This window comes from Vitis vinifera, chromosome 7 (genome assembly GCF_030704535.1).
Source record: "Vitis vinifera cultivar Pinot Noir 40024 chromosome 7, ASM3070453v1".
NCBI lineage: Eukaryota > Viridiplantae > Streptophyta > Magnoliopsida > Vitales > Vitaceae > Vitis > Vitis vinifera.
Genome location: NC_081811.1, coordinates 10,682,497 through 10,754,585, shown reverse-complemented (window position 1 = coordinate 10,754,585; position 72,089 = coordinate 10,682,497). Strand labels below are relative to the sequence as shown.

Here is a 72,089-nt window from a genome sequence, read left to right as displayed (position 1 = left end):
ATGAGGGAAAATTTTGTGAAATTCATGGCAATGCAAGTTAAAGCTCAAATACATGAAGAATCCAATATTTGGAGCACTTCATAGCCCTTTGCCAAGCCAATCAGAGATGCAAGGAAGAAAACTAGAGGAAGAAATCCAACAACCAGCAGTTTCGCATGGTTGTGCGAAATTTAGCACACCATGTGAAACCACTTGAGGCAGCCAAAGAATTTTGCATGGTATGCGAAATCTTCCTGTGCACCAACTCTGTTAGATTTTTATCTCCAAATATTTTGTGTAATTTCCTATTTTCTCCTTGTAATCAACTTAGATATTTTCTTTTATATCTTTATATATTTGTTGTGTGTAACATCTTTTGACACAGAGGGATGAAATGAAAAAAAAACTTGTAAATTCCCCACAGTAAGAAATATATAAAGCTTTTTCTATGCCTTTCCTTCTCATTTTTGTTTTCACTCTTCTTTCTAGCCAAACAATCTCTTAGGATGAATTCTCGGGGGATGAGTGGCTAGGTTTTACGTTTCTTAGAGTGAGGGAAGCTAGGTGAAGGACCCGAATCCAAAGGTGGGAGTTGTCATTGCTTTAAATGAAAGTAGTTGTTAACCATTAATGGTTTTTATTTTAAGGTTTAGCTTTAACTCCCTTAAAAACACCTTGAACGGCCAATACTTGGTAAGCTTTTCGAATTCTATGGATGCTTATTGCTAGATCCATGGATGTCTATTAGTTATCATTTACGAGCCATTGGAAGGTGGTTCAAGGTGAGGGTCTTTAGTGTTTGAAGCCATTAATGGGAAGCAACTAGCATTTTCCATGACCCCTTTGGATCAAATCTTAATTGCTAAATATAAAACTGGTTCGGGAGATAACCATCCTTTATGTTATTATCCCCAATGCGAGAAAAAGATCTGGAATCTCCCTCTTTGCCTAAGGAACCCGATCCTAGTGACCTAAAGCTCCAAGAGACCTTTTCTTTGTAGTTAACTTCACTTATTATTTTTGCTTAACTTAAAATCAATATCTACAACCACAACTCCATTTTCTTTAAAAGCTAATTTTCATAAGAAAAAACACCATTTTATTTCCTTCACTAAAGTCAACTGTACAATGAAAATCCATCCCTATGGACGATCCTAGAACCACTATACTATGTTAGCTATGCTACCCTAGTGTAAGGTGATTTAAGTTTATAAATTTTGTTGATAACACTCGTTTGGGCCAGAATCAAATGGCATGACTGCAATGGCGATGAATCAAATGGCAAGGGATGGTGCCAAAATACATTGACATGACTTTTGGTGAACACTTGTGCTCTTCATCACAAGTTTGGTGATTTTTCTTTTACTAATTCTTTTTCTTTGTCTCTATTTTAGTTTATCTTTTATATAGTTTTTAGCTAACTTTAACTTTTTCCTAGAATCGTATTTCTTCTGTTTTCTGTGTTTTTGTTTCAGTGATTTTTAGTTGTGCATGCCCTATTGGATAAGAGATATTGAGGGAAGACTTGTGAAGATTGAAAATCCTCGAGAAACTGAGTTAGAAGTGTGCTTAAACATCATGGATGTTCCACCTGAAGGCCAGAATAGCCAACATGGTCAAGAGGATAATTTCAACGCATACCGATCCATGAGGGACCGCATGCATCCACCTCGTATGAGTGCAACTCCCACCGAGCAGCTAGTAATCCGACCTCACATTGTGCCACTCCTACCTACTTTCCATGGGATGGAAAGTGAGAATCCCTACTCGCATATTAAGGAATTCGAGGAGGTTTGTAATACATTCCAAGAAGGAGGAGTTTCAACTGACTTGATGAGGCTCAAGCTATTTCCTTTCACCTTAAAGGATAAGGCCAAGATTTGGTTTAATTCTTTAAGGCTAAGGAGTATTTGAACTTGGACTGATTTGCAAGCCGAGTTTCTTAAGAAGTTCTTCCTACTCATAGGACCAATGGTTTGAAGAGGCAAATTTCGAATTTCTCGGCTAAAGAAAATGAGAAATGCTATGAGTGTTGGGAGAGGTACATGGAAGCTATTAATGATTGTCCTCACCATGGCTTTGACACATGGCTCTTAGTGAGCTATTTTTACGATGGTATGGCTTCTTGAATAAAGCAACTCCTAGAAACTATGTGTGGAGGAGACTTCATGAGTAAGAATCCAGGAGAAGCCATGGACTTTTTGAGTTATGTGGTTGAAGTTTCAAGAGGATGGGATGAACCAAATGTTAGAGAGATGGGAAGAATGAAGTCTCAAACTAATGCTAAGGGTGGGATGTATGTTTTGAATGAAGACATTGACATGAAAGCAAAGGTTGCAGCTATGGTAAGGAGATTGGAAGAGCTAGAAATGAAGAAGGTACAAGAAGTGCAAGCCATTTCTGAGACATCAATGCAAACTATGCTTTGTTCCATTTGTCAATCTTATGAGCACTTGGTGGAGGAATGTCCTACAATTCCAGCAGTGAGAGAAATGTTTGGAGATCAAGCAAATGTTATTGGTCAATTCAAGCCCAATAACAATACTTCATATGGCAACACCTACAATTTAAATTGGAGGAACCATCCAAATTTCTCTTGGAAACCAAAGACACCTCAATATACACAACCTACTCAAGCACATCAACAAGCCTCGAATCTTGAACAAGCTATTATGAACCTTAGCAAGGTTGTGGGAGACTTTGTGGGAGATCAAAAGTCCATTAATGCTCAATTGAATCAGAGAATTGATAGTGTGGAGAGTACATTGAACAAAAAGATGGATAGGATGCAAAATGATCTGTCTCAGAAGATAGACAATGTCTAATACGCAATCTCAAGGCTTACCAACCTCAACACAATGCAAGAGAAAGGAAAGTTTTCTTCTCAACCTCATCAAAATCCCAAGGGTATCCATGAAGTGGAGGCTCAAGAGGGAGAATCTTCAAAGGTGAGAGAAGTCAAAGCAGTTATCACCTTGAGGAGTGGTAAAGAGGTTGATTAGCCCACATCCAAGCCAAAGCATGATGGAGAAAGTGTAGCAGAAAAAGAAAAGAGTGAAGAAATTTAAAGAAAAAGTGCAAAGAAAGATGACCATGATTCTAGTGTGGATGAAGAACCCGAGAGGATAGTGATCAAGGAAGATATGATGAAACACATGCCTCCACCTTTCCCCCAAGCTTTGCATGGAAAAAAAGGGAACCAATAATGCATCAGAAATTTTTGAAGTGTTGAGGCAAGTGAAGGTCAATATCCCTTTGCTAGACATGATCAAACAAGTGCCGACATATGCAAAATTATTGAAGGACTTGTGCATTGTAAAGAGAGGGTTGAATGTGAACATGAAAGCCTTCTTGACTGAGCAAGTAAGTGCCATCATATAGTGCAAGTCTCCAGTGAAGTACAGAGATCTGGGCTGCCCTACCATCTCAGTGAGTATTGGAGGGACTTGTGTGGAGAAAGCTTTGTTGGACTTGGGAGCCAATGTGAATTTTCTACCCTATTCTGTCTACAAGCAATTGGGACTTGGAGAGTTGAAGCCAACATCCATCACTCTATCTCTAGCAGATAGATCAATGAAGATTCCAAGAGGGATGAAATGAAAAAAAGACTTGTAAATTCCCCGTAGTAAGAAATATACAGAGCTTTTGCTCTGCCTTTCCTTCTCATTTTTGTTTTCACTCTTCTTTCTAGCCAAACAACCTCTAAGGATGAATTCTTAGGGGATGAGTGGCTAGGTTTTACGTTTCTTAGAGTGAGGGAAGCTAGGTGAAGGACCCGAATGCAAAGGTGGGAGTTGTCCTTGCTTTAAATGAAAGTAGTTGTTAACCATTTGTGGTTTTTATTTTAAGGTTTAGCTTTAAATCCCTTAAAAACACCTTGAATGGCCAATACTTGGTAAGATTTTTGGATTATATGGATGCTTATTGCTAGATCCATGGATGTCTACTAGTTATTATTTACGAGCCATTGGAAGGTGGTTCAAGGTGAAGGTCTTTAGTGTTTGAAGCCATTAATGGGAAGCAACTAGCATTTTCCATGACCCCTTTGGATCAAATCTTAATTGCTAAATATAAAACCGGTTCGTGAGATAACCATCCTTTATGTTATTATCCCCAATGCGAGGAAAAGATCTGGAATCTCCCTCTTTACCTAAGGAACCCGATCCTAGTGACCTAAAGCTCCAAGAAACCTTTTCTTTGTAGTTAACTTCACTTATTATTCTTGCTTAACTTAAAATCAATCTTTGCAACCACAACTCCATTTTCTTTAAAAGCTAATTTTCATAAGGAAAAGCACCATTTTATTTCCTTCACTAAAGTCAACTGTATGATGAAAACCCATCCCTGTGGACAATCCTAGAGCCACTATACTATGTTAGCTATGCTACCCTAGTGTAAGGTGATTTAGGTTTATAAATTTTGTTGATAACACCCATTTGGGCTAGAATCAAATGGCATGATTGCAATGGGGACGAATCATCTCTCATTCTCGATGATCCTACTCCACTTCCTCACCAAAACTCTTTTTCAAAACGCCCTATCCCTTCCATTTTCAAAACATTTCTCTATGTGGTAGTTTGCACCTCTATCGTCGGTTCTTCAATTCTTCTCTTAATGCCTATGTCAACCATTTCATTTTTATCATTTTAATTCAGCCAAAAAAAAAATACTATTTTATATATTATAATATATACCATTATATATATTATATTGACATTTTAAAAAAAATGATAATAATAATAATAATAACTTACCAAAATTTATTCATTTAAAAACTATATTGGAACATTTCAAAAAATTAATTTACCAAAATAATAATAATAAATAAATAAAATAAAAAATTACCTTACCAAAATTCAAGTTAAAATGAATATGTATCTAAATTAACTAACTTGAAGTGCACCTAGAATGCAACCAAGTGGACTAAGTTAAAGTGTAACTAAGTAGATTGGAATGATCTGAAGTGTGACTAAGTGAGTTTGCGTAAAAGATGCCTAGGTGTGCCTAAGTGGGTCTAAGTATGTCCAAATGGGCTAGGTGTGTCTAAATGAGTTAGGTGCGTCTATGTGACCTAAACTAGGCATGAAGAGTAGCCAAGTTCATAGTGAGGGTCCTGATGAGCCCCTTTACAAAAGGGTCCTCGAAGATGGCTTAGAAAAAAAAGTTGTATGAGTGTCATTGGGTTACCAAGGAACGATCACAAGGTAAAAAGGAAACACAATGTAGAAACTAGCATTACATGTCCTAAGAGGACAAAATGGAGGGTTTACAAACTCATTGGCTTATTTCCCTTGGTTAAGGATGGGGGATATTCCTCACACACATTGCTTGATCATACATTCATCCCATGCACTTTATTTAACTCGTACATGGTCATTCGAATGCCTACACTACTAATGATGATGAAGGAACAAAATTTGAATTCAATTTTTTTTTTTTTTTTAACCAAACCAGTGGAAACATGGTTAACCCACCTATGGGCACACATTCATTAGGAGGTGTATGGAATTTGCACCATTGTACAAGGTATTTACACTAAATTTACAAGGCAAATGTACTAATTGTACCAGAGGTGTACAAGGCTACCATTTGTTAATGATTTCAGGTGATCCTGAAAAACTACTTTCTTCTTGTTACCCAAGGACTACACAATTTCCCTACACAAATTCCCTTGCCTAAGAATTGTTTGAACTTTTATTTTTAAATTTTATCATCCAAATTTTTTAAATGCATATTTTGTTTTTGTAAATGCACTTTGTCTAACTTGTAGATGGTCATTCAAATACCTACCCCACTAATGATGATTGTGGACCGAAATTGTACAATATTTTTTCCTATTTTCTAAACAAAACCAATGCAAACATGGTTAACTGGCCTATGGATAGATATTCACATGGAAGTGTGTTGAATTTAGGCTATTGTACAAGGATGTTACACTAACTATACAAGGCAAAATTACTAATTGTACAAGGGGTGTACAAGCCTACCATTTGTTAAGGATTTAAAGTGATTTTGAAAAACTCTCATTTTTTTCTTGTCACCCAAGGACTATACAATTTTCCTACTCAAATTCCCATAACCAAGGATTATTTTATCTTAGTTTTAAATTTCATCATCAAAATTTTCTAACCGCATATTTTGTTTTTGTAGTTTTAGCAATGTTTTTTCTTGTCACAATTTCATCCCGTAAGAAGGAGGATCAACCATGCTATTTAAATCTTCCACTATTTTTTTGTGAAATCAAAATGATGGAAATTCATAGCACACTAGTACCATTGCTTCAAACAAATGTAATAAAACTTCTAAATGATAATATTGAGCTACTAATTTTTATAGAAAATAAGAGAATGTGCAAAAGATAACACACTCACCACACTCAAACAGACCTGCAACAACTTTTGAATAACGGACATGGTTGTGAATGTTACAACACATCCAAGTAGAAAATAAACAAGGAAATTTGTTGTCTGGTCTCTAGTTCTCCTAATTACTTCATCATCATTAGGTTGCCCAATAAGTTGTTTAACCTCTTCATTTGAGGATGAGTCTTGGTGTTTTAGGTTTTCTCCTTTGAAGGTAGTACATAACCCTTGCCAATACAACCTTTTAATGGGTTTTGTATGATATGTAAAAGTATAATCCAATTGAGATACCCATAGAGGCTATTTAAATAGAATATAACTAAGATAATGATCAAAATAACAAAATTAAAAGATAAAATTAAGTTAGAAGACTCGGGATTTAACCATAATCAAGTCAAATTTTTTACTAGCTAGTACTAATATCACATTATTTAATTATTAGTAGTTAGGACATGATATAATGTCATAAGTGCAATCTATGCACATACTAGAATGTTATGTAATATCTCCATGATAAATTTAGCAAGCAAGAAGTTAGTAAAGGCCAATGAAATTGATTTTATCATTAAGTTCTATATACGAGTAAGAGTAATTTTAAAAATATAACTTTAAGTCATAAATCAAATAAGAAATTTGCTCACTAAGCAAATTTATAATGATAAATCAAAACTAGTATACAAGTGTTATAGGTTAGTCTTTCTATATTAATTTCTACCCAGGATAGGGTTCATTGGAAAGCCATACTTATATCACTATTTGTTGGCTCTGGAAGTGTTGCTTCCTCCGCTAAGTCCTCAACCATTTGTTCATAAATTTTTTTTTCTATAATTAATCATATTTTAATTGAATGTAAATGAACTAAACTCGATCCCCAACTAATAATAATTAGGCTTGTTAATTATCTACCTCTCCTTGTCCAAAACATCCAAAGTCCCTCAACTTAGCTGCCACCTATTGCTTAATCAGGCCATCTTTCCAAGCGATGACACTAGACTGTGGGACTTCAATAAAAGGGATTTTTAATTTCATGAGATAGAACAACTTCATAAAGTAATATAATATTACAACATATGAACTAGCTCTTAATATTAGAAAAAAAAAAAAGGAAACAATGAAATAAATGGAAAATGGGTAGAATATAACTATTAGGAGTAGGCATCCACGAACCCATGAAGTTTTTGAAACTATCTTTCTCTCAACTAGTTCATCCACCATGAATTACTCCTAATTGACATCGTTATTGAAGGTGTCTTCATGTATTGTGTGCCATAGGTCTCGACATTCATCAATCCTGGATATTGGTGCTAATAGTGTGGCACAAACATAAAATATGAAGGCCCTCTGAAACTCCCTATAGGTAGGGAGAGGAGTTGTTTCTCGAAGCTCTAAATGGTGTCAAATGGATGCTTGAATGTGGTGGAGCCTACGTGGAGTCTTTGACCACATGTGGGCTTGCCAAATAAGTCCCCCCGACTCCCCAACGGTAGTTGTTGTCACCTCGATTTGCTTGTCATTGGTTATGTCCAACATTAAAATGTTGGATCAATTACAAGCAGAGGTTATGGCGCAACTCATGACATTGAATGGATAGGAGACCTTTAAATTGGAGGTCTCTTATACCTTGTAGTTTATCATCTTGTAATTTTCTGCATAGTTTAAGAAATTTGGCTATTGAGCACCTAGTGGAAAAAGATTGTACTTTCATTCAATACACGAAAAATAGCTAAGTTAGTGACTATAAATTGTATTTATTGATACATGATTAGTTTTATATAGGGTAAAGCTCCTTCAGGTCAATACAGGGTATAACATAACTCACAAGAGTGACTTCAAAATGCAGTTGATAGAGTATGAAAGGATGGGTTTTTAAAATTTGCAATTTGATTAAAGAAGAATCTTCAAAAAACTTTAGAACCAAATTCCACATTTAAGGTGCTGCCATCAAGCCATATAAGGGATCTCAAAACTTTGTTCATCACATTATGGTCAGGATTTTTCATTTCTATAGTCAAGACTGAGTTCAAATATAAACATACAATTCATTAAATTACGATCAAGGCATGTCTTATTTCAGGTTTTAAGCATAGTAAATAAAGAACTTCTACAAAACTAAACAAAGATAATCATGTCTAAAGATATTTGTGAACATGAAATCTAATAAATAGTAAAGCTCAGAATCTTCAGGTGAAAAACCTCAAGTAGGATCTTGCAAACGAAAGAGATGTCACCAATAAGACGAAATTTATGCAATTTAGAGAACATAAATTAGAGGAATAATAGGAAATTTATGATAATGCTGATTAAATAACTAAATTTTTTTATTCATGAGTATATGAATATCATTGTCTAGTATGAAGCGAATGCTGCTCATTGATTTCAAGTCACCAAATGAATCAAGATGAGTTTTTCACTTTGAGTGAAACTAAGGTGACTTGGCTTGATTCAAAAATAGGATTAAAACCTTTTACCTTAAGGTTGTATTTGAATTCTACTTGAACACACATAGTGCATACACACTTGAGTACATTTAGATACTCGAGATAATTTAGTAATGAGTTTATGAGTTTGAACCATGAAAAGATGATTCTTAAGGGAAAAAATGAAAATAAATTATTTAAGGCCATCTCCTCTTAATGCATACATTATGTGTGTTCAATAAAATGTTAGAAATAATCTTTAGGTATATCATCTCATGGGTGAATAATAAAAGAAGAGGCATGAGCTACTATGTCAGGGTAGGTTGTGCACTGTTACTGGGCCTCAAACTTCGCCACATGGTGAGATTAAATGTACAACTTAATAAAGATGATCAAAGACCCTACAAAATTAGACAAACATGTAAAAGAATCTATACACATTATATGTTATCTTAGCTTGAATAAAATTACTTAATTATGATGCCAATTCTTGATAAAAATTGTTACCTTTTTAACAAATGAAACAAGGAGATTTTTATGAAAAGTGATGAAGCAAGAAAAAAAAAGTCAAAACTAATGTAGTGTTTGTTTGCTTTTACTTAATTCTAAATAGAACTTAAAACTAAACAGTCTTTAATAGTGTTAAGTATTAAGTTATTTGTTTTTATGATATGTTTTTTTATTAAACATTAAAAAGTAGAGAAAAACAAACATGTTACTTTTTTCATTTAGAAAAATCCAAAAATTTTACTTTTTTTATTTAGCCAAAAATTTATAATAAGTTATGAAAAAATGGAAAAACAAACAACTCAAAGTTTAAAAATAAATTACTTTTAACAAAAAGTTAAAAAAAAAAAGAAAAAGAAACAAACACTTTCTTAAGTTCATCAATCATCATGGACCAGTCTCTTGATGCTTACCTAATAGAAATTCAGCATGACACTATTAGATATGTATTTTGGTATCTTTAAGTTAGCATTCAAGTAAGTCCCTAAGGGGTCAAAACCATAGCAACACTTTCGAATTGACAAAGAACCACACATCATGTGAATAATTTAAAGACAATGTAAAAAGGCTTTATTGATTTAATTTTTTTTTAATTTCAAATCATTTTTTTCTATTAATTCTAAATCCTTTAATATATAATGTTACAAAATATTAAGTAAACACAACATTACTATAATTATTATTTAATTTCATTCCATATATACATTTGAAGGGAAAGCCATTTGATAAAATTTTTTTATGAAGAAATTAATTATGGTAACCATACTAAATGATTTTGGTAAAAAAAAAAAAAAATTGTTTTTCTTCTAATTCCAAATTTATTTTTCTATTGCTTTACATGAATACTTTTTTTTTTAAATAAAAAATACCCTAGTACCATAACATTAAAATTAATTTCAAATCCTTATATAAAATATTTTGTTTTATTTTCCTTTTTAAATTTCAATTTATTTTTAAAAATATTAGTCATAAGTCCTTAAATTAATAGAATATTTTAGTTTTTTATATTTTATTTTCCAATATTTTTCAATACTTAAATGTGCATGAAAATGCACTAAAAGAAACTCACATAAATATGAAATTAATAGGTTTTTAATAATTTAATAAGGAGAATTATGATTTAGGGTATTATAATTTATATAATTGGTTAAAAGGATTTCTAATTTGTGGAAAGTATCATATATGTTTTATTCATTGGGCTAGTACGCGGGAATGAGGAGTGTGAATGACATCTCATTATTTTTCTCATTTATTCTCATGTTTGGATAACTTAAATGATAATGGGAATGAAATTAAAAATAATTCCAAGGGAAATGAAATCTCACTTAAGTGGGATTTCAATTCATCCCAATTAGAAGGTATTTTGATTGCCTAGTACAAGTTATTTTTAAAAATACATTTCAAAAATTTAAAAACACTTTTCAAAAATTTAAAAACTAAAGACTTTTTTAGTTTAAAAATAATTTTTTATTTTGATTTTGTAAAAAACACAAATTATAAATTCAAATTATATAATGTAAACTAAATTTAGTTCACGTCTTATTAAAAATAAAATTAATTTTTAATTACAAAAAAATTAAAAATAAATAGTTTTTAACAAAATATGAATATTAATAATATTATAAAATCATAAATTTGTTATAAAATGTGAGATTCTGTAGCATTATGGTAACTTATGGATGATTATCCATAATAATATATATCTCTTTGTGACTCCCTATAATAGGGGAGATCTCTAATGAAAATTTATTAAGTTTTCTTCTATCCTACTTTTTTTTTTTTTATAGGATTTTTGTTTATTCTCTCAATTTTTTTCTTTTTTTCATTATTTATTTTATAACACATTATCAGCACAAATAGTCTCTATAAAGGAAATAAAAAGACTTTTTTCTCTTATTTCTATTCTTTCTCATATGAAACATATGTCATAAACTTATACTATGATTTTCTATTTTATTTGTATGTAATAAAATATTTGAAATCCTTATAACCAAAAGTTATAGGGTAAATTACAAAATTATAAATACATAGTCGGAAGCTATGCATATGATTCCTAATTATCTTTTAATTATACCGTATAACTAGAAGTTATACAAAACAACATTGTATAGCTAGAAGATACAAAATGGATAGTTCATAGCTTGAAGCTATGTACAAATTTGCATATTTTTTATTTTGACAAAATAATCATAGCTCGAAGCTATGAAAGATATTAGCTTTTAATTTCTTTTAATTATATTATATAATCGAAAGTTATACAAAATAAAATTTTATAGCAAGAAGCTATACAATGAATATTTCTTAACTTGAAATTATGTACAAATTTACACATTTTTGTTATGATAAAATATGTAAAATAAAATTTATAGCAGAAACCATACATAAAATATTTTCATAGACAAAAGCTATATAAATCATATTTTTTGTACTTAAGGCAGAAACTTGAAAATATTGATCTTTTAATTTTGTATAGCAAGAAGCTATATATAGAATTTCTAACTATGGTATAACCAAAAGTTATACAAACTAAATGGTCAATTAATAATTTTATGGGATTTTATAGCTATAAGCTATATAGAGAATATTTTATAGTTTGATGTTATGCGAAATTTTCATTTTATCCTAATAAATTATTTATGGCTAGAAATTCTAATAAATTTATTTTTTAGTTAATATTGTCTTATTAGTTTTTTGAGTTCATAATAGTTATTTTACTTTATGATAATATGAAAGATATTGTTTATCATGATCGACCTATGTAGAGAAGGAAATTAAAGTAAATATTCCTATATATTCTTATAATTAGAAGTTATATAATAATTTGTATTTGATGGCTTGAAATTACATGACAAATAATTTGCATATTCTTATAGCTTGAAGCTATATGAAAAACTTCTATAAATTCTTATAGCTTAAAGCTTGAAGCTAAATGGAAATTTTTTGTATATATTTTTATATATTGAAAAAATATATAAAATATTTTCATAGCCTAAAGTTCTATAAAATAAAATATGTATTTCCTATAAATGAAAACTATAGAGATTATTATTTTATATGTTATTATAGCTGAAAGCTATATATACCAAAAAAAAGGTTAATATTATATAATTTCTCATAGCTAAGATCTATACCGAACAATTAATTTTATAATCTTCCATGGCTAGAAGCCATATAGAAAATTTATGACTTGAAGTCATATATGTAAAACAAAATATTTGTTATACATAAATTGAGATTATTATAAGCATTATGATATAAACATTATTGTTTCACTTACAGCCTAGAACTACAAGAACTTTACATATTGAAACAAAATATATTTTATACATTAATAAAGATTATTATAAGTATTATGATATAAACATTGTTGTTTCACTTATAGCCTAAAGCTACAAGAACTTTTTATATTTTTATAGCCTGAAGTTATGAAATATGAATTTTTTTTTAAAAGAATTCAATTATTGAAATCCTTAATTTTCTATGATTTGGATTTGACTGTATCATTAATATTCTTTCTGTTAAATATGAAGGTTTAAATATCTAGAATTATAATTTTCATGCTTCATTTTTAAAATAGTCGCCATGTTTCATGAAAAGGCATAGTTAAATGTTTCACATTTATAAATTTATTTAAACATTTTTAGTGTTCTATTTAGCTTGTTATTGCATGTAATTTCTATGCAATTAAAATATAATAGCCCTTTAATTCTTTAGAATAATATAAAAGAAAGATATGCCCACTAAAAGACTACGATCCTCTAAGTTCATGATAACTAGATGTAATTGTCAATAGTAAGTTTTTCACTAATAACCACAAATCTTATCTAATCAGATTGGAATGTTCCCCAAAGTGAAAGTAACTGATTAGGAATACGATCATAGACTAGGATATGATCTAAATCTCGTACACAATAACTTCTTAATCCATGAGGGTCATTGTTTTCCTACGAAGAAGTTCAAACCCTACCACTAGAAGTGGTGAAAATAAATAAATAAATAAAAGGTTAGAATTACATAATAGACCTACCATAGTTGAACAGAAAATAATTGTTGATGCACACTAGTTGTATGATCAAACATTTCATTGACTTTTAACAAAATTAGAAGAAAAATTTTAGTAAATCGAAGGTTAACGTATCTAACCTAGATTATTATAACTTTCTTTAGAAATCCTAATGATAAAATTGGTTGATTGATTGGTGAAAAAAATGTTTATTGTTAAATTCTTATGTAGGATCTTTACTTTCTTATGTTGTGTCTTTCTATTTAATATAGTACATATCATATTTGCTAATACATGTTTATGTTTTATTTACACATGACATTGATTGCTTAATAAGGATATTTTATGATGTTTGTCTCCTTAATTGTTCAATATGTAATATTTGATGCCATTACCACATATATCAATTTATGGAAACTTGGTTGAAAGCTCTAAAAGAGCTCATATTATGTCACTAGTTGATTGATGTCATTACTACATATATCAATTTATGAAAACTTGACTGAAATCTCTAAACGAGCTCATACTATGTCACTAGTGACATATGAATGATACTTGATGTTCTATCAAATCTAAAAGAATCTAAGATGACAAACTTGGCTCCCATGGTGAACAATGATCCATCAACTCCTCAAAATGTCAAATGGATATTCATTAAAGAACCATAAGTTTCTTCAACTAGTGACTAGTATATTTGAACCTTTGGAGGATATTATTATATGTTAAGAAAATTTCTAATTTAATGAGACAATTTTCCCACCATTAAGGGGAGAAGAGCTAGTTCCAGACGAATGACATGAAACATTAGCTTTGATTCATCTTGATCCTCGTACTAATCAATGTGAATTGGAAATTCAAAAGATTATTCATTTGTAAGAACTTTCAAATCAACTACCTAATGCTTTCATTGATGTAAAGAAAGTGACAACATCATTTTCACTAACCGAAAGTATTCCAATACAAATTGATGTCCCTGAAGGACAATTAAATACTAAGTTGATGTCCCGAAAGGACAATTAAATAATGAGTCTAAGGCACGCTTGAAGTGTGGTAGACCCTAAAGAGACAAACACATTCCTTAAAAGAGGACAACATAAGGAAATATTTGTGAAATGTGGCACTCTTGAAAAAGTTGCGCATAAAATGGGTTATTAAAATGACTGATCAGTCTCAAGCAGCCCCCTGAAGAGGCACAATTTAAGCAAGTGGCCCTAAGAGAGGCATATATTTTACAATTAGCTCCTGGATTGTAACAAGTACTTGATACTGATGAGATCTCAATTATCTACTTATATATGGAGAAAAATGGGATTGAAATACTCTTGTCATTGACAATATATTTTCTTTCCAAGTGGCTATTGACATCATAAGAAATGATGAAGATCCCAAACCATAATCTAAGGATGAATGCCAACATAGAAAAGATTTGCCAAAATAGAAAGAATATATCCAAACAAAATTAGACTCATTAGAAAAATGAGAAGTATCTGGACTTGTAGTCTAGACGCTTGTAGTTGTCAAGCTTATTGGATATAAATGAGTATTTATAAGAAAGTGTAATGACAATAATGAAATCACGATATATAAAGCGTGATTGATAGCTCAAGGTTTCTCGTAGAGACCTAGTATTGATTACAAGGAAACATAAACTAAAATTTTATTCTATATAAATAACTTTAAGTTTAAGATACGAGAATTACCTTCAGAGCAATTCGTGTTGATAATGTGTTGTAAAACAAGGACAAATACAATGCAAATCAAAGTAGTAGAGATGAAATATATCTTACTTTGATATATAATAGGGAAGAAGAAATCAGAGAAGAGAGTTGAGAAAGTTGAGAGAATGAAAAACAGAGAGAATGAGATAAAGTAAGAAATTTCTTTCTTGCTTAGGGATACATATTACAAGGGATGGGAAGCCCTTTTATAGGCTTTCCAAATGACTTTCATTAATATTCCCATTAATGAGTACTAATGGAAGTCATAAATAATACTTAATTAACATTTATTATAATTAATGTGGTGACATTCATTACTTCAGTTATAACACTTTTTCAAATACACTTTTTGTTTTCCCATCATACTAAGCATTGTCTTCTTCTTTTGATAATAATAATAGTAAAAGATGTCTTTTTCAAATATACTTTTCCTTCTCCCATCATAATGAACATTACCTTCTTCTACTACTACTACTAATAATAATAATAATTTAGATCTTATTATTATTATTATTATTATTATTATTATTATTATTATTTAAAGCTATAAATCACATATTTTTAAATAATTATATGGTTTCATTTAAAATATTTTTCTACCTTTTTCTTAGTTTAAAATAAAACTCAAAGTTAAAGTAATTATTTTACAGAAATAATGATAACATTATAAAAATTCATTTTAGTTAAATATTATGGTTGAGAATATAATTATAATATTAATATTATATCTTCATTAGTTAAAAAGTAATTTCTCATATAAACTAAGGTTTCAATTGGATTGTTTTATATTTTTTACTTAGTTGAAAGTTAAAATTATGATTTTTAAAGAAATATTCTAAAATTTTCATTAAATATGAAAAATTTTATTGTATAAATGAAAATAAAACTTTCAAACAACCTTTTCGTACTTCCTTATTAAGATTCCTTAATAAAATTAGTCACAAACATAAAAACTTTTATTGAGTTTAAAAATAAAACTTTTAAATTTTCCAAAAATTGATTAAAGAAACTCTAAATTATGGATATGTTTTTATGGAAATAAATCTTATATTTCTACTTTAAAAAAATTTCCTAAAATTTTCCAATATATATATATATAATTGATAATTAGTTGAAAGGGACTTTATACCCACATTTTTTAAATGTTTTTATTTATTTTAAAAAAATAGAATATTAATTTGGAAACATTGAGGAATAATTAATCAAAGATTGGAAATGTAAAATTATAGTAAAAATAATAATAATAAATAAAAGATGGTGAAGAAGTAGAAAAGGGCAATAATTGTGGGGAAGAATACTAGACAAACAAGGGAATCATATAAGCAAATAAAAAAATTTAGATGATTTATGGTATAAATGATATTAATATATTCCAAATTTTAAAAACACAATAAATCATTATATTATTTTAATTATTATAATATTTAAAGGAAATAATTTTTCTGCAAACTATTTTTTTTAATAACAAATATATTTTGAAAACTCCTATAGTTAATGTAAATTATCTCATCTAATATATTAAGAAATAATTAACATTATTTCCTTCTCTCTCTCTTTTTTTTTTTTTTTTGAAAAAATGAACATTTTTTCTTTTCTTTCTTTGTTTTTATACACATACTTATTTCCTTTTATATATTTCAGTATTTTACTTATGACTATGAATATCATGAATAAATGATTGGATATAAATGAAAGATGGAAGAAATACATTAGGTGATGAACAAAGATGCAACAAATAATAATAAATCTGTATATAGAAAAAACTTCCAAATTTAATTTAAATTATTCAAAAAGTTGAAACCAATAAAATAATAAAATAGAATACAAGACTTGGTGGGGATGTATAAGAAATAAAATTTTGTTTGATATGAAAGAAATATTAATAAAAAAAAACATTATTTTATATATTTGAAAACAAATATTATATAACTTATAAATATTTTATTTATTCATTAGATTAGATTATCATAAGTGAATATATTTTTATTTTAAAATAATTTAGTTGATTAATTATAGAATATTAGAATATTTTATTAAAATATTTTAAAATAAAAAATAAAATAAAAATTAGAAAATAATACATAATATCACATTATTTATATTATAAAAGAATCAATAGTATTCATTATAATGATAGATCTTATAACATTGTATATAAATTATATACAATCCTGCTCATTTTTTCCATAAGCGTTTAGATCAATAAAGGCTAAAAACCACACAAGATTTTACAATTTTTTATTTTTTTTTATTTTTAAAAACAGTTTTCACTTTTCTTAGTCAAATGTATTTTCAAAAATGGAAAAAATATATAAAATAAAAACTAAAAAAAATGTTTTTCAAACCAAACACTACCTAATAATTAAAATTAATTTTTAAACATTAAAATATTGGTATTTTATAAATCTAAAATTACCCTAACAAATTAAATTTATTTATTAATATAATAAAATATTATTGAATAACATATTCTATATATTTATTATGAATATTATGATTAACATCATATTTTAAATTGAATTATTGGCATATTATGTTATTTTATATATTATTTTAATTAATAACATTTGTTAGCATGAAGTAGTACACTAAGAGCTTACTTTGAGGATGATTATTTAAAAAAATAGCTTTATGTAATATTGCCACTCGTGGGATTTCAAGCTTCTTTAGCCTATGATTAAAGTTTTTAGCATATGATTAAATACTTAAACGTAAAGCCTACACATTAACATCACTCACATGCACCCACGTGCTTTGCACGGTGACACCCCACTAGCATATATAAAAGAAGAAAAACGGGTAACACTTATGGTCCACATTTGATGTTGCAAAGCAATATGCGAACATTATTTCAACGTAATTAATCTCACACTGGAAAACCAAATATAGAACTCCACACATGCCATTGATCCAAAGAATCAATAGCTTGAAAGACTAATTAAAGTGATTACATACTTAATAGGAGGGTGACAAGAAATTAACAAGTTCTTGCCAAGCTGAATTACCCAGTACCACCAAAAATACCCTTGAGTCTCTGCACTTCATCATCACCAAGAAGAGTGATCTTCTCTAGCAAGTCAGAATCCAAGTTATTGCCAAACAGCGCAGTGTTAAGGACTTGGAGGCCAGGGCTCGGGCTACTGAAGCTAACCCAAATAAGTGCCTCTGTCCCACCATTATTCACCACGAAATGCAGCAACCCTTGAGGGAAAACCATGATATCCCCCTCTTCGACTGTCTTCACGTAGACGGTATTATCCGAAGAAATTAAACCAGCAGTGACAGCGCCCCTGGCTACAAGAATTATCTCTGTAGCGCCGGGGTGAGTGTGCAGTGGAAACACACCGCCAGGGGCTACGTCTGCTCGTGCCAAGGAGACGCCAAGGCCATTCAAGACTGGGAACTTATGAACAAATGCTGAGTTGACGGAGGCATTGAAGATGCTTGAGGTGTTACCAGGCTGACGCAGGCCTGAATACACGAAATCATCAGCTGTTACTTCTGCAGGCGTCCTGCAGGAGTAGCCTGTAGGGCCTTGTGGGGCTGTGAAGTCCGCCACACAGAAGTCTTGAAGCGCCGCATGGGAGGAGGAGACGAGGAGGAAGGAAAACAAGGCAAGAATGTGAAGCATTTTGTCTGATAGATGTGGTGCCAAGTACTTGATTCTACTGCACCAAACCTTAATTAGTATTTATCGTATGAAGCATTTTAGTCTTGGGGGAGCACCATTTCTGTATCATTCAAAGAAAGGGAATTACTTTTCTTATGGAAAACCTCTACAATTATTCCATCGAAAATATTTTCAAAATAAATGCAATCACTACCTCGCCTAAATTACCGTGACGATGTTGAATCCACGTATGTTATTACATCCCAGAAAGGGAATCTCATTGGATAATTTTAATAACAATAGAAACCAAATAAAAAATAATTTTGGTAGGAATGAAATCTTATCTCATCTTATATTTGGATAATTTTAATAACAATAGGAATGAAATCTTACTCATAAATGAGATTTTAATCGCTCCCCAACAAGAGTATTTTGATATCATTGGTATAGGGAATAATGTATAATATTTTAAAATTACCATTTTACCTTTAAATTTTCGTTAGATTTTTATGTTTTTTTATGATTAATTTTTATTTATTAAGTAAATTATATTTTTCTTAATTTTATTATTTAGAATAAAAAACTCTTAAAGAATGTTTTATTAAAATAAAACAATTATTTTAAACTAGGTATTATTGTCAACATTTTCCTTTCATAATCAAATATTAAAATGGAAACAAATAATCGTTTTATTCTTTAATTTTTAAGTGCATCCAAATGCAAGAATTAAAATCATCAAATTCATTCCCATTTTTAAAAAAAAAATTAGGAACAAAAACAAAATATTCATTTTCACGTACCATACCAAACATAGCCTTACACATAACCTAAAAGATTTTAGGCTGAGTAGTAATGCCTGCTTTAAATTACTCATACTCTTGCATGAATTCAAGATAATCAGATGGAAGTAAAGAGCCCTTGAAGTAAGGAATGGTGCCCAAGGGCACCATTACCATATAGCTTGCATCTAGAGAGTTGTAAGGTAAGGTTGTGTTTAGTAACTGTTTTCGAAAACAATTTTTTGTTCTCCAAAATAAAATATAAGAAAAACATGTTTCACAATCAAAAAGTTATTTTAAATTTTTTATTCTTAAAACAAAAATTATAGTGCCTTCAAATAACATTTTTTAATTGTTTGAAATTGTTGCATTTTTTTAGAGCTATTTTAAAAAATAATTATAAAAACATATAAAATTATTAAAAATAAAACACTAAATATAAAATTTATTTTTAAAAATATTAAAAAAAAATAGGTTAAATACATTTCAAGTTCCGAAATAAACTTTTGTTCTAAAAAAACATAAAAAAATAGTTTTCAAAAATTGTTCTTAAAAACTATTTTTTAGAACGATTTTCAAAAGCAATTACCAAAGAGAACCTAAGGGCCTATTTGGTTGCTATTTTTGAAAACTGTTTTGGAAAATAGTTTCTGAGAACAATTTTTAAGAATAGTTTTTTGTTTTTTCAGAAAAAAAAAAAATGTGTTTGGGAACTGAATTCTAAAAAACAGTTTTTGTTCTTAAAAACAAAAAGAAAAAAAACACATTTGATTTGAGTTAATAAAAAAGTTTTTTCGAATAAGTAAAACAAAAAATATGTTTTGAAAGTTATTATTTTTTAATTAATAAAGTGCTTTCTTCCATTAACTTGATATTATAAATATATAAATAATTTTTATATGCACAATTCATTTAAATTAAAAAAAAAATTCCATTTTGAAATTTTTACATCGATTATAATTTTCTTAAACAAAGAATGACTTTGTCACCATGTGTAAGTATATTAATTTCAATAATTTAAGAAAGAAGAAAGGGTTTGTGGATGGTGTGGTGGTTGGGTGGAGCTCACCTTTGTGGAAAATAAAAAACAGCTAAGAAAACACAAAAAGAAGGAAGAAAAAACACGAAAAACAATTTATTCTTTGAATAGTGAAAAAACAATGAAAACATCTTTTTATCGTTTTCAAAAAAATGGTTTTTGAGAACACAAAAAACAAAAACACACCCCTTCCCCAAACAAGTTTTAACTATTTTCTTAAATCTCCTTTGGCTATTGGAGGGGGTACTCAAAACTTTGTATTAGAAATGTAGTAATTGCTTTCTTATTACAAAGAGAGCCTCTTAATTGAAGAGCTTTACATTGACACTTTTATACTTGATTCTTTCTGTAACTATTTTAACAGATCTTACAACAGACTCCAACTTCCTAACAGTTCTTGAACTATCTTGAGCCATTCAACCTTAGGTTATTTAGGGCAGTTCTGGTTTCTTATAAGTGGAAGCCCTGTTGGTGCTGGCTGACATCTATCACCCCCCTGCAAGCTCACAGGTTTGGGAACAATAGACAGCTTGGTTCGAAAGTTGAAAAACTGGGAGCTTGAAATGTGTTTATTAAAAATGTCAGCAACTTGATAAGAAGATAGAAGATACCTAATTCGTCCCAAAGTGCTTCTATATCCAGGAAAGAAAGCCATCAGGTGGAAGGTATATTGGTTTTCAATATCTGCACCAACTTTTTCACTAGTTAGAATTGATTTGCGAAAACATTCATATCATAGGTATGGTTTTTATAAACCTAGATCTACAATTTTGATATGATATATGCTTCCATTGCATAGATCTAAAGATCTCTAGGATAGTTTTGTATACACCCTAAAAGTTTAGGACTTAGAATGTAGTAATCTAGATCTTCCATCAATATCTCATTCTTAGCCTTGGCCTTGGTTATCATAGTCGTTATTAGAACACATAAATATAGATGATATTGGTCTTATGCATAAAGAAATATATGTTAAGAGGTTCTAAGCCACTAAACCTTAGATTAGTAGACTTAGCATTCCTAATAGATTGAGTAATGCAAATTTATTTGGTGGACTTCCAAGAAATTACACCTCCTCGAAGGTTAATGACATACCCACTAGTGGATTTCAACTATCTAAATCAAGATCCAATTGGCATCATTATACCCTTCTAATGAATTTGAAAATTTATTATAGTATAGACCATAATCATTGGTTCTTCTCAAATACTTAACTACTCTATAAATAAGATTTCAATGATCTTAACATTAGGAGTACTAACTCAATCTACCTATTATATAAATGTTAAGTCTGATATGTACAATTAGGTAAATATATTAGGCTGCCAATGATCTAAGCATATACTCTGGTTAGGTTATACTATGTTTTTTATTTTTCTTTAGCTAAAAGTTAGGATCATAAGGAGTCAATACAAGTTTAAAATCCTAATGTTTAAACTTCCTTACAATTTTCTCAATGTAGTGTTCTTGAGAAAGTTTAAACCCACCACTAGGTACTCTAGTCATTTTGCTTCTAGAATCATGCCTCTCTTAGGTCATTTACATCCAAGTTAGACAATTGGAATTTTCTTGTCTCACAAACTTCTTGGTTAGTCTTAAAAATTAATATGTCATTTATATACAGGGATGGAAGTGCTAGTAAAGATATCGAACTTAGAGGAAAGGTTTACTTCAGATTCCATTAGACAATGGATGAAGTTTGAAATAAATAGGTAAGGAAATAAAAATGCAGAACCAAAGTGATGCTGAATAGTTAGAATAGGAAGGAAAGCTAGATTTGGATTAGGAATGTTTTAGAAATTTTGTTTTATTTACACTTTCTTGTTGTTTCAGATAAGAAAAAAGAATTGGTCGGAAGGATTCACCTACGTACCAATGTGAATGTTAGGGACTCAATGTCATTCTTAGTCTATAAAATCAAATTGTAATTAGGTAGCAAAGAGTTTTTCCTCCTATATTCAATATGCTTAAGATTTTTACAACTACTCACTAGTCAATGTATTCAAACTATTCCTTCATTAATCTTGATTATGAGTAGCTAGATAACTAGAGGACTTAGAGTATGTTTGGAATAATTTTAATAAAATGTTTTTAGTGTAGGTGTTTTCTTATAAAGTGTTCTTTTAAATGTTTCTCTAGAAAACATTAATTAAAGTGTTTTTTCAATATTATAAGTAGTTTTTCAAAATTTTAGAACTGTTTATTAAATTTTATGAAATACTTATAGTGCATTTGATAGTAATTCTAGGAAGTGTTTTTATCATTTCTAATGCTTGAAATTTTTATTTTTCAAGTATTAGAAAAATTACAAGCACTTTCTAAATGATTCCCAAATCAACTCTTACAGACAACAACGTTATTTGTCAGTCTTAAATCTTTTAGTAATACATCTCAGCCCACTTGGGTGTTCTCATTGTCAAAATATTGAACTAATATATACATAATATTAATTAAGTGGCAAAAAAAAAAAAGAAAAAAAAAGACAAAAGCATGGAAAAGAGCCTAGCTAATATAGGCATAAAGGTCATTGATTTGCACATGTTGACTAGCCTATGGAAATCAGATCGGGCCAAATCATATTACGAAGGTCAGAATTCTATTCAGGAAAAAGGAGAACTTTGATGAAATGATTAGAAATATTCTAACTAGTCCTTGCATTGCATATTCCGCTTGTAAATAATGGGTTGGGAAATAGTAATTAATTGAGTTATTTTAGTTCTAATTAACTAATTATTATTATTATTATTATTATTATTATTAAATAAGTGGCATGAATGCTATAATCAAATGATGCATACTAGTTGTATGATCAAACATTTCATTGACTTTTAACAAAATTAAAAGAAAAAGTTTAGTAAATCGAAGGTTAACGTATCTAACCTAGATTATTATAACTTTCTTTAGAAATCCTAATGATAAAATTGGTTGATTGATTGGTGACAAAAATATTTATTGTTAAATTCTTATGTAGGATCTTTACTTTCTTATGTTGTGTCTTTTTATTTAATATAGTACATATCATATTTACTAATACATGTTTATGTTTTATTTACACATAACATTGATTGCTTAATAAGTATATTTTAAGATGTTTGCCTCCTTAATTGTACTATATGTAATATTAAATGCCATTACCGCATATATCAATTTATGGAAACTTGGTTGAAAGCTCTAAAAGAGCTCATATTATGTCACTAGTTGATTGATGTCATTACTACATATATCAATTTATGAAAACTTGACTGAAATCTCTAAACAAGCTCATACTATGTCACTAGTGACATATGAATGATACTTGATGTTCTATCAAATCTAAAAGAATCTAAGATGACAAACTTGGCCCCCAGGGTGAACAATGATCCATCAACTCCTCAAAGTGTCAAATGGATATTCATTAAAGAACCAGAAGTTTCTTCAACTAGTGACTAGTATATTTGAACCTTTGGAGGATATTATTACATGTTAAGAAAATTTCTAATTTAATGAGACAATTTTCCCACCATTAAGGGGAGAAGAGCTAGTTCTAGACGAATGGCGTGAAACATTAACTTTGACTCATCTTGATCCTCGTACTAATCAATGTGAATTTGGAGTTCAAAAGATTATTCATTTGTAAGGACTTTCAAATCAACTACCTAATGCTTTCATTGATGTAAAGGAAGAGACAAAATCATTTTCACTAACCAAAAATATTCCAATACAAATTGATGTCCCTAAAGGATAATTAAATACTAAGTTGATGTCTTGAAAGGACAATTAAATAATGAGTCTAAGGCACGCTTGAAGCGTGGTAGACCTTAAAGAGGGAAACACATTCCTTAAAAGAGGAAAACATAAGGAAAGATTTATGAAATGTGGCACTCTTGAAAAAGTTGCACATAAAATGGGTTATTAAAATGACTGATCAATCTCAAGTAACCCCCTGAAGAGGCACAATTTAAACAAGTGGCCCTAAGAGAGGCATATATTTTACAATTAGCTCCTGGATTGTAACAAGTACTTGATACTGATGAGATCTCAATTATCTACTTATATATGGAGAAAAATGGGATTGAAATATTCTTGTCATTAACAATATATTTTCTTTCCAAGTGACTATTGACAACATAAGAAATGATGAAGATCTCAAACCATAAACTAAGGATGAATGCCAACACAGAAAAGATTGGCCAAAATAGAAAGAATATATTCTAACAAAATTAGATTCATTAGAAAAATGAGAAGTATTTGGACTTGTAGTGTAGACGTCTGTAGTTGTCAAGCTTGTTGGATATAAATGAGTATTTATAATAAAGTGTAATGACAATAATGAAATCACGAGATAAAAAGTGTGATTGATTGCTTAAGGTTTCTCGTAGAGACCTAGTATTGATTACAAGGAAACGTATTCTCTTATGATGGACGCAACCATATTTAGATATCTAATTTGTTTAGCAGTCTCGAAGGACTGGATTTGCATCTCATGGATGTCATTACTACATATTTATATGGATATTTATATAATGACATATATATGAAAATCCCTGAAGGATTTCAAATGCCTGAAGCAAGTAATTGAAAATATTGTAGTATATACTCAATTAAGCTATAAAGATCCTTGTATAAATTAAGCAATCCAAAGGCAAGTAGTACAATTGCCTCGATGAATATTTGAATGGGAAGCATATGTATATTGCCTTATTTGCCTATGCATATTTATTATGTCAAATATTTGTAATTGTTATAGTATATGTGGAATATTTGAATTTTGTTTGAACACTTGAAGAACTTACAAGAATAGTTTACTACTTTGAAAAGTAAATTTGAAATGAAAGATCTTGGAAAACAAATTTTTTACCTCGACCTACAGATTGAGTACTTTCAAATAAAATGTTAGTTTATTAGTCAACATATACAAAGAAAGTCTTGAAACACTTTTATATGGATAAATCACATTCAGTAAGTTCCCTTATGGGTGTTTATTTACTTGAAGTGAACAAGCACTTGTTTCATCCTAAAGAAGACAATAAAGAACTACTTGGTCTAGAAGTACATGACCAGATGTATCTTACAAATTATACATGACCAGATATTGCATTCCTTATTAACTTACTTACGAGATATAGTTCTGCACCAACTCAAAGACATTGGAATAAAGTCAAACATGTACTACAATAGCATAGGTCTATTCTATTCAAAAGGATTAGAATCTTAACTGTTTAAATATGTAGATGTTAGCTATCTTACGATAATATCATGGAGATCAATCAAGCAAACAATGGAAACATTTGGACCACCCTTGCATGCATTGCATAGATTAAACAAGAATGCATTAAGGGTAATGGAATTAAGCCTATATCACCCAAGTTCTTTTACATTCATCAACACCAAAAGAGTGATGAAATTGTTGTTCAACGAGTACTACTGGGTTTTACTAACAAGGTTTTTAACAAGGCAACTGTAATAGTCCAAAATAGTATTGAACTCTTTTTCTTTCACTATGGTTTTTTCCCATTGGGTTTTTCCTAGTAAAGTTTTAATGAGATATATTCTTATGATCATCCAAGGGGGAATGTTATAAAATATGAGATTTTGTAGCATTATGGTAACTTGTGGATGATCATCTATAATAATGTATATCTCTTTGTGACTCCCTATAAAAAGGGAAAACCTCTAATAAAAATTCATTTAGTTTTCTTTTATCCTACTTTTCTTTGAGGATTTTTGTTTTGTTGTAACAAAAAATAATCTTGAAGTTTGAGCTATTCAATGACAAAGTCAATTAGAAAGCCATGGAGAATGTCTCTAGCCTTTAGATATTAAATATGATGTTTTTGCAAAATTTACTCTAATCCCTGTTTGGTTTATATGAAAACCAAGGAATTTAAGAGAAAGAAAAGTAGAATAAAAAATATTTGAATCAAGTTCCATGTTTTATTTTTAACCAAAATTTTGGTTTTTCCTTCTTTTTCTATTTTTTTTCCCATCAACCAAATGGTTTTTTGAACTCATAGGAGAAAACTCAATTCCAAAATGCTTATAAATTACAAAATCTAAATTGGTATTGAATTGTAATTTTATAGGAGTTAATTGAATTTCCACGGATATAAAAGATAATAAATTGACCCAATAAGTATGGTGGGAAAATTGATTTGAGGTTAACAAGAAAAATGTTATACCATGTCATGAAAATGATAATTTACATTCATTGTCCAATTTAAGATATGTTAACAATTGGAAAAATGAGTTTTGATTTGCTAATTTGAAAAAATATAGAAAAAATAACTTGTAACTTTTATAAATCAGTTTTATCTTTATTTATTTAAAAATTAGAAAATAATATATAATATCACATTATTTATATTATAAAAGAATTCATATTATTCATTATAATGATAGATCTTATAACATTGCATATAAATTATAGACAATCTTGCTCAGATTTTTTCCATTAGGTTTAGATCAATAAAGGCTTAAAACCACACAAGATTTTACAATTTTTTTTATTTTTTATTTTTAAAAACAATTTTCACTTTTCTTAGTCAAATGTACTTTCAAAAATGGAAAAAAAATACAAAATAAAAACTAAAAAAATTCTTTTCAAACCAAACACTACCTAATAATTAAAATTAATTTTTAAACATTAAAATATTGGTATTTTATATATCTAAAATTACCATAAAAAATTAAATGTATATATTAATATAATGAAATATTATTGAATAACATATTCTATATATTTATTATAAATATTGTGATTAATATCATATTTTAAATTGAATTGTTGGCATATTATGTTATTTTATATATTATTTTAATTAATAGCATTTGTTAGCATGAAGTAGTACACTTAAGAGCTTACTTTGAGGATGATTATTTTAAAAAATAGCTTTATCTAGGTTTTACAAAAGTAATATTGCCACTCGTGGGATTTCAAGTTTGGGTTCTTTTTTCTATATTTTTTTCAAATTAGTCCTTATATAATACATTTTTAGATGGAAGATGGAAGATGTATTTTGTAACTCTTAGGAAGATACTATTTCCTAAATAATGACCATTTTCAAATCACAACTCCCCAATATAATGAGAATATGCCTTTTTTTAGATAGTAACTCCTTCAATAATGACCATTATTCTGGATTGACTTTTCGTTGTCCCACCACAATAACCATTTACTTCTAATTAGACTTAATAATAATATTCAAAACTATAAATAAACTATTTTAAAATAATTATATGATTTCATTTTAAATATTTTTCTACTTTTTTGTTAGTTTAAAATAAAAAAGTTTGAATCAAATCCTATGTTTTATTTTCAACAAAAAAAATTGGTTTTTTTGTCTTTTCCTATTCTTTTCCATCAACCAAATGGTTTAATGAACTCATGAGAGAAAACTCAATTCCTAAATACTTTAAAACAACAAAATCTAAGTTAGTATTGAATTGGAATTTTGCAAATGTTACCTCAATCTCCATGGATACAAAGGACAATAAATTATCATATTTTCATTCGCCTTTGAGAAAATAAAGGCTAATTTTAATAAAGAAAACACCCGAGAGGGGAATTAGGAGAACCCTTGGGCTAACAACCTTATATAATACATTTTCAAAAGGAAGATAATAAATGCATTTTGTAACTCCTCGATATGATTAGGAGAACCCTTGGGCTAACAACCTTATATAATACATTTTCAGAAGAAAAAAAAAAAGATCCATTTTGTAACTCCTCGATATAATGAGAATGTCTTTTTCATATTGTAACTCTCTCATTAATGACCATTTTAAGATTGTAAGGTATAACGAGAAGATGTCTTTTTCAATAGTAACTCCCTCTATAAAGACATTATTCTAGATTGACTTTTCATTCTCCTACACCATTACCTTCTTTTAATTAGACTTAATAATAATATTCAAAACTATAAATTAACTATTTCAAAATAATTATAGGGTTGTTATAAAATGAGAATAAATGTGACTCAAATAAAAGTAGAGATGGCTATGTATTACTTTAATAATATATAGGGGAGAAAGAAATCAAAGAAGAGAAATGTTGAAAGAATGAAAGAAAAGGAGAGAGAGAATGAGAGGAAGAGAATATATTTCTTTTGCTCGGGATACAGCTTACATGGGGTGTAAGAAGCCTTTTATAGGCTTCATAATATGAACTCCCATTACTCATCTTAAAGATGAGTAAATGGAGTTCATAAATGACCATCAATGTGGTCATTCACCACTTCATTTACAACACTCCCCCTTGGATGACCACCATATTAAAAGAATATGCCTCATTAAAACCTTGCTAGTAAAAAACCCTATAGGAAAAACCTAGTGACGGAAAAAGAGTACAATATTCTTTTCTTGGTATATTAGGACTGCCTCATTAAAACCCTTGCCAGTAAAACCCAGTAGGACAAAACCTGGACGATGGAAAAAAAAGTACAGTACACTAACACCCTTTTACAAGCATACCCCCCCCCCCCCCCCCCCCCTCCCTCATGTCGATATCCTTGAGTTGACGCATTCCAATCCTGTGTATTAACTTCTTGAATGTTGAGGTTGGAAATGATTTTGTGAATAAATTTGCTAGATTATCACTTGAGCATATTTGTTGCACATCAATTTCACCACTCTTCTAGAGTTCATGTGTATAAAAGAATTTTGGTGAAATGTGTTTAGTTCTATCTCCTTTAATATAACCCCCTGTTATTTGTGCAACGCATGTAGCATTATCTTCAAATAATATTGTTGGGTCACCTTTGATAGAGGAGAGTTCACATGATTTCCAAATATGCTGGATCATAGATCTTAGCCATATACATTCACGACTTGCTTCATGAATTGCTAGTATTTCTGAATGATTTGATGATGTGGCCACTATTGTTTGTTTGACATATCTGATTACTACTCAAAAAGTGCTATTTCATAGCTTGTAATTAACTCTTTTAAACACTTTTGAGTAGTAGTTATTGCCTTTTAACCCAATTAACATGTTAAGGACCCTTGCAATCATTTCTAATCAAATTGTGTAAGTTTTGGTGTTTTTGTTAGTAATTTGATCACCAAAACAATCCAAGATTGAGGAGAGTTATTTGGAATCCATGGCAAAGCAATGAAGAGCTCAAATTCATGAAGAACGAAGCTTTGGAGCTCCATATCCCTTTGCCAAAGTCGTTCAAAGTATGCAAGGAGAGAAGCAAGGAGAAGAGGAAAACAGAGTGAAGAAAACAGAGGACAAGCAGCTGCAGTCTTCATGCGCACTTTTGGAGCACTTGCCGAAGTCCATTTTCTACATTCTATATACCATTTCAAAGCTCAGGAAGTCAAGAATCCAATGCTTCAAACGGTTCGTGATTCGGAGTTGAAACGAAGAAGTTACAGCCATTGCAAGCAGATCACTCCAAAGTGTTGCGAAATCAGCCTTTTGTTGCGAGAATTTCGCAGCCTTTTTGTACAGTGCTATGGAATTCCTCCTGAAGCTACCCGATACATGCCGCAAGCTGGAACGCTGAGAACCTCAAGGTGGAAGCCAATTTCGCAGCCCTGCGAGTTTAACTTGTTGTTGCAAAAATATTTCGCAGCCCTCTTGAGTGTCTGCGAAATCTCGCAGACACCATTTTCTCCTGCGAAATGGTTCCTGAAGCTTCCCGATATTTTTGCACCGACTCTTTTAGATATTTTTCTTCAGATTTTTGTGTCTAAATTTCCATTTTCTCCTTGTATTCAACCACTCATGTAATTCCTTAGCTAGGAAGTATCCAAGGAAGGGTAAATTACCTTCCTATATAAACTCTCTTGCATCCACTGTAAAAAAGACGCTCGGAGAAGTATGTAATATAGATATCATATATAGAATCAGAGAACAGAGCACTTGCTCTGTTTTTCATATATATTCTTGTCTTCTCTTTCATTTTCATTTTCTAGCCAACCAAACTCTGAGGATTTTTCCACAGAGGATGAGAGGCTAAGCTTTTTGTCTCTTGGAGTAAGGAAAGCCGGGTAAGTTTCCACATGCATAATTTGGATGTTTTGTTGTTTTAGTTTTTAATGAAGAGAAAGTGTAACCCGTTAATGGTTTCTATGGTTTTAGTTAACTTAAAACACCTTAGAGTCACCTGGGCCAACACTTGGTAAGGCAAGTGATTTCCATCCATGGAGATTCACTAGTTTACCCCTTGCGAGCCTCTGGGAGGTGACTTCAAGGTAGGATTTTCTAGAATAGCCAACACTTGGTAAGCTTTTGGACTCCAAGGAGACATCCATTAGTTATCTCTTGCGAGCTTTTGACGGGTAATCCAAGGTTAAAGATCACCTTGAATGGCAAGTGCTAGGTGAGAGGTATGAGCCATTGCAAAGTGCATCAGTGAGAGGGATTTAGTGTTTGAACCCATTAATGGGAAGCATCTGTACAACACCGGTTAGAGAATTAACTATATGTTAATTCTCTAATGCGAGGAAAATAAACAAGTGACCGGAACTCCCTTTTTGTATGAGGAATCTGAGCCTAGTGATCTGAACTCCAAGAAACATCTTTTCTTTGTAAGTAAAATCAGTTACTATTTTTAGTTAGCTTAAAACCAAACCTTTTTCCATTTAAACATCTTTATGTTTTCTTTTAAAGCTAACTTTGAAATGAAAAGGCACCAATTCAGCTTTGAATTGATATCATTTGTGAAGTGAAAACCCATCCCAGTGAACGATCCTAGAGCCACTATGCTATAGTAGCTTTGTCTTTGCTACCCTAGTATATGGTGTTATAGGTTATAAATTTTGTTGATTAATCCCTCAATCAAGGAGCACCAGCTGGACACGAATCAGTTGAGACACCAAGTGGGCACGAATCAAATGGCGCCGTTGCCGGGGATCGAACCCCGAATCAAATGGTGCCATTGCCACTGCCGTTGCTAGGGACGAATCAATATCTCCATGAAATAGCAGTACCATTGCAATTAAACACATATCCTGTTTGTGACCTACCTTTATGTGGATCTGAAAGATATCTTGCATATGCATATCCAAGCAATTATTGCTTTGATTCCCTTGAGTAAAATAAACCCATATCAATAGTTCCGCGAAGATAACGCAATATATGTTTGATACCATTCCAATGTCTTTGAGTTGGAGCGGAACTGTATCTTGGTAATAAATTAACAGAAAAAGCAATGTCTGGACGTGTAAAATTGGCAAGATACATAAGTGCACCAATAGCACCAAGATATGGTACTTTAGGACCAAGTAACTCTTCATCTTTTTCGTAAGGACGAAATGGGTTCTTTTTCACATCAAGTGATCGGATAACCATTAGAGAACTTAAAGGATGCATTTTATCCATATAAAAACTTTTCAAAACTTTCTGAATGTATGTTGATTGATGTACTAAAACTCCATCTGGAAAATGCTCGATTTGTAGGCCGAGACAAAAAAAAAATTTCCAAGATCTTTCATCTCAAATTCCTTTTTCAAGTAATTTGTTGTTCTTGTGAGCTCTTCAGGAATTCCAACAAGATTTAAGTCATCAACATATTGCAAATCCGGTTTCTAATTTCTTAATGAAGATGCATGGGCATATAGGATTATTCACATACCCTTCTTTTAGTAAGTATTCGCTAAGGCGATTGTACCACATGCGTCCAAATTGCTTTAATCCATACAAGGATTGTTGTAACTTGATTGAGTACATGCTACGAGGCTTTGTACTATTTTCTCTAGGCAATTTAAATCCTTCAGAGATTTTCACGTATATATCATTATCCATGGATCCGTATAAATATTTTGTAATAAATCCATGAGATGCATATCCAATCCTTCTAAGACTGTCAAACTAATTAAGAAATGAAATGTGATTGCGTCCATGACGGGAGAATATGTTTCCTCGTAGTCAACACTAGGTCTCTACGAGAAACCTTGTGCTACTAATCGCACTTTATATCTTATGATATCATTATTGTCATTGCACTATTGTACAAATACCCATTTGTACCTAGCAGGCTTTACATCTTTAGGTGTTTGGACTATAGGTCCAAAAACTTCTCGTTTTGTTAATGAGTTTAACTCTACCTGTATAGCTTCTTTCCATTTTAGCCAATCATTTCTATGTCGACATTCTTCCACATTTTGTGGTTCGGGATCTTCATCATTTCTTATGACTTCAGACGCTACTTGGAAAGCAAAAATATTGTCAATAACAATATTATTTCGACCCCATTAACTCTTCTAGAGTGCCAAGTTTTTCTTGGGTTCTCCTCTTCTGGGGAGTTACATCCTTTGAGCCGACAGGTCTACCATGCTTCAGGCGTATCTTAGATTCATTTATTAAATGTCCTACAGGGACATCAATCCGTGCTGGAGTATTTGCAATCAGGATATGTGACTTTGTCACTTTCTTTGTATCAATGAATGCATCTGGTAATTGATTTGTGAGATTTTGCAAATGAATGATCCTTTGAACTTCTAGTTTACATTGATTTGTACGAGGATCAAGATGGGTCATAGTAGATGCCTTCCAACTAATTTCTCGTCGTTCTTTAGGAATCGACTTTTCTCCCCCTAATGACGGAAAAACACTGTCATTAAAATGAAAATCCTCAAAGCAGGCTGTAAAAACATCGCCTATCAAAGGTTCGAGATATCTTATGATAGATGGAGAATCAAAACCTATATAAATCCCAAGTCTCTATTGGGGACCCATTTTAGTGCGTTGTGTAGGTGCAATTGTTGCATATACTGCACAACCAAAGATTCATAAGTAAGAGATATTTGGTTGTTTTCCAAGCACAAGTTGTGAAGGGGAGTATTCATGGTAAGTTGTAGGTCGAATACGGACTAAAGCTGTAGCATGCATAATAGCATGTCCCTAGGCGGACGTAGGTTATTTGGTTTTCATTAGTAATGGTCGAACGATTAGTTGGAGATGTTTGATGAAGGATTCTGCTAAACCATTTTGGGTATGAGTATGAGCAACATGATGCTCAATATTTATCCCTACTGACATAAAATAGTCAATGAATGTTTGAGAAGTAAATTCACCAGCATTATTAAGACGTATTGTCTTAATTGGATAATCTGGAAATTGTGCTCGTAATCTGATTATTTGTGCAAGGAGTTCAGCAAAGGCAACGTTACGTGTAGAAATGAGACAAACATGTGACCACCTAGTAGAAGCATCTATTAAGATCATAAAATAAGGGAATGGTCCACATGGTGGATGGATAGGCCCACATATGTCCCCATGTATTCTTTCTAAAAAGACTGGTGACTCAGATATGACTTTAGTAAAAGACGGTGTGATTATCAATTTACCTTGTGAGTAGGTAGCACATGAGTATTCATTGGGCGAAAGAATCTTCTAGTTCTTTAGTGGATGCCCATGTGAGTGTTCAATTATTCGATGCATCATTGAAGACCCTGGGTGACCTAGCCTATCATGGTCGTTGAACTTTTGGTTCACGACAACATATGATTCAATAGGCTTTATAATTGTATGATACAACCTAGAGGAGAAAGTTGGGAGTTTTTCCATTATAAGCTTCTGGCCAGATATAATGGAAGTAATGTAAAGATATTTTACATTATCTTCATTCATAGTTTCAATATGATATCCATTTCTACGAATATCTTTAAAACAGAGCAAATTTCTTCTGGATTTGCTAGAATATAAAGCGTCATTTATATGGAATCTAGTTCCATTTGGCAACGTTATGTTTGCTCTCCCAAAGCCTTCAACTAAGTTTGTAGTACCAAATATGGTACTTACATTAACTTTTATTAATGTCAATTCGAGGAAATATCTTTTCTCTCGAAGAATTGTGTGCGTGGTCGCACAGTCTATGAGACATACATCATCCTCATTCATCTTGAGACCAAATAACACATGGATTTTAGATATAACAAAGAAAACAAGGCATAATGTAAATAACAAAGTAAATCAAATGTAAATATAAGACATAATAATATATTATTTCATATATAGAGTAACATCAATCAATGTTAATTTTCTCATCATTTATCAAATGGTCTGTTTTTTCATTGGGACCTCCAAAGAAATCAATGTCATAGTAGGTTAGGTCAAATCCATCACCATCGGTAAAGTTCATCTCTATCTTTTTTCCTTTTGCTTTTATTGATGCTTGGTAAAGGTCAACCAAATGTTTGGGAGTAAGACAAGTATGTGACCAATGCCCCTTCATACCACATCTATAACAATTATTCTCATGGTTCTTAGGAGGTTTATCTTGTAAACGCTTCCCATTTTCTTGTATTGTCTCAGTATTGTTCCACTTCTGGTGGTGCAGTGAGGCTTTCATTTTCTGAGAATTATTACTATAAGAACCATGGTATCGGGGATTTCTTCCACCACGACCACGTCCTCATCCTCGTCCACGTCCACGAGTTTGGGAAGATATTGCATTCACTTCAAGGAATGGTTCAGATCCAATTGGACGAGATTGGTGATTTCTCGTCAAAAGCTCATTATTTTGTTCAGCAACAAGAAGACATGATATTAATTCATAATATTTTGTAAATCTACGCTCTTGATATTGTTGTTGTAGGAGCACATTCGAGGCATGAAACATAGTGAAAGTTTTCTCTAATATGTCTTCTTCTGTGATTTTTTCTCCACAGAGCTTTAATTGAGAGCCGATTTTGAAAAGTGCAGAGTTGTATTCACTAACAGTTTTAAAATCTTGCAACCTTAGGTTCATCCAATCATATCGAGCTTTTGGGAGAATCACAGTTTTCTGGTGGTCATATCTTTCCTTCAAATTACTCCATAGAGTAAAAGGGTCCTTTATCGTAAGATACTCATTTTTTAAACCTTCATGGAGGTGATGGTGAAGGAAAATCAATGTTTTTGCGCGATCCTACAGGGATGCTTGATTTCCTTCTTTGATCGTAGCTCCAAGGTTCATTGCATCAAGATGTAATTCAGCATCAAGGATCCAAGATAGATAGTTCTTTCCCGAAATGTCAAGTGCCGCAAATTCGAGTTTTGTGATATTCGACATTGCATCAAGATTGATTTATATCTTCCAATTGAAAAAGAACATATTTGACCCAAGTAAGGTTCTAAAATCAAGTTTAAGGAGTCTTTAAAATTGAGCAAATTTCTTCTAGATTTGCTAGAATACAAAGCGTCATTTATATGGAATCTAGTTCCATTTGGCAACGTTATGTTTGCTCTCCCAAAGCCTTCAACTAAGTTTATAGTACCAGATATGGTACTTACATTAGCTTTTATTAATGTCAATTCAAGGAAATATCTTTTATCTCGAAGAATTGTGTGTGTGGTTGCATAGTCTGCGAGACATACATCATCCTCATTCATCTTGAGACCAAATAACACATGGATTTCAAATATAACAAAAAAAAAAAAAAAAAAACAAGCATAATGTAAATAACAAGGTAAATCAGATGTAAATATAAGACATAATAATATATTATTTCATATATAAAGTAACATCAATCAATGTTAATTTTCTCATCATTTATCAAATGGTCTATTTTTTCTTTGGGACCTCCAAAGAAATCAATGTCATAGTAGGTTAGGTCCAATCTATCACCATCGGTAAAGTTCATCTCTATCTCTTTTATCCTTTTGCTTTTATTGATGCTTGGTAAAGGTCGACCAAATGTTTGGGCGTACGACAGGAACACGACCAATGCCCCTTCATACCACATCTATGAAAATTATTCTCATGGTTCTTAGGAGGTTTATATTGTAAATGCTTCCCATTTTCTTGAATTGTCTCAGTATTGTTCCACTTTTGGTGGTGCAGTGAGGCTTTCATTTTCTGAGAATTATTATTATAAGAACCATGGTATCAGGGATTTCTTCCACGACCACGATCACGTTCTTGTCCTCATCCACGTCTACGATTTTGGGACGATATTGTATTCACTTCAGGGAATGGTTCAGATCCAGTTGGACGAGATTGGTGATTTCTCATCAAAAGCTCATTATTTTGTTCAACAACAAGAACACATGATATTAATTCAGAATATTTTGTAAATCTACGCTCTCGATATTGCTGCTGTAGGAGCACATTCGAGGCATGAAACATAGTAAAAGTTTTCTCTAACATGTCTTCTTCTGTGATTTTTTTCTCCACACAACTTTAATTGAGAGCTGATTTTGAAAAGTGCAGAGTTGTATTCACTAACAGTTTTAAAATCTTACAACCGTAGGTGCATCCAATCATATCGAGCTTTTGGGAGAATCACAGTTTTCTGGTGGTCATATCTTTCCTTCAAATTACTCCATAGAGTAAAAGGGTCCTTTATTGTAAGATACTCATTTTTTAAACCTTCATGGAGGTGATGGCGAAGGAAAATCAATGCTTTTGCGTGATCCTGCAGGGATGCTTGATTTCCTTCTTTGATTGTAGCTCCAAGGTTCATTGCATCAAGATGTAATTCAACATCAAGGATCCAAGATAGATAGTTCTTTCCCGAAATGTCAAGTGCCACAAATTCGAGTTTTGTGATATTCGGCATTGTCAAATAACTTTATATATCTGACAAAACAATATTATTAGAATCGGTTATAATAACTTGATAGCATTGGTATAACTTTGATTATAAATAAAATCAAATAATTTTTTTATAACTTTTAACAATATGTAACAAAACAAATCAACAATAATATAAATATGTAAAATTTTATTCTATATAAATAACTTCAAGTTTAAGATATGAGAATTACCTTCAGAGCAATTCGTGCTGATAACGTGTTGTAAAATGAGAATAAATGTGACTCAAATAAAAGTAGAGAGGACTATGTATTACTTCAATAATATATATATATATATAGAGAGAGAGAGAGAGAGGGGGGGGGGAGAAAGAAATCAAAGAAGAGAAATGTTGAGAGAATGAAAGAAAGAGAGAATGAAAGGAAGATAATATATTTCTTTTGCTTGGGATGCAACTTACATGGAGTGTAAGAAGCCTTTTATAGGCTTCATAATATGAACTCCCATTACTCATCTTAAAGATGAGTAAATAGAGTTCATAAATGACCATCAATGTGGTCATTCACCACTTCATTTACAACAAGGGTTTCTTTTTAAATATTTTCCTACTTTTTTATTAGTTTAAAATAAAACTCAAAGCTAAAGTAATTATTTCAAAGAAATGATGATAGTATTATAAAAATTCATCTTAGTTAAATATAGGTTAAGAATAAAATTATATTTTTAAAATTATAATTTTAATATTATAAATATTCATTAGATTAAAAATAATATTGTAAAACTTTTTTACCTAAAAACATCCCTATAAAAAAATTTAATTAATTAAATTTTCTTATATAATACCTTTTTTATAAGGAGTATGTCTTTTCAAATGTCAACTGCTCTATAATGACTTCGGTATAACAAGAAGATGCCTTCTTTAGAAGATGTTTTTTCAAATAGACTTTTCATTCTCCCACCACAATGAGCATTGTCTTTTCTTCTTCTTCTTCTTCTTCTTCTTCTTCTTCTAATAATAATAATAATAATAATAATAATAATAGAAGATGCATTTTTCAAATAGACGTTTTGTTCTCTCACCATAATGAGCATTACCTTCTAATAAGCATTTGAAGATGTCTTTTTCAAATAGACTTTACCACAATGAACATTACCCTTTTTTTTTTCTTCTTCTTCTTCTTCTTCTAATAATAATAATAATAATAATAATAATAATAATAATAAAAGATGTCTTTTTCAAACAGACTTTTGATTCTCCCATCACAATGAGTAATACCTTCTTATTCTTCTTCTTCTTCTTCTTCTTCTTCTTCTAATAATAATAATAATAATAATAATAATAATAAAAGATATTCAAATAGACTTTTCATTCTCTCACCGTAACGAGCATTACCTTCTAATAAGCATTTGAGGATGTCTTTTTCAAATAAACTTTTCACTCTCCCACCACAATAAGCATTACTTTCTTCTTTTTCTTATAATAATAATAATAAATTTCTTTTTCAAATACACTTTTTGTTTTCCCATCATACTAAGCATTGACTTCTTCTTTTGATAATAATCATAGTAAAAGATGTCTTTTTCAAATATACTTTTCCTTCTCCCATCATAATGAACATTACCTTCTTCTTCTACTACTACTACTAATAATAATAATAATTTAAATCTTATTATTATTATTATTATTATTTAAAGCTATAAATCACATATTTTTAAATAATTATATGGTTTCATTTAAAATATTTTTCTACCTTTTTCTTAGTTTAAAATAAAAATCAAAGTTAAAGTAATTATTTTATAGAAATAATGATAACATTATAAAAATTCATTTGAGTTAAATATTATGGCTGAGAATATAATTATAATTTTAAAAGCATAATTTTAATATTATATCTTCATTAGTTAAAAAGTAATTTCTCATATAAACTAAGGTTTTGATTGGATTGTTTTATATTTTTTACTTAGTTGAAAGTTAAAATTATATTGCATAAATGAAAATAAAACTTTCAAACAACCTTTTCGTACTTCCTTATTAAGATTCCTTAATAAAATTAGTCACAAACATAAAAACTCTTATTGAGTCTAAAAATAAAACTTTTAAATTTTCCAAAAATTGATAAAAGAAACTCTGAATTATGGATATGTTTTTATGGAAATAAATCTTATATTTCTGCTTTAAAAAAATTTCCTAAAATTTTCCAATATATATAATTGATAATTAGTTGAAAGGGACTTTATACCCACATTTTTTAAATATTTTTTTTAATAAAAAAAATAGAATATTAATTTGGAAACATTGAGGAATAATTAATAAAAGATTGGAAATGTAAAATTATAGTAAAAATAATAATAAATAAATAAAAGATGGTGAAGAAGTATGAGTGAAAAAGGGCAATGATTGTGGGGAAGAATACTAGACAAACAATGGAATCATATAAGCAAATAAAAAAAATTAGATGATTTATGGTATAAATGATATTAATATATTTGCAAATTTAAAAAACACAATAAATCATTATATTATTTTAATTATTATAATATTTAAAAGAAATAATTTTTCTGCAAACTATTTTTTTTAATAACAAATATATTTTGAAAACTCCTATAGATCTCATCTAATATATTAAGAAATAATTAACATTATTTCCTTCTTCTTTTTTGAAAAAATTAACATTTTTTCTTTTGTTTCTTTGTTTTATACATGTACTTATTTCCTTTTATATATTTCAGTATTTTACTTATGACTACGAATATCATGAATAAATGATTGGATATAAATGAAAGATGGAAGAAATACATTAGGTGATGAACAAAGAGGCAACAAATAATAATAAATCTATATATAAAAAAAACTTCCAAATTTAATTTAAATTATTTAGAAAGGTTGAAACCAATAAAATAATAAAATAGAATACAAGACTTGGTGGGGATGTATAAGAAATAAATTTTTGTGTGATATGAAAGAAATGTTAATGTAAAATTTTATATATATTTGAAAACAAGTATTATATACCTTATAAATATTTTATTTATTCATTAATTAGATTAGATTATTATAAGTGAATATATTTGTGTATTAAAATAATTTAGTTGATTAATTATAGTATATTAGAATATTTTATTAAAATATTTTAAAATAAAAAATAAAATAAAAATTAGAAAATAATATATAATATCACATTATTTATATTATAAAAGAATTCATATTATTCATTATAATGATAGATCTTATAACATTGCATATAAATTATAGACAATCTTGCTCAGATTTTTTCCATTAGGTTTAGATCAATAAAGGCTTAAAACCACACAAGATTTTACAATTTTTTTATTTTTTATTTTTAAAAACAGTTTTCACTTTTCTTAGTCAAATGTACTTTCAAAAATGGGAAAAAAAATACAAAATAAAAACTAAAAAAATGCTTTTCAAACCAAACACGACCTAATAATTAAAATTAATTTTTAAACATTAAAATATTGGTATTTTATATATCTAAAATTACCATAAAAAATTAAATGTATATATTAATATAATGAAATATTATTGAATAACATATTCTATATATTTATTATAAATATTGTGATTAATATCATATTTTAAATTGAATTGTTGGCATATTATGTTATTTTATATATTATTTTAATTAATAGCATTTGTTAGCATGAAGTAGTACACTTAAGAGCTTACTTTGAGGATGATTATTTTAAAAAATAGCTTTATGTAATATTGCCACTCGTGGGATTTCAAGCTTTTTTAGCATATGATTAAATACTTAAACGTAAAGCCTACACATTAACATCACTCACATGCACCCACGTGCTTTGCACGGTGACACCCCACTAGCATATATAAAAGAAGAAAAACGGGTAACACTTATGGTCCACATTTGATGTTGCAAAGCAATATGCGAACATTATTTCAACGTAATTAATCTCACACTGGAAAACCAAATATAGAACTCCACACATGCCATTGATCCAAAGAATCAATAGCTTGAAAGACTAATTAAAGTGATTACATACTTAATAGGAGGGTGACAAGAAATTAACAAGTTCTTGCCAAGCTGAATTACCCAGTACCACCAAAAATACCCTTGAGTCTCTGCACTTCATCATCACCAAGAAGAGTGATCTTCTCTAGCAAGTCAGAATCCAAGTTATTGCCAAACAGCGCAGTGTTAAGGACTTGGAGGCCAGGGCTCGGGCTACTGAAGCTAACCCAAATAAGTGCCTCTGTCCCACCAGTATTCACCAGGAAATGCAGCAACCCTTGAGGGAAAACCATGATATCCCCCTCTTCGACTGTCTTCACGTAGACGGTATTATCCGAAGAAATTAAACCAGCAGTGACAGCGCCCCTGGCTACAAGAATTATCTCTGTAGCGCCGGGGTGAGTGTGCAGTGGAAGCACACCGCCAGGGGCTACGTCTGCTCGTGCCACGGAGACGCCAAGGCCATTCAAGACTGGGAACTTATGAACAGATGCTGAGTTGATGGAGGCATTGAAGATGCTTGAGGTGTTACCAGGCTGACGCAGGCCTGAATACACGAAATCATCAGCTGTTACTTCTGCAGGCGTCCTGCAGGAGTAGCCTGTAGGGCCTTGTGGGGCTGTGAAGTCCGCCACACAGAAGTCTTGGAGCGCCGCATGGGAGGAGGAGACGAGGAGGAAGGAAAACAAGGCAAGAATGTGAAGCATTTTGTCTGATAGATGTGGTGCCAAGTACTTGATTCTACTGCACCAAACCTTAATTAGTATTTATAGTATGAAGCATTTTAGTCTTGGGGGAGCACCATTTCTGTATCAGTCAAAGAAAGGGAATTACTTTTCTTATGGAAAACCTCTACAATTATTCCATCGAAAATATTTTCAAAATAAATGCAATCACTACCTCGCCTAAATTACCGTGACGATGTTGAATCCACGTATGTTATTACATCCCAGAAAGGGAATCTCATTGGATAATTTTAATAACAATAGAAACCAAATAAAAAATAATTTTGGTAGGAATGAAATCTTATCTCATCTTATATTTGGATAATTTTAATAACAATAGGAATGAAATCTTACTCATAAATGAGATTTTAATCGCTCCCCAACAAGAGTATTTTGATATCATTGGTATAGGGAATAATGTATAATATTTAAAAATTACCATTTTACCTTTAAATTTTTGTTAGATTTTTATGTTTTTTTATGATTAATTTTTATTTATTAAGTAAATTATATTTTTCTTAATTTTATTATTTAGAATAAAAAACTCTTAAAGAATGTCTTATTAAAATAAAAAAATTATTTTAAACTAGGTATTATTGTCAACATTTTCCTTTCATAATCAAATATTAAAATGGAAACAAATAATCGTTTTATCCTTTAATTTTTAAGTGCATCCAAATGCAAGAATTAAAATCATCAAATTCATTCCCATTTAAAAAAAAAAATTAGGAACAAAAACAAAATATTCATTTCCACGTACCATACCAAACATAGCCTTACACATAACCTAAAAGATTTTAAGCTGAGTAGTAATGCCTGCTTTAAATTACTCATACTCTTGCATGAATTCAAGATAATCAGATGGAAGTAAAGAGCCCTTGAAGTAAGGAATGGTGCCCAAGGGCACCATTACCATATAGCTTGCATCTAGAGAGTTGTAAGGTAAGGTTGTGTTTAGTAACTGTGTTCGAAAACAATTTTTTGTTCTTCAAAATAAAATATAAGAAAAACATGTTTCACAATCAAAAATTTATTTTTAAATTTTTTATTCTTAAAACAAAAATTATAGTGCCTTCAAATAACATTTTTTAATTGTTTGAAATTGTTTTCATTCTTTTTTTAGAGCTATTTTAAAAAATAATTATAAAAACATATAAAATGATTAAAATTAAAACACTAAATATAAATTTTATTTTTAAAAATAGGTTAAATATATTTCAAGTTCCTAAATAAACTTTTGTTTTAAAAAACATAAAAAAATAGTTTTTAAAAACTATTTTTTAGAACAATTTTGAAAAGCAGTTACCAAAGAGAACTTAAATCTCCTTTGGCTGTTGGAGAGGGTACTCAAAACTTTGTATTAGAAATGTAGTAACTGCTCTCTTATTACAGAGAGAGCCTCTTAATTGAAGAGCTTTACATTGACACTTTTATACTTGATTCTTTCTGTAACTATTTTAACAGATCTTACAACAGACTCCAACTTCCTAACAGTTCTTGAACTATCTTGAGCCATTCAACCTTAGTTATTTAGGGCAGTTCTGGTTTCTTATAGGTGGAAGCCCTGTTGGTGTTGACTGACATCTATCATCCCCCTGAAAGCTTACAGGTTTGGGAACAATAGACAGCTTGGTTCGAAAGCTGAAAAACTGGGAGCTTGAAATGTGTTTAGTAAAAATGTCAGCAACTTGATCAGAAGATGGAAGATACCGAATGTTGAGTTGATTCTGAAGAACTTTATCTCAAACAAAATGCATGTCAAGTTCAATTATATGTTTTGTCCGAGCATGGAAGACCGGGTTTGCAGCTAAGTGAGTTGTGATTTGATTATCACACCAAAGAAGTAGTGGAGTTGGTGGGGAAAGGTAGAGTTCCGAGTGATGGTGAGATAGTTCAGTTTGCCTACAAGTCGTCGATATCTCCCAGGGTCTCTTAGAGGCTCCCCTTGTCCTGGTACAAGTTTGACATTTGGATCCATAGGAGTGTCAACAGGTTTACATTCTAACATACCTGTTTCTTCCAAGATGTCTAAGACATACTTCCTTTGTGACATAACCACACTTTCCCAGAAAGTACTTGAGTTTGCCCAAGTCTTTAGTTTGATTGTAAGATAGATTGTATCCATATGATTTCAGAAGTTTTAGCAGCAACGCCACGGTACTCAAACTCAGCGCTACTTCAAGAAACGACTTTCTGCTTTGTAGAGGACCATGGTACCAAGTTCAAGCTAAGGAAGATATAGTAGCCACTGGTGCTTCTTCTGTCATTGGGACATGATGCCCGATCGGCATCAGTGTAGGCATGGATATCCAGCGAGGAAGATTTCTGCATGTGAATGCCATAGGAAGTACCCTTGAGATAACGTAGGATACTTTTAACGGCAAGCCAATGTATAGAGGTAGGAGCAGCCATGAACTGGCGCAGGCCTTGTTTACTGCAAACAAGCTAGATATCTGGCCTGGTAAGAGTTAGATATTGAAGGGCACCGATTGTGCTCTTGTACAATGTGGCATCTGGTAGAGGTTCGCCATCATGTTTGGATAGGGTTTGGCCAAGTAATCCAGGCGTATGGGCAGATTTTGAATCTAACATGTTGCTGCGCTGAAGAAGATCTTGCACATACCTGTGCTGATTGAGATGAAGCGCAGTGTCAGTTTGAAGAACCTCAATATCAAGGAAGTAGTGAAGGTCACCAAGATCTCGAAGAGCAAAGGTGGCATGAAGATGAGAAATAATGAGGAAACATGAGAGGAGTTGCTGCCGGTGATGAAAATATCATCAACATATATAAGTAGAATGAGAAAGTGACTTGCAGTGTGATGGATAAACATAGAGTTATGAGCACGGGAAGCTTGAAATCCCCAGCTAAGAAGTGCACTGCTGAGCTTGAAGAACCTCAATACCAAGGAAGTAGTGAAGGTCACCAAGATCTCGAAGAGCAAAGGTGGCATGAAGACGAGAAACAAATGAAGAAACATGAGAGGAGTTACTGTCGGTGAGCAAAATATCATCAACATATATAAGTAGAATGAGGAAATGACCTGCAGTGTGATGGATAAACATAGAGTTGCCAGCACGGGAAGCTTGAAATCCCTAGCTAAGAAGTGCACTGCTGAGCTTGGTGAACCATGCCCTGGGAGCCTGCTTAAGACCATAGATGGCTTTGTTGAGTTATTAAACATAAGTAGGAACTGAGGATTGATAAAACCAGGTGGTTGACTCATAAACACCTGCTCCTGTAGGTCGTCATTAAGAAAGACATTCTGGACATCGAGTTGGCGAACTGACCAACTAAATGAAAAGGTAATAGTAAGCACTATTTGAATGCTGGATGCCTTGACAACGGGACTAGAAGTCTCAAAGTAGTCTAGACCATGAGTTTGAGTAAGTCCCTTGGCAACTAACCTGGCCTTGTTGCGATCAATGATGCCATCTGGGTTGTGTTTAAGTTTGTCCCATTTGCAATCAACGATATTGCCATTGGGATGAGTCAGAACCAGTTGCCGTGTATTGTTGCAGAGAAGAGCAACAAATTCTTTTTTCCATGGAAAGACTCCAGTGAACATCTTTGGCAGCCTGGGTGAAGGTGGATGGTTCAATAGGTGTATGGGATAAGATTACCTTTTTTTTTTTAATAATTCCGTTCTTTGCACAGGTGACCATGGGATGGTGGTTGACGATTGGAGAGCAATGAGAAGTAGTACGAGTGAGAGGATTACCATCAGAGGGAACCTGAATAGGATCTGGTGCTGGCTGAGTAGAAGTAGGACTCAAAGTTGCAGGCAGAGAGGAAGAAGTTAGTGGATAGGAAGGAAGAGAGAGAAGAGGAGATGGGAAGAAGAGCAAGAGTAGAAACACAAGGATCAGGAGAAGGGGGAACCGGTGCTGGTTGAAAGGAAAAGATGGACTCATGGAATACAACACGGCGAGTAATGTAGAACCTGCTTGTGTTGGGATCAAAACACAGGTATCCTTTATGGCTGTTGCTGTAGCCAATAAAAATGCATTGAACGGATTGGTAGCAAAGTTTGTGTTGAGTGTTTTATTATCAGTACAGAACTGGGAGACACTAACAAGATTTGTGGCAAGATGAGGTACATGAAGATCTCTTTTTAATTGAAGTGTCTTAAGAGGAGAGGTAAAGATTTTTGTACCAATGTGGAGGATAGGAATTTGCTTACCATTCCCAATGGTCACCTCGTCACTGCCTTTGTAGGACTGAATATCATCAAGAGAAGTTGCTGTTTCAGAACGGTGATGTGTGGCACCGATGTCAAAAAACCCTTCTTCATTGTTGACGATGGAAGAGGAGGCTAACATAGCATGTGTAGGGTTTTATGTATTGTAGATGACGTTGGATTTAAGAACTGGAGTGGAATCAGATTTGGCATTAGACCCTTGAAAATTTATATCAAATGTGATAGCAACGCCCAACAGTGTGTCCAAATTTGCCGCAAAGTTGACACTGCGGATGAGTTTGGGATACTGGAGTTCTGCCACCATGAGAATTTCATCCTGGGTTGAAACCAAAGGTTTTGCTATTATTGTCGGAAGGGTTTCGATTGGATTATCTTTTATTGTTGTGATGCTATGATGTGCCAGTGAGGTTGGCAAAGATAATATGGTCTTCTGCAGCTGAGTTTTGAAGACTCAGACAATGTTCATGAGTGAGTAAGATGGTGTGAACTGAATGGAGGGAGACTTCATCTTCTCGTGTAGTGAGGGAGGCCACGATGGAATTGTAGTCTGCTCCAAGACCTCCAAGAAGTTGAAGAATGTGATCTCTGTTAGTTACGGGTTCACCAATGGCTGCTAGGTTATCGACTAAGGTCTTGAGTTTGAGAATATAATCCATCATAGGAAGGGATCCTTTCTTTGTGGTTAGAAAATGTAGTCGCAGCTGCATCATCCGAGCCTTGGATGAAGCCAAAAATATCTTTTCCTGAGCAAACCAAGCTGTATGGGAGGTCTGATGGCCGATTATTTATCCCATGATTTCTAGGGTACGTGAGAGATAGATTAAATAAAATGGAAAATAATTTATTTCTCCAAATTTAGTTCGGGTGTTTAGAATAAAGCCAAAACGAAACTTGTGCAAAGAACTTAGTTCTTCTATTTGAAAAATGATTTTTGGTCAAGATAAAATTTAATTGACAAGTTTAAGAAGTTACAAACATTTTCCACATATAGAAAGAATTTTTTTAAAAAACCTAAGTCATTTGTTTCCTATTTTTCAAATCAAAGGTTAGAAATCCGTTAAATAGTGGTATTAAGTTATTGAGAATTTAGGATATGTAGAACCCTCACCAAGTCCTTATTTACTGTGCATGGGTCTTGGAACCTTGATTCTTTGACATGTGGAAGTCATGAGGAGGCTCTAATCTATGGGTGAGACCCTAAGATAGTCTTATATTCCTTGTGAATTATGTCATTATTGATAAAGGCTTATGACGTACAATAGGTATTCTTGATAGAGGCGCCACAATATCTCATGGGATTGAAATAGTATATTCCTTTGGGTAATCCTAAGAACTTGTGATGAAGAAATTTATGGCACTACAATAATTCCTTTTGTAAAATGTGACATATGATATTCGTAAGTTAGAGTATCATTTGATCACATCATAGGAGACTTTATAACTTAAGGATTAGAGATGTGATCTTAAAATGTGGATAGCACATACTTCATTAAATTATATAGAATAGTTCATAAGGAGTTTGCATGTAATGGATAGTAGGTCAGAGACCTAAGTTCTATCCCAATCTAAGATCATATAATACTGTAGTGTAGTTGATTCTCTATAGTGGGATGTTGAATCAACTTCAGAATTAGATTTTAAGAAATCTAGCGGTCCTCTCTCGAATTTATATTCCTTGGTGGCATAGTATTTCAGGGTTAGTTAGGCTATTTATTCACATGCGTGCATTAGGGTGTTCTGATAAAAACATAAGGTTGCATAGTAACTTGTGAATGTTATCTCTAAACTAAGCTAATTGATTAAATGAAGTTCAACAGAGCTAATTAATCAATTAGGACCTAAGTGGATTGGATTAAGTGACCTAAGACCAAGATGGGCTCAAGTCACTTAAGCCTATTGGAAACCTATATAAACCCCATTAGGGGTTAGGGCTTCAGTCTTCTTCTTCAATTTTTTTAAGGATCCAGAGAGAGGAACCCTAGTCTTCACCCTTCTAAGATGATTCCACCATCCTCAAGTGCCTAGATCCAGGAAAGAAAGCCATCAGGTGGAAGGTATATTGGTTTTCAATATCTGCACCAACTTTTTCACTAGTTAGAATTGATTTGCAAAAACATTCATATCATAGGTATGGTTTTTATAAACCTAGATCTACAATTTTGGTATGATATATGCTTCCATTGCATAGATCTAAAGATCTCTAGGATAGTTTTGCATACACCCTAAAGGTTTAGGACTTAGAATGTAGTAATCTAGATCTTCCATCAATATCTCATTCTTAGCCTTGGCCTTGGTTATCATAGTCGTTATTAGAACACATAAATATAGATGATATTGGTCTTATGCATAAAGAAATATATGTTAAGAGGTTCTAAGCCACTAAACCTTAGAATTTGCCTTCTTTAAATTAGTAGACTTAGCATTCCTAATAGATTGAGTAATGCAAATTTATTTGGTGGACTTCCAAGAAATTACACCTCCTAGAAGGTTAATGACATACCCACTAGTGGATTTCAACTATCTAAATCAAGATCCAATTGGCATCATTATACCCTTCTAATGAATTTGAAAATTTATTATAGTATATACCATAATTATTGGTTCTTCTCAAATACTTAACTACTCTATAAATAAGATTTCAATGATCTTAACATTAGGAGTACTAACTCAATCTACCTATTATATAAATGTTAAGTCTGATATGTACAATTAGGTAAATATATTAGGCTACCAATGATCTAAGCATATACTCTGGTTAGGTTATACTATGTTTTTTATTTTTGTTTAGTTAAAAGTTAGGATCATAAGGAGTCAATACAAGTTTAAAATCCTAATGTTTAAACTTCCTTACAATTTTCTCAATGTAGTGTTCTTGAGAAAGTTTAAACCCACCACTAGGTACTCTAGTCATTTTGCTTCTAGAATCATGCCTCTCTTAGGTCATTTACATCCAAGTTAGACAATTGGAATTTTCTTGTCTCACAAACTTCTTGGTTAGTCTTAAAAATTAATATGTCATTTATATACAGGGATGGAAGTGCTAGTAAAGATATCGAACTTAGAGGAAAGGTTTACTTCAGATTCCATTAGACAATGGATGAAGTTTGAAATAAATAGGTAAGGAAATAAAAATGCAGAACCAAAGTGATGTTGAATAGTTAGAATAGGAAGGAAAGCTAGATTTTGATTAGGAATGTTTTAGAAATTTTGTTTTATTTACACTTTCTTGTTGTTTCAGATAAGAAAAAAGAATTGGTCGGAAGGATTCACCTACGTACCAATGTGAATGTTAGGGACTCAATGTCATTCTTAGTCTATAAAATCAAATTGTAATTAGGTAGCAAAGAGTTTTTCCTCCTATATTCAATATGCTTAAGATTTTTACAACTACTCACTAGTCAATGTATTCAAACTATTCCTTCATTAATCTTGATTATGAGTAGCTAGATAACTAGAGGACTTAGAGTATGTTTGGAATAATTTTAATAAAATGTTTTTAGTGTAGGTGTTTTCTTATAAAGTGTTCTATTAAATGTTTCTCTAGAAAACATTAATTAAAGTGGTTTTTCAATATTATAAGTAGTTTTTCAAAATTTTAGAACTGTTTATTAAATTTTATCAAATACTTAGAGTGCATTTGATAGTAATTCTAGGAAGTGTTTTTATCATTTCTAATGCTTGAAATTTTTATTTTTCAAGTATTAGAAAAATTACAAGCACTTTCTAAATGATTCCCAAATCAACTCTTACAGACAACAACATTATTTGTCAGTCTTAAATCTTTTAGTAATACATCTCAGTCCACTTGGGTGTTCTCATTGTCAAAATATTGAACTAATATATACATAATATTAATTAAGTGGCAAAAAAAAAAAGAAAAAAAAAAGACAAAAGCATAGAAAAGAGCCTAGCTAATATAGGCATAAAGGTCATTGATTCGCACATGTTGACTAGCCTATGGAAATCAGATCGGGCCAAATCATATTACGAAGGTCAGAATTCTATTCAGGAAAAAGGAGAACTTTGATGAAATGATTAGAAATGTTCTAACTAGTCCTTGCATTGCATATTCCGCTTGTAAATAATGGGTTGGGAAATAGTAATTAATTGAGTTATTTTAGTTCTAATTAACTAATTATTATTATTATTATTAAATAAGTGGCATGAATGCTCAAAGGTCTTATCCCTATTCCATGCTATAATCAAATGATGCATACTAGTTGTATGATCAAACATTTCATTGACTTTTAACAAAATTAGAAGAAAAAGTTTAGTAAATCGAAGGTTAACGTATCTAACCTAGATTATTATAACTTTCTTTAGAAATCCTAATGATAAAATTGGTTGATTGATTGGTGACAAAAATGTTTATTGTTAAATTCTTATGTAGGATCTTTACTTTCTTATGTTGTGTCTTTTTATTTAATATAGTACATATCATATTTACTAATACATGTTTATGTTTTATTTACACATAACATTGATTGCTTAATAAGTATATTTTAAGATGTTTGCCTCCTTAATTGTACTATATGTAATATTAAATGCCATTACCGCATATATCAATTTATGGAAACTTGGTTGAAAGCTCTAAAAGAGCTCATATTATGTCACTAGTTGATTGATGTCATTACTACATATATCAATTTATGAAAACTTGACTGAAATCTCTAAACAAGCTCATACTATGTCACTAGTGACATATGAATGATACTTGATGTTCTATCAAATCTAAAAGAATCTAAGATGACAAACTTGGCCCCCAGGGTGAACAATGATCCATCAACTCCTCAAAGTGTCAAATGGATATTCATTAAAGAACTAGAAGTTTCTTCAACTAGTGACTAGTATATTTGAACCTTTGGAGGATATTATTACATGTTAAGAAAATTTCTAATTTAATGAGACAATTTTCCCACCATTAAGGGGAGAAGAGCTAGTTCTAGACAAATGGCGTGAAACATTAACTTTGACTCATCTTGATCCTCGTACTAATCAATTGTGAATTTGGAGTTCAAAAGATTATTCATTTGTAAGGACTTTCAAATCAACTACCTAATGCTTTCATTGATGTAAAGGAAGAGACAAAATCATTTTCACTAACCAAAAATATTCCAATACAAATTGATGTCCCTGAAGGATAATTAAATACTAAGTTGATGTCTTGAAAGGACAATTAAATAATGAGTCTAAGGCACACTTGAAGCGTGGTAGACCTTAAAGAGGGAAACACATTCCTTAAAAGAGGAAAACATAAGGAAAGATTTATGAAATGTGGCACTCTTGAAAAAGTTGCACATAAAATGGGTTATTAAAATGACTGATCAATCTCAAGTAACCCCCTGAAGAGGCACAATTTAAACAAGTGGCCCTAAGAGAGGCATATATTTTACAATTAGCTCCTGGATTGTAACAAGTACTTGATACTGATGAGATCTCAATTATCTACTTATATATGGAGAAAAATGGGATTGAAATATTCTTGTCATTAACAATATATTTTCTTTCCAAGTGACTATTGACAACATAAGAAATGATGAAGATCTCAAACCATAAACTAAGGATGAATGCCAACACAGAAAAGATTGGCCAAAATAGAAAGAATATATTCTAACAAAATTAGATTCATTAGAAAAATGAGAAGTATTTGGACTTGTAGTTTAGACGTTTGTAGTTGTCAAGCTTGTTGGATATAAATGAGTATTTATAATAAAGTGTAATGACAATAATGAAATCACGAGATAAAAAGTGTGATTGATTGCTTAAGGTTTCTCGTAGAGACCTAGTATTGATTACAAGGAAATGTATTCTCTTATGATGGACGCAACCATATTTAGATATCTAATTTGTTTAGCAGTCTGGAAGGACTGGATTTGCATCTCATGGATGTCATTACTACATATTTATATGGATATTTATATAATGACATATATATGAAAATCCCTGAAGGATTTCAAATGCCTAAAGCAACTAATTGAAAATATTGTAGTATATACTCAATTAAGCTACAAAGATCCTTGTATAAATTAAGCAATCCAAAGGCAAGTAGTACAATTGCCACGATGAATATTTGAATGGGAAGCATATGTATATTGCCTTATTTGCCTATGCATATTTATTATGTCAAATATTTGTAATTGTTATAGTATATGTGGAATATTTGAATTTTGTTTGAACACTTGAAGAACTTACAAGAATAGTTTACTACTTTGAAAAGTAAATTTGAAATGAAAGATCTTGGAAAACAAATTTTTTACCTCGACCTACAGATTGAGTACTTTCAAATAAAATGTTAGTTTATTAGGCAACATATACAAAGAAAGTCTTGAAACACTTTTATATGGATAAATCACATTCACTAAGTTCCCTTATGGGTGTTTATTTACTTGAAGTGAACAAGCACTTGTTTCATCCTAAAGAAGACAATAAAGAACTACTTGGTCTAGAAGTACATGACCAGATGTATCTTACAAATTATACATGACCAGATATTGCATTCCTTATTAACTTACTTACGAGATATAGTTCTGCACCAACTCAAAGACATTGGAATAAAGTCAAACATGTACTACAATAGCATAGGTCTATTCTATTCAAAAGGATTAGAATCTTAACTGTTTAAATATGTAGATGTTAGCTATCTTACGATAATATCATGGAGATCAATCAAGCAAACAATGGAAACATTTGGACCACCCTTGCATGCATTGCATAAATTAAACAAGAATGCATTAAGGGTGATGGAATTAAGCCTATATCACCCAAGTTCTTTTACATTCATCAACACAAAAAGAGTGATGAAATTGTTGTTCAACGAGTAAGATCAAATCACAATTTAACAGATCTATTCACAAATGCATTGTCGACTACAATACTTAAGAAGCTCATTGGAATACGTCAACTCAAAGATCTCCATGTTGAACTACTAGAGAAAGTATAATCATGTCAACATGAGGGGGGGCTAATTGATAAGAATATTACTATGTTTTACTCTTTTTCCCTTTGTCCAAGTTTTGTCCTACTGGGTTTTATTGACAAGGTTTTTAACAAGGCAATTGTAATAGTCCAAAATAGTATTGAACTCTTTTTCCTTCACTATGGTTTTTTCCCATTGGGTTTTTCCTAGTAAAGTTTTAATGAGATATATTCTTATGATCATCCAAGGGGGAATGTTATAAAATATGAGATTTTGTAGCATTATGGTAACTTGTGGATGATCATCTATAATAATGTATATCTTTTTGTGACTCCCTATAAAAAGGGAAAACCTCTAATAAAAATTCATTTAGTTTTCTTTTATCCTACTTTTCTTTGAGGATTTTTGTTTTGTTGTAACAAAAAATAATCTTGAAGTTTGAGCTATTCAATGACAAAGTCAATTAGAAAGCCATGGAGAATGTCTCTAGCCTTTAGATATTAAATATGATGTTTTTGCAAAATTTACTCTAATCCCTGTTTGGTTTATATGAAAACCAAGGAATTTAAGAGAAAGAAAAGTAGAATAAAAAATATTTGAATCAAGTTCCATGTTTTATTTTTAACCAAAATTTTGGTTTTTCCTTCTTTTTCTATTTTTTTCCCATCAACCAAATGGTTTTTTGAACTCATAGGAGAAAACTCAATTCCAAAATGCTTATAAATTACAAAATCTAAATTGGTATTGAATTGTAATTTTATAGGAGTTAATTGAATTTCCACGGATATAAAAGATAATAAATTGACCCAATAAGTATGGTGGGAAAATTGATTTGAGGTTAACAAGAAAAATGTTATACCATGTCATGAAAATGATAATTTACATTCATTGTCCAATTTAAGATATGTTAACAATTGGAAAAATGAGTTTTGATTTGCTAATTTGAAAAAATATAGAAAAAATAACCTGTAACTTTTATAAATCAGTTTTATCTTTATTTATTTAAAAATTAGAAAATAATATATAATATCACATTATTTATATTATAAAAGAATTCATATTATTCATTATAATGATAGATCTTATAACATTGCATATAAATTATAGACAATCTTGCTCGGATTTTTTCCATTAGGTTTAGATCAATAAAGGCTTAAAACCACACAAGATTTTACAATTTTTTTTAGTTTTTATTTTTAAAAACAGTTTTCACTTTTCTTAGTCAAATGTACTTTCAAAAATGGAAAAAAAAAAAACAAAATAAAACTAAAAAAATGCTTTTCAAACCAAGCACTACCTAATAATTAAAATTAATTTTTAAACATTAAAATATTGGTATTTTATATATCTAAAATTACCATAAAAAATTAAATGTATATATTAATATAATGAAATATTATTGAATAACATATTCTATATATTTATTATAAATATTGTGATTAATATCATATTTTAAATTGAATTGTTGGCATATTATGTTATTTTATATATTATTTTAATTAATAGCATTTGTTAGCATGAAGTAGTACACTTAAGAGCTTACTTTGAGGATGATTATTTTAAAAAATAGCTTTATCTAGGTTTTACAAAAGTAATATTGCCACTCGTGGGATTTCAAGTTTGGGTTCTTTTTTCTATATTTTTTTCAAATTAGTCCTTATATAATACATTTTGAGATGGAAGATGGAAGATGTATTTTGTAACTCTTAGGAAGATACTATTTCCTAAATAATGACCATTTTCAAATCACAACTCCCCAATATAATGAGAATATGCCTTTTTTTAGATAGTAACTCCTTCAATAATGACCATTATTCTGGATTGACTTTTCGTTGTCCCACCACAATAACCATTTACTTCTAATTAGACTTAATAATAATATTCAAAACTATAAATAAACTATTTTAAAATAATTATATGATTTCATTTTAAATATTTTTCTACTTTTTTGTTAGTTTAAAATAAAAAAGTTTGAATCAAATCCTATGTTTTATTTTCAACAAAAAATTTTGGCTTTTTTGTCTTTTCCTATTCTTTTCCATCAACCAAATGGTTTAATGAACTCATGAGAGAAAACTCAATTCCTATATACTTTAAAACAACAAAATCGAAGTTAGTATTGAACTGGAATTTTGCAAATGTTACCTCAATCTCCATGGATACAAAGGACAATAAATTATCATATTTTCATTCGCCTTTGAGAAAAAAGGCTAATCTTAATAAAGAAAACACCCAAGAGGGGAATTAGGAGAACCCTTGGGCTAACAACCTTATATAATACATTTTCAAAAGGAAGATAAAAAATGCATTTTGTAACTCCTCGATATGATTAGGAGAACCCTTGGGCTAAGAACCTTATATAATACATTTTCAGAAGAAAAAAAAAAGATCCATTTTGTAACTCCTCGATATAATGAGAATGTCTTTTTCATATTGTAACTCTCTCATTAATGACCATTTTAAGATTGTAAGGTATAACGAGAAGATGTCTTTTTCAATAGTAACTCCCTATATAAAGACATTATTCTAGATTGACTTTTCATTCTCCTACACCATTACCTTATTTTAATTAGACTTAATAATAATATTCAAAACTATAAATTAACTATTTCAAAATAATTATAGGGTTGTTATAAAATGAGAATAAATGTGACTCAAATAAAAGTAGAGATGACTATGTATTACTTTAATAATATATAGGGGAGAAAGAAATCAAAGAAGAGAAATGTTGAAAGAAAGAAAGAAAAGGAGAGAGAGAATGAGAGGAAGAGAATATATTTCTTTTGCTCGGGATACAGCTTACATGGGGTGTAAGAAGCCTTTTATAGGCTTCATAATATGAACTCCCATTACTCATCTTAAAGATGAGTAAATGGAGTTCATAAATGACCATCAATGTGGTCATTCACCACTTCATTTACAACACTCCCCCTTGGATGACCACCATATTAAAAGAATATGCCTCATTAAAACCTTGCTAGTAAAAAACCCTATAGGAAAAACCTAGCGAAGGAAAAAGAGTACAATATTCTTTTCTTGGTATATTAGGACTGCCTCATTAAAACCCTTGCCAGTAAAACCCAGTAGGACAAAACCTGGACGAAGGAAAAAAAAAAGTACAGTACACTAACACCCTTTTACAAGCATAACCCCCCCCCCCCCCCCTCCCTCATGTCGATATCCTTGAGTTGACGCATTCCAATCCTGTGTATTAACTTCTTGAATGTTGAGGTTGGAAATGATTTTGTGAATAAATTTGCTAGATTATCACTTGAGCATATTTGTTGCACATCAATTTCACCACTCTTCTAGAGTTCATGTGTATAAAAGAATTTTGGTGAAATGTGTTTAGTTCTATCTCCTTTAATATAACCCCCTGTTATTTGTGCAATGCATGTAGCATTATCTTCAAATAATATTGTTGGGTCACCTTTGATAGAGGAGAGTTCACATCATTTCCGAATATGCTGGATCATAGATCTTAGCCATATACATTCACGACTTGCTTCATGAATTGCTAGTATTTCTGAATGATTTGATGATGTGGCCACTATTGTTTGTTTGACATATCTCCATGAAATAGCAGTACCATTGCAATTAAACACATATCCTGTTTGTGACCTACCTTTATGTGGATCTGAAAAGATATCTTGCATATGCATATCCAAGCAATTATTGCTTTGATTCCCTTGAGTAAAATAAACCCATATCAATAGTTCCGCGAAGATAACGTAATATATGTTTGATACCATTCCAATGTCTTCGAGTTGGAGCGGAACTGTATCTTGGTAATAAATTAACAGAAAAAGCAATGTCTGGACGTGTAAAATTGGCAAGATACATAAGTGCACCAATAGCACCAAGATATGGTACTTCAGGACCAAGTAACTCTTCATTTTTTTCGTAAGGACGAAATGGGTTCTTTTTCACATCAAGTGATCGGATAACCATTAGAGAACTTAAAGGATGCGTTTTATCCATATAAAAACTTTTCAAAACTTTCTGAATGTATGTTGATTGATGTACTAAAAATCCATCTGGAAAATGCTCGATTTGTAGGCCGAGACAAAAAAAAATTTCCAAGATCTTTCATCTCAAATTCTTTTTTCAAGTAATTTGTTGTTCTTGTGAGCTCTTCAGGAGTTCCAACAAGATTTAAGTCATCAACATATTGCAAATCCGGTTTCTAATTTCTTAATGAAGATGCATGGGCATATAGGGTTATTCACATACCCTTTTTTTAGTAAGTATTCGCTAAGGCGATTGTACCACATGCATCCAGATTGCTTTAATCCATACAAGGATTGTTGTAACTTGATTGGGTACATGCTACGAGGCTTTGTACTATTTTCTCTAGGCAATTTAAATCCTTCAAAGATTTTCACGTATATATCATTATCCATGGATCCGTATAAATATGTTGTAATAACATCCATGAGATGCATATCCAATCCTTCTAAGACTGTCAAACTAATTAAGAAATGAACTGTGATTGGGTCTTGATGGGAGAATATGTTTCCTCGTAGTCAACACTAAGTCTCTACGAGAAACCTTGTGCTACTAATCGCTCTTTATATCTTATGATATCATTATTCTCATTGCACTATTGTACAAATACCCATTTGTACCCAGCAGGCTTTACATCTTCAGGTGTTTGGACTATAGGTCCAAAAACTTCTCGTTTTGTTAATGAGTTTAACTCTACCTGTATAGCTTCTTTGCATTTTGGCCAATCATTTCTATGTCGACATTCTTCCACATTTTGTGGTTCGGGATCTTCATCATTTCTTATGACTTCAGACGCCACTTGGAAAGCAAAAATATTGTTAATAACAATATTATTTCAACCCCATTACCTCTTCTAGAGTGCCAAGTTTTTCTTGGGTTCTCCTTTTCCGGGGAGTTACATCCTTTGAGCCGACAGGTCTACCATGCTTCAGGCGTATCTTAGATTCATTTATTAAATGTCCTACAGGGACATCAATCCGTGCTGGAGTATTTGCAGTCAGGATATGTGACTTTGTCACTTTCTTTGTATCAATGAATGCATCTGGTAATTGATTTGCAAGATTTTGCAAATGAATGATCCTTTGAACTTCTAGTTTACATTTATTTGTACGAGGATCAAGATGGGTCATAGTAGATGCCTTCCAACTAATTTCTCGTCATTCTTTAGGAATCGACTTTTCTCCCCCTAATGACGGGAAAACACTCTCATTAAAATGACAATCCTCAAAGCAGGCTGTAAAAACATCACCTATCAACATGGATTGAAAAATCGGAAAATGTCGCCGATATTTCGTCGAAATATCGGTTATCGGGCGGCATGGAAACGATAAACGGCACCGATTATCGATCGACGGAAAAATCGGCCAAAAATCGACAAAATCGCCGATATATCGGCGAAATATCGGTGAAGCACCGAAAAATCGGAGAAAAATCGCGATATTTCCTACCAGTCCAGCCCGCGCAGTTGTGTTTTTCAGCCTGGCTCAAAAATCGTGGATTTAGGGTTCGTGAAATTTAAATCCAATGGCACAACAGCAAAGAGACCCCTAAAACAGATCCAGAAAACACAGGGAGCAAAAGAAAAGCAATTTTTTTGGTTTTCTTTGGGAGTTTTGAATGGATTTTCTCGGAAATCAAACGAGGATGAATTTTCCCGGAAATCGAATGGGGATGGATTTTCTTGGGAATCAAACGGGGGTTGCAAAAAAAAAATTAATAATAACATGATTAGATTACCTGCGAGGATTGAGATTTGAGAGTAGCAGAGGAAAATAGGGCTTTTTAGGGATTCTCTCGCTGGAAGACAACTTCAGAAAAGGGTTCTGGAAGACAACTTCAGAAAAGGGTTCTTGATGCCCGAGAGAGAAGTGGGTGCCTTTTTTATTTTTTTTTATTTTTAGATTTAGGGGAGATAAAAAAATAAAAAATAAAAAAAAACATGAGAACAATTTTCTATAAATAATTATTAATTTTCAACTTTTATTTGGATTATTAAATAAATTTATATTAATAAAAAAAGTTGTTATCACATTTTTTAATAAATTTTAAAAATTAAATCTCAAATAAGATATTTTATATAAATTAATTTAATTTATCATTTAAAATATAATAAAATATGTAAAAAAATCATGAGAACAATTTTCCACTCTCTATATAAATAATTATTAATTATCAACCTTTATTTTTATTATTAAATAAATTAATATTAATAGAAAAAGTTATTATCACATATTTTTAATAAAATTTTAAAAATTAAATCTCAAATAAGATATTTTATATAAATTAATTTAATTTTTCATTTAAAATATAATAAAATATGTTTTAATAAAAATATTTTAAAATTTTTAAAATAAATACTGTCTTCAACAAGATGAACTCCCTTCATCTAATAATATATTGAAACTACATCGATATCTTTCTTAGTATAAGGACTATTGCAATCTCATATTTCTTAACTCAATTTTAACTTTATACACTTTCAAAATTCATATATATTATTTTTAAAATTCAAATATCGAATCTACCAATATATCTCTATTTACGATATTTTTCTTCTTAATTATATATATATCAATTACACTTACAAGATAACTTTAAGATGTGTATTCTTACTTATGTTATCATTTTTTGAAGTTTTTTCAAGCATTCCTATTAATTTTAAATAATTTTCACTCCACCGATATTTATGAAAAAATATCCACCGATATTTCTCCGATATTTCCGATATATCCGTAAAATTGAAGTACCGATATATCCGTAAAAACCGATATTTCAATCCTTGCCTATCAAAGGTTCAAGATATCTTATGATAGATGGAGAATCAAAACCTACATAAATCCCAAGTCTCCGTTGGGGACCCATTTTAGTGCATTGTGTAGGTGCAATTGGTGCATATACTGCACAACCAAAGATTCATAAGTAAGAGATATTTGGTTGTTTTCCAAGCACAAGTTGTGAAGGGGAGTATTCATGGTCAGTTGTAGGTCGAATACGAACTAAAGCTGTAGCATGCATAATAGCATGTCCCTAGGCGGAAGTAGGTTATTTGGTTGTTTTCCAAGCACAAGTTGTGAATGGGAGTATTCATGGTCAGTTGTAGGTCGAATACGGACTAAAGCTGTGGCATGCATAATAGCATGTCCCTAGGCGGAAGTAGGTTATTTGGTTTTCATTAGTAATGGTCGAGCTATTAATTGGAGATGTTTGATGAAGGATTCTGCTAAACCATTTTGGGTATGAGTATGAGCAACATGATGCTCAATATTTATCCCTACTGACATATAATAGTCAATGAATGTTTGAGAAGTAAATTCACCAGCATTATCAAGACGTATTGTCTTAATTAGATAATCTGGAAATTGTGCTCGTAATCTGATTACTTGTGCAAGGAGTCTAGCAAAGGCAACGTTACGTGTAGAAAGGAGACAAACATGTGACCACCTAGTAGAAGCATCTATTAAGATCATAAAATAAGGGAATGGTCCACATGGTGGATGGATAGGCCCACATATGTCCCCATGTATTCTTTCTAAAAAGACTGGTGACTCAGATATGACTTTAGTAAAAGACGGTGTGATTATCAATTTACCTTGTGAGTAGGTAGCACATGAGTATTCATTGGGCGAAAGAATCTTCTAGTTCTTTAGTGGATGCCCATGTGAGTGTTCAATTATTCGATGCATCATTGAAGACCCTGGGTGACCTAGCCTATCATGGTCGTTGAACTTCTGGTTCACGACAACATATGATTCAATAGGCTTTATAGTTGTATGATACAACCTAGAGGAGAAAGCTGGGAGTTTTTCCATTATAAGCTTCTGGCCAGATATAATGGAAGTAATGTAAAGATATTTTACATTATCTTCATTCATAGTTTCAATATGATATCCATTTCTACGAATATCTTTAAAACAGAGCAAATTTCTTCTGGATTTGCTAGAATATAAAGCGTCATTTATATGGAATCTAGTTCCATTTGGCAACGTTATGTTTGCTCTCCCAAAGCCTTCAACTAAGTTTGTAGTACCAAATATGATACTTACATTAGCTTTTATTAATGTCAATTCGAGGAAATATCTTTTCTCTCAAAGAATTGTGTGTGTGGTCGCACAGTCTACGAGACATACATCATCCTCATTCATCTTGAGACCAAATAACACATGAATTTTAGATATAACAAAGAAAACAAGGCATAATGTAAATAACAAAGTAAATCAAATGTAAATATAAGACATAATAATATATTATTTCATATATAGAGTAACATCAATCAATGTTAATTTTCTCATCATTTGTCAAATGGTCTATTTTTTCATTGGGACCTCCAAAGAAATCAATGTCATAGTAGGTTAGGTCAAATCCATCACCATCAGTAAAGTTCATCTCTATCTCTTTTCCTTTTGCTTTTATTGATGCTTGGTAAAGGTCGACCAAATGTTTGGGAGTAAGACAAGTACGCGACCAATGCCCCTTCATACCACATCTATAACAATTATTCTCATGGTTCTTAGGAGGTTTATCTTGTAAACGCTTCCCATTTTCTTGTATTGTCTCAGTATTGTTCCACTTCTGGTGGTGCAGTGAGGCTTTTATTTTCTGAGAATTATTACTATAAGAACCATGGTATCGGGGATTTCTTCCACCACGACCACGTCCTCGTCCACGTCCACGAGTTTGGGAAGATATTGCATTCACTTCAGGGAATGGTTCAGATCCAATTGGACGAGATTGGTGATTTCTCGTCAATAGCTCATTATTTTGTTCAGCAACAAGAAGACATGATATTAATTCAGAATATTTTGTAAACCTACGCTCTTGATATTGCTGCTGTAGGAGCACATTCGAGGCATGAAACATAGTAAAAGTTTTCTCTAATATGTCTTCTTCTGTGATTTTTTTCTCCACAGAGCTTTAATTGAGAGCTGATTTTGAAAAGTGCAGAGTTGTATTCACTAACAGTTTTAAAATCTTACAACCTTAGGTGCATCCAATCATATCGAGCTTTTGGGAGAATCACAGTTTTTGCGCAATCCTACAGGGATGCTTGATTTCCTTCTTTTATGGTAGCTCCAAGGTTCATTGCATCAAGATGTAATTCAGAATCAAGGATCCAAGATAAATAGTTCTTTCCCGAAATGTCAACTGCCGCAAATTCGAGTTTTGTGATATTCAACATTGCATCAAGATTGATTTATATCTTCCAATTGAAAAAGAACATATTTGACCCAAGTAAGGTTCTAAAATCAAGTTTAAGGAGTCTTTAAAATTGAGCAAATTTCTTCTAGATTTGCTAGAATATAAAGCGTCATTTATATGGAATCTAGTTCCATTTGGCAACGTTATGTTTGCTCTCCCAAAGCCTTCAACTAAGTTTGTAGTACCAAATATGGTATTTACATTAGCTTTTATTAATGTCAATTCGAGGAAATATCTTTTCTCTCAAAGAATTGTGTGTGTGGTCGCACAGTCTACGAGACATACATCATCCTCATTCATCTTGAGACCAAATAACACATGAATTTTAGATATAACAAAGAAAACAAGGCATAATGTAAATAACAAAGTAAATCAAATGTAAATATAAGACATAATAATATATTATTTCATATATAGAGTAACATCAATCAATGTTAATTTTCTCATCATTTATCAAATGGTCTATTTTTTCATTGGGACCTCCAAAGAAATCAATGTCATAGTAGGTTAGGTCCAATCCATCACCATCGGTAAAGTTCATCTCTATCTCTTTTCCTTTTGCTTTTATTGATGCTTAGTAAAGGTCGACCAAATGTTTGGGCGTACGACAGGAACACGACCAATGTCCCTTCATACCACATTTATGACAATTATTCTCATGGTTCTTAGGAGGTTTATCTTGTAAATGCTTCCCATTTTCTTGAATTGTCTCAGTATTGTTTTACTTTTGGTGGTGCAGTGAGGCTTTCATTTTCTGAGAATTATTACTATAAGAACCATGGTATCGGGGATTTCTTCCACAACCACGATCACGTTCTTGTCCTCATCCACGTCTACGATTTTGGGACGATATTGTATTCACTTCAAGGAATGGTTCAGATCCAGTTGGACGAGATTGGTGATTTCTCATCAAAAGCTCATTATTTTGTTCAACAACAAGAAGACATGATATTAATTCAGAATATTTTGTAAATCTACGCTCTCGATATTGCTGCTGTAGGAGCACATTCGAGGCATGAAACATAGTAAAAGTTTTCTCTAACATGTCTTCTTCTGTGATTTTTTTTTCCACACAACTTTAAGTGAGAGCTGATTTTGAAAAGTGCAGAGTTGTATTCACTAACAGTTTTAAAATCTTACAACCTTAGGTGCATCCAATCATATCGAGCTTTTGGGAGAATCACAGTTTTCTGGTGGTCATATCTTTCCTTCAAATTACTCCATAGAGTAAAAGGGTCCTTTATTGTAAGATACTCATTTTTTAAACCTTCATGGAGGTGATGGCGAAGGAAAATCAATGCTTTTGCGTGATCCTGCAGGGATGCTTGATTTCCTTCTTTGATTGTAGCTCCAAGGTTCATTGCATCAAGATGTAATTCAGCATCAAGGATCCAAGATAGATAGTTCTTTCCCGAAATGTCAAGTGCCACAAATTCGAGTTTTGTGATATTCGGCATTGTCAAATAACTTTATATATCTGACAAAACAATATTATTAGAATCAGTTATAATAACTTGATAGCATTGGTATAACTTTGATTATAAATAAAATCAAATAATTTGTTTATAACTTTTAACAATATGTAACAAAACAAATCAACAATAATATAAATATGTAAAATTGTATTCTATATAAATAACTTCAAGTTTAAGATACGAGAATTACCTTCAGAGCAATTCGTGCTGATAACATGTTGTAAAATGAGAATAAATGTGACTCAAATAAAAGTAGAGAGTACTATGTATTACTTTAATAATATATATATATATATATATATATATATATATATATATATATATATATATATATATATATAGAGGGGAGAAAGAAATCAAAGAAGAGAAATGTTGAGAGAATGAGAGGAAGAGAATATATTTCTTTTGCTCGGGATGCAACTTACATGGAGTGTAAGAAGCTTTTTATAGGCTTCATAATGTGAACTCCCATTACTCATCTTAAAGATGAGTAAATAGAGTTCATAAATGACCATCAATGTGGTCATTCACCACTTCATTTACAACAAGGGTTTCTTTTTAAATATTTTCCTACTTTTTTATTAGTTTAAAATAAAACTCAAACCTAAAGTAATTATTTCAAAGAAATGATGATAATATTATAAAAATTCATCTTAGTTAAATATAGGTTGAGAATAAAATTATATTTTTAAAATTATAATTTTAATATTATAAATATTCATTAGATTAAAAATAATATTGTAAAACTTTTTTACCTAAAAACATCCCTATAAAAAAATTTAATTAATTTAATTTTCTTATATAATACCTTTTTTATAAGGAGTATGTCTTTTCAAATGTCAACTGCTCTATAATGACTTCGGTATAACAAGAAGATGCCTTCTTTAGAAGATGTTTTTTCAAATAGACTTTTCATTCTCCCACCACAATGAGCATTGTCTTTTCTTCTTTTTCTTCTTCTTCTTCTTCTTCTAATAATAATAATAATAATAATAATAATAAAAGATGCATTTTTCAAATAGACGTTTTGTTCTCTCACCATAATGAGCATTACCTTCTAATAAGCATTTGAAGATGTCTTTTTCAAATAGACTTTTGATTCTCCCATCACAATGAGTAATACCTTCTTATTCTTCTTCTTCTTCTTCTTCTTCTTCTAATAATAATAATAATAATAATAAAAGATATATTTTTCAAATAGACTTTTCATTCTCTCACCGTAACGAGCATTACCTTCTAATAAGCATTTGAGGATGTCTTTTTCAAATAAACTTTTCACTCTCCCACCACAATAAGCATTACTTTCTTCTTTTTCTTATAATACTAATAATAAATTTCTTTTTCAAATACACTTTTTGTTTTCCCATCATACTAAGCATTGTCTTCTTCTTTTGATAATAATAATAGTAAAAGATGTCTTTTTCAAATATACTTTTCCTTCTCCCATCATAATGAACATTACCTTCTTCTTCTACTGCTACTAATAATAATAACAATAATTTAAATCTTATTATTATTATTATTATTTAAAGCTATAAATCACATATTTTTAAATAATTATATGGTTTCATTTAAAATATTTTTCTACCTTTTTCTTAGTTTAAAATAAAAATCAAAGTTAAAGTAATTATTTTACAGAAATAATGATAACATTATAAAAATTCATTTGAGTTAAATATTATGGCTCAGAATATAATTATAATTTTAAAAGCATAATTTTAATATTATATCTTCATTAGTTAAAAAGTAATTTCTCATATAAACTAAGGTTTTGATTGGATTGTTTTATATTTTTTACTTAGTTGAAAGTTAAAATTATATTGCATAAATGAAAATAAAACTTTCAAACAACCTTTTCGTACTTCCTTATTAAGATTCCTTAATAAAATTAGTCACAAACATAAAAACTCTTATTGAGTCTAAAAATAAAACTTTTAAATTTTCCAAAAATTGATAAAAGAAACTCTGAATTATGGATATGTTTTTATGGAAATAAATCTTATATTTCTACTTTAAAAAAATTTCCTAAAATTTTCCAATATATATAATTGATAATTAGTTGAAAGGGACTTTATACCCACATTTTTTAAATATTTTTTTATTATAAAAAAATAGAATATTAATTTGGAAACATTGAGGAATAATTAATAAAAGATTGGAAATGTAAAATTATAGTAAAAATAATAATAATAAATAAAAGATGGTGAAGAAGTACGAGTGAAAAAGGGCAATGATTGTGGGGAAGAATACTAGACAAACAAGGGAATCATATAAGCAAATAAAAAAATTTAGATGATTTATGGTATAAATGATATTAATATATTTCCAAATTTAAAAAACACAATAAATCATTATATTATTTTAATTATTATAATATTTAAAAGAAATAATTTTTCAGCAAACTATTTTTTTTAATAACAAATATATTTTGAAAACTCCTATAGATCTCAAAAATATTAAATTAATTGTTTTTTTTCAAAAATATAAAATTAAATTAAAGTATTTAAAAAAATATTAAATTAAATATTTTAAAAAATATTAAATTAAATAAATTTATTTTTAAAAAATATTAAATTAAATAAAAGTATTTTAAAAAAATATTAAATTACATAAAAGTATTTTTTTTTAAATATTAAATTAAATCAAAAATATTAAATTAAATAAAAGTATTTTTCAAAAATATTAATTTTTTTCTCAAAATCAACAAAGGACATTTTTAGAAATACTGAAGGATGATATCCTTCAACTCAATTTTCATATTTTTATTGGGTCTTGAGATCAATTTGATACATGGACCTTTTGTTAATTTGGGAGCCCATCTACCCCCAAAACATAATTCTCCCTAAAAAAATTTAGATGATTTATGGTATAAATGATATTAATATATTTCCAAATTTAAAAAACACAATAAATCATTATATTATTTTAATTATTATAATATTTAAAAGAAATAATTTTTCAGCAAACTATTTTTTTTAATAACAAATATATTTTGAAAACTCCTATAGATCTCATCTAATATATTAAGAAATAATTAACATTATTTCCTTCTTCTTTTTTGAAAAAATTAACATTTTTTCTTTTGTTTCTTTGTTTTTATACATGTACTTATTTCCTTTTATATATTTCAGTATTTTACTTATGACTACTAATATCATGAATAAATGATTGGATATAAATGAAAGATGGAAGAAATACATTAGGTGATGAACAAAGAGGCAACAAATAATAATAAATCAATATATAAAAAAAACTTCCAAATTTAATTTAAATTATTCAGAAAGGCTGAAACCAATAAAATAATAAAATAGAATACAAGACTTGGTGGGGATGTATAAGAAATAAATTTTTGTGTGATATGAAAGAAATGTTAATGTAAAATTTTATATATATTTGAAAACAAGTATTATATACCTTATAAATATTTTATTTATTCATTAATTAGATTAGATTATTATAAGTGAATATATTTGTGTATTAAAATAATTTAGTTGATTAATTATAGTATATTAGAATATTTTATTAAAATATTTTAAAATAAAAAATAAAATAAAAATTAGAAAATAATATATAATATCACATTATTTATATTATAAAAGAATTCATATTATTCATTATAATGATAGATCTTATAACATTGCATATAAATTATAGACAATCTTGCTCAGATTTTTTCCATTAGGTTTAGATCAATAAAGGCTTAAAACCACACAAGATTTTACAATTTTTTTATTTTTTATTTTTAAAAACAGTTTTCACTTTTCTTAGTCAAATGTACTTTCAAAAATGGGAAAAAAAATACAAAATAAAAACTAAAAAAATGCTTTTCAAACCAAACACGACCTAATAATTAAAATTAATTTTTAAACATTAAAATATTGGTATTTTATATATCTAAAATTACCATAAAAAATTAAATGTATATATTAATATAATGAAATATTATTGAATAACATATTCTATATATTTATTATAAATATTGTGATTAATATCATATTTTAAATTGAATTGTTGGCATATTATGTTATTTTATATATTATTTTAATTAATAGCATTTGTTAGCATGAAGTAGTACACTTAAGAGCTTACTTTGAGGATGATTATTTTAAAAAATAGCTTTATGTAATATTGCCACTCGTGGGATTTCAAGCTTTTTTAGCATATGATTAAATACTTAAACGTAAAGCCTACACATTAACATCACTCACATGCACCCACGTGCTTTGCACGGTGACACCCCACTAGCATATATAAAAGAAGAAAAACGGGTAACACTTATGGTCCACATTTGATGTTGCAAAGCAATATGCGAACATTATTTCAACGTAATTAATCTCACACTGGAAAACCAAATATAGAACTCCACACATGCCATTGATCCAAAGAATCAATAGCTTGAAAGACTAATTAAAGTGATTACATACTTAATAGGAGGGTGACAAGAAATTAACAAGTTCTTGCCAAGCTGAATTACCCAGTACCACCAAAAATACCCTTGAGTCTCTGCACTTCATCATCACCAAGAAGAGTGATCTTCTCTAGCAAGTCAGAATCCAAGTTATTGCCAAACAGCGCAGTGTTAAGGACTTGGAGGCCAGGGCTCGGGCTACTGAAGCTAACCCAAATAAGTGCCTCTGTCCCACCAGTATTCACCAGGAAATGCAGCAACCCTTGAGGGAAAACCATGATATCCCCCTCTTCGACTGTCTTCACGTAGACGGTATTATCCGAAGAAATTAAACCAGCAGTGACAGCGCCCCTGGCTACAAGAATTATCTCTGTAGCGCCGGGGTGAGTGTGCAGTGGAAGCACACCGCCAGGGGCTACGTCTGCTCGTGCCACGGAGACGCCAAGGCCATTCAAGACTGGGAACTTATGAACAGATGCTGAGTTGATGGAGGCATTGAAGATGCTTGAGGTGTTACCAGGCTGACGCAGGCCTGAATACACGAAATCATCAGCTGTTACTTCTGCAGGCGTCCTGCAGGAGTAGCCTGTAGGGCCTTGTGGGGCTGTGAAGTCCGCCACACAGAAGTCTTGGAGCGCCGCATGGGAGGAGGAGACGAGGAGGAAGGAAAACAAGGCAAGAATGTGAAGCATTTTGTCTGATAGATGTGGTGCCAAGTACTTGATTCTACTGCACCAAACCTTAATTAGTATTTATAGTATGAAGCATTTTAGTCTTGGGGGAGCACCATTTCTGTATCAGTCAAAGAAAGGGAATTACTTTTCTTATGGAAAACCTCTACAATTATTCCATCGAAAATATTTTCAAAATAAATGCAATCACTACCTCGCCTAAATTACCGTGACGATGTTGAATCCACGTATGTTATTACATCCCAGAAAGGGAATCTCATTGGATAATTTTAATAACAATAGAAACCAAATAAAAAATAATTTTGGTAGGAATGAAATCTTATCTCATCTTATATTTGGATAATTTTAATAACAATAGGAATGAAATCTTACTCATAAATGAGATTTTAATCGCTCCCCAACAAGAGTATTTTGATATCATTGGTATAGGGAATAATGTATAATATTTAAAAATTACCATTTTACCTTTAAATTTTCGTTAGATTTTTATGTTTTTTTATGATTAATTTTTATTTATTAAGTAAATTATATTTTTCTTAATTTTATTATTTAGAATAAAAAACTCTTAAAGAATGTTTTATTAAAATAAAACAATTATTTTAAACTAGGTATTATTGTCAACATTTTCCTTTCATAATCAAATATTAAAATGGAAACAAATAATCGTTTTATCCTTTAATTTTTAAGTGCATCCAAATGCAAGAATTAAAATCATCAAATTCATTCCCATTTTAAAAAAAAAAATAGGAACAAAAACAAAATATTCATTTCCACATACCATACCAAACATAGCCTTACACATAACCTAAAAGATTTTAAGCTCAGTAATAATGCCTGCTTTAAATTACTCATACACTTGCATGAATTCAAGATAATCAGATGGAAGTAAAGAGCCCTTGAAGTAAGGAATGGTGCCCAAGGGCACCATTACCATATAGCTTGCATCTAGAGAGTTGTAAGGTAAGGTTGTGTTTAGTAACTGTTTTCGAAAACAATTTTTTGTTCTTCAAAATAAAATATAAGAAAAACATGTTTGACAATCAAAAATTTATTTTTAAATTTTTTATTCTTAAAAAAATTATAGTATCTTTAAATAAAATTTTTTAATTGTTTGAAATTGTTTTCATTCTTTTTTTAGAGCTATTTTAAAAAATAATTATAAAAACATATAAAATGATTAAAATTAAAACACTAAATATAAATTTTATTTTAAAAAATAGGTTAAATATATTTCAAGTTCCTAAATAAACTTTTGTTTTAAAAAACATAAAAAAAAATCATTTTTAAAAATTGTTCTTAAAAACTATTTTTTAGAACAATTTTGAAAAGCAGTTACCAAAGAGAACTTAAATCTCCTTTGGCTGTTGGAGAGGATACTCAAAACTTTGTATTAGAAATGTAGTAACTGCTCTCTTATTACAGCCTCTTAATTGAAGAGCTTTACATTGACACTTTTATACTTGATTCTTTCTGTAACTATTTTAACAGATCTTACAACAGACTCCAACTTCCTAACAGTTCTTGAACTATCTTGAGCCATTCAACCTTAGTTATTTAGGGCAGTTCTGGTTTCTTATAGGTGGAAGCCCTGTTGGTGTTGACTGACATCTATCATCCCCCTGAAAGCTTACAGGTTTGGGAACAATAGACAGCTTGGTTCGAAAGCTGAAAAACTGAGAGCTTGAAATGTGTTTAGTAAAAATGTCAGCAACTTGATCAGAAGATGGAAGATACCGAATGTTGAGTTGATTCTGAAGAACTTTATCTCGAACAAAATGCATGTCAAGTTCAATTATATGTTTTGTCCGAGCATGGAAGACCGGGTTTGCAGCTAAGTGAGTTGTGATTTGATTATCACACCAAAGAAGTAGTGGAGTTGGTGGGGAGAGGTAGAGTTCCGAGTGATGGTGAGATAGTTCAGTTTGCCTACAAGTCGTCGATATCTCCCAGGATCTCTTAGAGGCTCCCCTTATCCTGGTACAAGTTTGACATTTGGATCCATAGGAGTGTCAACAGGTTTACATTCTAACATACCTGTTTCTTCCAAGATGTCTAAGGCATACTTCCTTTGTGACATAACCACACTTTCCCATAAAGTACTTGAGTTTGCCCAAGTCTTTAGTTTGATTGTAAGATAGATTGTATCCATATGATTTCAGAAGTTTTAGCAGCAAGGCCACGGTACTCAAACTCAGCGCTACTTCGAGAAACGACTTTCTGCTTTGTAGAGGACCATGATACCAAGTTCAAGCTAAGGAAGATATAGTAGCCACTGGTGCTTCTTCTGTCATCGGGACATGATGCCCGATCGGCATCAGTGTAGGCATGGATATCCAGCGAGGAAGATTTCTGCATGTGAATGCCATAGGAAGTACCCTTGAGATAACGTAGGATACTTTTAACGGCAAGCCAATGTATAGAGGTAGGAGCAGCCATGAACTGGCGCAGGCCTTGTTTACTGCAAACAAGCTAGATATCTGGCCTGGTAAGAGTTAGATATTGAAGGGCACCGATTGTGCTCTTGTACAATGTGGCATCTGGTAGAGGTTCGCCATCATGTTTGGATAGGGTTTGGCCAAGTAATCCAGGCGTATGGGCAGATTTTGAATCTAACATGTTGCTTCGCTGAAGAAGATCTTGCACATACCTGTGCTGATTGAGATGAAGCGCAGTGTCAGTTTGAAGAACCTCAATATCAAGGAAGTAGTGAAGGTCACCAAGATCTCGAAGAGCAAAGGTGGCATGAAGATGAGAAATAATGAGGAAACATGAGAGGAGTTGCTGCCGGTGACGAAAATATCATCAACATATATAAGTAGAATGAGAAAGTGACTTGCAGTGTGATGGATAAACATAGAGTTATGAGCACGGGAAGCTTGAAATCCCCAGCTAAGAAGTGCACTGCTGAGCTTGAAGAACCTCAATACCAAGGAAGTAGTGAAGGTCACCAAGATCTCGAAGAGCAAAGGTGGCATGAAGACGAGAAACAAATGAAGAAACATGAGAGGAGTTACTGTCGGTGAGCAAAATATCGTCAACATATATAAGTAGAATGAGGAAGTGACCTGCAGTGTGATGGATAAACATAGAGTTGCCAGCACGGGAAGCTTGAAATCCCTAGCTAAGAAGTGCACTGCTGAGCTTGGTGAACCATGCCCTGGGAGCCTGCTTAAGAGCATAGATGGCTTTGTTGAGTTATTAAACATAAGTAGGAACTGAGGATTGATAAAACCAGGTGGTTGACTCATAAACACCTGCTCCTGTAGGTCGTCATTAAGAAAGACATTCTGGACATCGAGTTGGCGAACTGACCAACTAAATGAAAAGGTAATAGTAAGCACTATTTGAATGGTGGATGCCTTGACAACGGGACTAGAAGTCTCAAAGTAGTCGAGACCATGAGTTTGAGGAAGTCCCTTGGCAACTAACCTGGCCTTGTTGCGATCAATGATGCCATCTGGGTTGTGTTTAAGTTTGTCCCATTTGCAATCAACGATATTGCCATTGGGATGAGTCAGAACCAGTTGCCGTGTATGGTTGCAGAGAAGAGCAACAAATTCTTTTTCCATGGAAAGACTCCAGTGAACATCTTTGGCAGCCTGGGTGAAGGTGGATGGTT

At 30.9% G+C, this 72,089-nt stretch overlaps 3 protein-coding genes across 3 annotated transcripts; all 3 read right to left on the bottom strand.

Annotated features, from left to right (window-relative positions):
- Window positions 1-17,764: 17,764 nt before the first annotated feature.
- On the bottom strand, window positions 17,765-18,617 carry LOC132254037 (auxin-binding protein ABP19a-like). The gene has a single exon (XM_059737749.1). It carries the CDS (start codon window positions 18,615-18,617, stop codon window positions 17,988-17,990), a length of 630 nt encoding a protein of 209 aa, XP_059593732.1. The 3' UTR covers window positions 17,765-17,987.
- Window positions 18,618-40,707: 22,090 nt separating this feature from the next.
- Window positions 40,708-41,569, bottom strand: LOC100853889 (auxin-binding protein ABP19a). Its single transcript, XM_003632319.4, has one exon. The coding sequence runs from the start codon at window positions 41,556-41,558 to the stop codon at window positions 40,929-40,931; it is 630 nt and encodes a 209-aa protein (XP_003632367.1). The 5' UTR covers window positions 41,559-41,569; the 3' UTR covers window positions 40,708-40,928.
- A 26,050-nt stretch (window positions 41,570-67,619) lies between these two features.
- Window positions 67,620-68,481, bottom strand: LOC100853851 (auxin-binding protein ABP19a-like). The gene has a single exon (XM_003632318.4). It carries the CDS (start codon window positions 68,468-68,470, stop codon window positions 67,841-67,843), a length of 630 nt encoding a protein of 209 aa, XP_003632366.2. The 5' UTR covers window positions 68,471-68,481; the 3' UTR covers window positions 67,620-67,840.
- Between the last annotated feature and the right edge of the window lie 3,608 nt (window positions 68,482-72,089).

Excerpts from the sequence above, each read along its gene's own strand:
- LOC100853851 (XM_003632318.4), bottom strand. The coding sequence starts at position 68,470 with ATGCTTCACATTCTTGCCTTGTTTTCCTTCCTCCTCGTCTCCTCCTCC.
- LOC132254037 (XM_059737749.1), bottom strand. The coding sequence starts at position 18,617 with ATGCTTCACATTCTTGCCTTGTTTTCCTTCCTCCTCGTCTCCTCCTCC.
- LOC100853889 (XM_003632319.4), bottom strand. The coding sequence starts at position 41,558 with ATGCTTCACATTCTTGCCTTGTTTTCCTTCCTCCTCGTCTCCTCCTCC.